At 40.4% G+C, this 72089-nt stretch overlaps 3 protein-coding genes and 1 pseudogene across 3 annotated transcripts; all 4 read left to right on the forward strand.

The window, feature by feature from the left end:
- Window positions 1-613: 613 nt before the first annotated feature.
- LOC148096030 (NLR family CARD domain-containing protein 3-like) lies at window positions 614-28028 on the forward strand. The gene is made up of 11 exons (XM_087836003.1): window positions 614-702; window positions 787-885; window positions 1018-1122; window positions 2472-2710; window positions 2900-2941; window positions 14374-16171; window positions 19274-19447; window positions 20258-20431; window positions 22994-23167; window positions 27305-27351; window positions 27496-28028. Exons 1-11 carry the CDS (start codon window positions 614-616, stop codon window positions 28026-28028), a joined length of 3474 nt encoding a protein of 1157 aa, XP_087692129.1.
- A 4611-nt stretch (window positions 28029-32639) lies between these two features.
- LOC148096031 (uncharacterized) lies at window positions 32640-33377 on the forward strand. Its single transcript, XM_087836005.1, has one exon. The coding sequence runs from the start codon at window positions 32640-32642 to the stop codon at window positions 33375-33377; it is 738 nt and encodes a 245-aa protein (XP_087692131.1).
- Window positions 33378-39341: 5964 nt separating this feature from the next.
- LOC148096032 (neoverrucotoxin subunit beta-like) lies at window positions 39342-43145 on the forward strand (annotated as a pseudogene).
- A 2130-nt stretch (window positions 43146-45275) lies between these two features.
- LOC102783153 (protein NLRC3-like) lies at window positions 45276-68556 on the forward strand. The gene is made up of 9 exons (XM_087836004.1): window positions 45276-45386; window positions 51964-52089; window positions 57869-57947; window positions 58110-58338; window positions 58494-60315; window positions 60990-61163; window positions 63221-63394; window positions 67149-67195; window positions 67371-68556. Exons 2-9 carry the CDS (start codon window positions 52001-52003, stop codon window positions 67898-67900), a joined length of 3144 nt encoding a protein of 1047 aa, XP_087692130.1. The 5' UTR covers window positions 45276-45386; window positions 51964-52000; the 3' UTR covers window positions 67901-68556.
- Window positions 68557-72089: the final 3533 nt, after the last annotated feature.

A 72089-nucleotide genomic window follows, 5' to 3' on the forward strand; every position in this document is an offset into this window, starting at 1 on the left:
GACTGTACACTGTGTTTGTGTTTTCCTCCGAAACAATAAGTTCTGTTGGAGCAGCCTTTCAACGCCTCTCTGTCTCTCGCAAGCAAACTTGACCCAGACACCAAAGTAAAGCTAGTTTTCAGCTACGACCCCGACACGGAACCGACATATTAGCCAGAGGTCCCTTTACTACGGTTCGGAGCCGCGGACCTTCAGTAACAGTAATAAATCACAGCAATAGTACATTCACGTAGTTGTAAACAGCATGATAATATATTAAGTAATCCAAAGTATTCAGAATACGTTACTCTCATCGAGTAACGTAACGGAATACGTTACAGAATACATTTTAGGGCATGTATTCTGTAATCTGTAATGGAATACATTTTAAAAGTAACCTTCCCAACACTGCTTGTAGGACTACAGTAATGGAGGGGTTTGGAGGCTGAAGTTGGCTCTGTGAACTGTAATGGTGAACTGATGAAAGCTGTGTCTCAGATGGAGTGCAGGTTAATCCAACACATCAGACATGACCTCTGCAGTTCTCAGTTGTTGTGCACATGAATGATTTGTGTTTCGTCTGCAGGTGACGGTAGAAGTGTGTGTGAGCTGATGTGGATGTGAATTCAGCAGCATGGATCAGTGTGAGGACCGAGAGGAGGGAGTCCCTCCATCTAAAACCACTCTGTGTGGGGAACATGAGAGCCAGACAAAAGATCAGAGGTGAGATGACCATCTCTAACTGTCCATGACTCTTCTCCATGTCGCAGCTCAGCACTCACATCACTGCTCCATCATTATTCACAGGAACCAACCTGGACCTCCACCCAGCTGTGTGTCCTTAAAGGGTGACAAAGTGAAGGATATCATCAAGAAATTTGAACCAACACGACCATTTCAGAAAAAGTAAGTTAATGTCAGTATTAACATGTCTTGCATTTACATCACATCTAAACTGTGTCTACACCTTGGCTATATTTTTTTTGTTTTTTTGTATTTTTTTTTTATATTTATTAATTTCTTTATATATTTTTTTAGGATCCATCAGAAACTCAAACCTGAACCCAGCTGTGTGTCCTTACAGAGTGCCCAAGTGAAAAAGCTAATTAATACATTGGAACAAAGAGAGCCAAGTGGGAAAAGGTTTGCTAATGTCGATAATATAAGTAATATGTGATTAACCTTTTATTGAAGATCTGAACTTTTTTAGGAACCACCAGACACTCAAACATGAACCTGAACTCACCTGTGTGTCTCTCAAGAGTGACGCGTCAAAGGGTGATAGTTGTTCTCCTGCAGACAGGTGTGTCTAAATGTTGTTGGTGAGTCAGTGTTTGTGAATAAATCCTCCATCAGGTTTAATATCAGCTCAGCTCTTTTTCATACACGTTTCCATGATCATATGTGAAGCGGTGTGTGTTCGAGTGTTTCCACAAACGCAGCAGTCAGAGTGTAAAGAATGGATGTTATAGGAGATGTTTCTGTAGTGAAGAGGCTGAGCATGTGTAGGACTCCAGCTGCTCCAGCAGGTGTCTCCTTTGTGCTTTGCTTCAAACACAGTGTAGGGAGGAACTTCCACTCAGGTCTTTCAGGTTTTGCTGGATGTCAGAGGACAAACAGTTGTGCGCTGTTGTAGCATAAGTGCATCAGTTCAGGGTCTGTGTGTCAAGTTTTGCCCAGACGGCAGAATGACAGGACCCAATCGCAGAACTCCTCTAAACAGTAAGGAGAAGGGATGGGAAGTTGGGATGGAGGGAAAACAAAAACAAACTGGCTGGTCATGCTAGTGAGGACAGGGGAACGATGACACTGTGTGTGCAGCTGTCAGTGGTTCTAAGTTGAAGCTTGGCTGATACCCTTGTCCTCCAAGGACCAGAGTTATGATATCATCATGTTGTTGGTAATTTAAAATATATTTTAACTGTAATTATTATAAATTCCTCCTTAGTACCACATTTCTGATTCTAGAGCAGATTTAGAAACCTCTTTTAAACCAGTGTATAAATCCTGATTAAAAACTAATTAGCGTGCTTATCTTTTTCTGCTGGAGTCTTGTACTTTTATTTTATTTATTTGACTTAATTTTTTCATTCATATTTCTATTTTTTAATAAGTGGTAAATGGTAAATGGCCTGTATTTGTATAGCGCTTTACTAGTCCCTAAGGACCCCAAAGCGCTTTACACATCCAGTCATCCACCCATTCACACACTTAAGTTATATGATTTGTAGAAATGTCAGTTGATTTTAAGTTGTTTTCTAAAGATTGTGAGCCCTCTTTGTTTTCTGTTGAAAGTTTAATTCGATAAGTATTTCTTTAATTTATATATTAACAGCATTGTTAGAGTTGAAGTTACATTAGGTAAAATATACATGACAACTAGAGGGCACTGTGAAGTATACTAAAAGCTAAAAACGTAGATGTGATCTCATCACATCTACGTTTTTAGCTTTTAGTTTTATGTTTTATGTTTTATGTTTTATGTTTTACAGGTCAGAGATGGAGAAGGCCTTACCAGTGCAGCTGCTGGAAATGCTGAAGAAAATGGGAGAGGAGGAGCTGAAGCTTTTCCACTTTTACCTGCAGTATGAACCTGGAGATGACTTCCCCAAACTCTACAAGTACCAGCTGGAGAACGCAGACAGACTGAAAACAGTAGAAGTGATGGTGCAGGCATATTCAGACCGTGTGATGCAGGGGGCGAGGTTGATTTTAGAGAAGATGAATGAAGGTCAGTCAGAGGAAAAAGACACATTAAACATTTAGTACGGTATGCAGACATGACATTGTCACAGTTTATTTTATGAAATGTATCAAACTATTACAGTATGACTTGTTATATTTATATATTTCTGATGCCACGCAGGTTGTCATTTTTAAAAAGACCAGTTTACGATTCAAAGTGCACTTTCCCCAACAGGAATTCCCCCAGCCCAGGAAGCTTCAACAGTTTCATCAGAAGGTAAGAATACATTAGTTTGTCTCAGTAGATAATAATAAAGCAGAAACACATGAAGCCTGAGCTGAACAATGAGAGCTTTGATTGTTTCAATGTGGTGTCTCTGTAGCCTCACTGTAGCTCTGCTGTATGACTGTAAGCCTGGGCTCTAATGAATGAACAGCTGGCTGGTTTAATAATCTCTAACTTTATTTCACTGGGCGTAACAGCAAACAACATTAAAAGGGAGGGTTACAGAGCTTTAGATGAGATGTGAGGATAGTTCATAGCAGATTAGAAAAAAATCTAGAAAAGCATCTAACATATTTGGAATCTGAAATAGTCTTACAAGCCATAATTTTAGAAAATTGTACAATGACTTTATAAAACATTCAAACATTTACTCTTTATGTTTTCAAATTACTTTTAATTTTAAACCAGAGATTTTAGAAATAATTAAATAAGTAAAATTATATAACAAAAGATTTAAAGAAATATTTTAACACTGTGCTGTCCATTATGCTATTTGTTTAAAATTATCAAAGCAAATAACAACCCCCCAAAATGTCCATTAAATGGCAAGTTGAAGATGAGGTCTTTCTAAAACCTGATTCGGAATCAGAAACTTTATTAATTCCAGATGGAAATTGAGTTGTCACAGCAGCAAATACACAACAAACAACACGCACTCCTATAAAATGAGTGTAGAAGCAGAGTTATGATAGATGAATATTAAGATAAATAGATAAATATAAAGATAAAGGTATAAATATAAATATACAATAAATATAAAAGGACAAGTATGTGTGGAAATATATCTTGTGGTGTACAAAAGTGACAGGCTGCATTGAGGTGTAATTAATTCTGTTCCACATGTGTGGACCTGACCTAAGTGGAGGAATTAAAGATTCTGATAGCAGCAGAAGAAACGATTTCCTGTAACGTTCCCTCAGACAGCGAGGTTGAAGGAACTTGTTGCTGAAATTTCTCTTCAGATTATCCAGTGTGTTATGGAGGGGATGGGACTTATTGTCCATGATTGCCAGCAATCTTGCCAGCATTCTGTCACTGATCACCTCATCCAGGGTGGCAAGCTTCATGCCAACAACAGACTCAACCTTCCTGATGAGTTTGTTCAGTCTATTTGCATCCTTTGCTTGGGTGCCTGCACGCCATCGCAAAGAAGATGGTGTTCGCAATAACAGACTGATAAAACATATAGAGCAGCCTGCTGTATACACTGAAGGATCTGAGCCTTTGTAGAAAGTAAAGCCAGCTCAGACCACTGGCAGACCACTCCAGCCTGTGATCCAATTGATCGCATTGCTGATTGGCTGAGGAGAAAAAGTATTCATGGTATACCAATAGCATGACCAATTTACGGTGACATAGCAACAAGATGTTATGTCCACCCAAGACAACCCCAATTCTAATTTTTTGTGTAAAAAGTGTGGACTTCAAACTATATGCCTGTTTTTAAATTGTGTTGACAGGCCACGAAAAACCAGAGTTCAGTTTTCCTGAATACTATTGTTGTTTATGTTTACTGCGGGAAGAAATGGTAAAAACTGCATTTTCTAAGGAAAGCCCTCAAAAGCACTCTCCGCTTGTGAGCAAAAACAAACAAAAAAAAAAAACACCATCCTTTCCTATTGGTGGAAAAATGTACCATGTCGACCAATCAAAAAATGATATGGCAACATGGCATTTAGGTGTTTAGGAGTGATGGCAGCGAGAAAGCAAAAAAGTGATAGAGAGAGAGAGAGAGAGATTTGAGATGTGGGAGATTTGTCTAAAGTTGGTGTGTTGTGTAGTTAGTGTGTAGTGTAGTCAATAAGAGTTTTTTTGTGTGTCAGAACAATGAGGAGAGTGCTGAATGTCACAGTTGCTGGCAAAAAGACACCAAAGGCAAATTAGAGTGTAAACGCTGTCTCCAGGTGGAAAACAGGATGAGTGATACACCTCCTGCTGTCAGACCTGCAGGTATCAGGCTTGTGATGTTCTCCTTTATCTTATAGTGGAATGAAATTATTTTTGGAATGGCATAAATAATTTGTGTGGCATCTTATTTGACGAGAACACCTGATTGTTCTGTAAATAGTTTGAAATGTTTATATAATAAAAACCCATATTTCCTGCATTTTTAGATAAATAGCTGCATATAACTTTGTTGTTTTCAGTTACTTTTTTGAAGAAGTAACTAGTTGCTATAGTTAATTACTTTTTCAAAGTAACTTGCACAACAATCGTCATTATATACTGTATTTTGCAGAGAAAAAGTCACAGGACTCACTCACAGACGACAGTCGGACAATCTCACCCAGTGCACAGCAGGAGCTTCACACAGACTCATACTCATAATACAAATCAGAGCTTTATGTGTGTTTTTGAAATTTTTGTTCAATTTATTTTTACTTCCAATAGTGTTAACATACTACACAGGTCATGAACAATTTTTTTTTAAAATTTTCATTATAAGTGTGCTAAAGTACCTAATTAAAAGTATTCTAACAGAAATGTAAATGCTGTAATTTTATTCTTTTAATAAACCATGTAACTTGGATGGATGCAATGGGTGTGGCCACAGTGCACACGTCTGATGTTGCTCATAGTGGTCCAAGGGAACACTCAGGTAGTTTGTGTGTTTGCTCAGACACATTAAAATTTAGAGGGAACTTCGCTAACAGGATGTGACTATTTTGATATCAGACCCACCAATGCAGACAGGGGAGGGTCAGGAGCCGTTTCTGCCAAATTCCACCACCAGCTCGTTTGATTTGGCCACATTCAACTGCAGGTGGTTCACCTCACACCACTTCACAAAGCGATCAATCGGTCTTCTGTACTCCTCTTCCCATCCCATCTCCACACTTCCAATAATGGCTGTGTCATCAGAGAATTTCTGGAGGAGACAAGTTTCTGTGATCTATTTGAAGTTGGTCATATAGATGGTGAAGAGGAAAGGGATAAGAGTTCCCTGGGGTGCTCCGATGTTGTTTTTCAGCTTCTCTGACACACAGCTCTCCCATCTTACAAACTGCGGCCTGCCTGTCAGGTAGTCGCTGATCAACTGGACCAGTGGAGCCTCCACTTACATGTCTTCCAACTTCTCCCTCAACAGCCTGGGCCGGACTGTGTTAACCCTTTAAGACCTACCATAGAACCAAGTCTGCCAGAGCTTATATTATATTTTTACATGCTGTAGTGCCATTTTTGGGAGCATTTCAAGTTGCTATACATCAATACAACCATTGTAGCCCAAATTTTAATAATATGTATGCATTAAGTGCATAGTAATTACATAAATTTAGTGCAATTAACTACAAAAAAATTGAAAATCGTTTTTGTCTTTTTAACATATATTTCTAGTTAGAGAAATTTAAGAGGCTTATCCCTCAAAACTGTAAATACAAAAAAGTTGCACAAAATAGTTTCCCATCACAGGGAATTTATTTTGAGTGTCTTTATATTTTTATTTTTGAAATACACCATTTTTTATACACTGCAGGAAAAACAAAAATAAATATTATGATGCAAATTTGCAAAAAAACAGCATATGCATCAAAATAAACTATTTCCAGCAGTGCAATTTGAGTCCTAAACATCCCAGAAATGATACAGAAAGTCATAAAGTCAAACATAACTTTTTTTAAAAAACAGTATAGGCTCATAAGGCTCTGAAGGCAAAAAACTACATTTCCGCAAAATGACATCACATCCGGTTTTGGTCAGGTCATGGCGGACATGTGATAGTTCGCGCTGATGGACATAGGAAGTGTTAAGAACAGCTGATCGGATCGGCAAAGCGTGTTTCTGGAATATTATGTTTTTGTTGCTGCAAGTGCTTTTTATGCAGTTTTTGCAAAGCTATATGTGGAAGGAAACCGTGACCTAGGACAAGCTGATGGCATAAGATGTAAGTACAACTCCTCCGGTTTCATATGCAAAAAAAATTATTGCGCTAGCTTACGTGGTTGCAGATCTACCGGGATTTAAAAATAGTTATGCAAAACGGAGCGTGCTGCTCTGACCGGTTTTAACGGTTAAAGGCGCTAGAGAAGTCAAAGAACATTATCTGAACTGTGGTGGTGGGTCCATCAAGGAAGGAGTATGTATCACTGCATTGCCCACTCCCAAGTGGGGCTGGTATGCAAACTGCAGAGGGTCTTGTGACTTGCTCACCAGGGGTCTGAGGTGCTCCAGGATAAATCTCTCCAAAACCTTCGTAATATGAGAGGTCAGTCCTACAGACCTGTAGTCACCAGGGATGATGTTTTCTATAGCACTGGGACTCTCTGGAAGTGCAGGCTCAGGTTGTATAGGTGATGGAGTACTCCACAAAGCTGCCTAGCACAGGCTTTCAACACTCTGGGACTGATGACCTCTGGTCTTCAAATGTGCTATATAAATAAAGCATTGATTGATTGATTGATTGATCGATGCTGTTGGGTCCTGCTGCTTTCCCCTGTCTGAGCCTCCCCAGCTCTCTTCTCACCTGAGTAGGTGTGATATGCAGGTTGGTTTGTGGGGCAACTGTGTGGAAAGTGGCGGTGTCACAGCAGGCGTGGACATGACCCTAGGCTAAGAGGCAGCTTGGCAGGTGGCCAGCACGCAGGACCAGACGAGGCAGGACTGGACAAGGCAGGACCAGAGGGCTCACTGACCTCCGGATCGGGCTGAACAAGTCCCTCTTGCATGCTGACCTCCGTCTTGGGCTGAGCAGGTGCCTCCTGTGTGCAGACCTCTGGCTCAGGCTGAGCAGGTCCCTCAAGTGCACAGTAGAGGGACACCACTGGGGCCAGTGGCACTGTCGGCAAGGACCCAAGCCGAGCTACCAGATTTTATAATCTGGTGCTCATGCAAGGGAGGCATGATGAGGTTCTGGTGTGTGTCAGCCTGCCCTGCAGCCGTGGCACAAACCACGTCCCGCCACAAACTTGTTTACCCTCTGTACATCCCGCACAGTTTCACCCACACCTTTCTTCTGAAAGCCAGTGATATCTCTCAACACTCTGATTGGAATTCACATAAAATCCAGCCGTCTCCTGTCACCTCAGGCGGCTATATATTTTAAGGTACAGACCCTATTTATACACTTATACAATTATACATAGAAAGCTTTAACAATGAGACGACTAACTGGGTGCTCTAACTGGGTTATATGGCACTATAAGGTAATTTAGATAAGATTGGCCTGATTATTTAAGATGTTGTATGTGAGTAGCAGGTTTTTTATTTGCGGATTTAACAGGGAGTCAATGAAGGGAAGCCAATTTATGACAAATCTGCTCTCTCTTTCTAGTCCCTGTCAGGACTCTTGCTGCAGCATTTTGGATCAACTGAAGGCTTTTCAGAAAGAATTACAGTAGTCCAGCCTAAGAGTAATAAATGCATGAACTACTTTTTCAGCTTCACTCTGAAAGTCACTCTGTTTCTGATCTTAGAGCACAAATGGAAGAAAGCAGTCCTATATCAGTTAGCTGTTTTACAACTACTCTTTTTCAAAAAATTTGGAAATAAAAGGAAGGTTGGATATTTGCCTATGTCTAGCTAAGACAGTTGGGTCAAGTGATGATTTTTTAACTAATTGTTTAACAACTGCCAGCTTGAAGGCCTGTGGTATGTAGCTGATCAATAGAGATAGACTGATAGATTTTCTCTCATGGTTAAAATTTTATTTGTGAAGAAATTTATTAACTCATTACTAGTTAAGTTTAAAGGAAATCTTGGCTCAACAGGGATCTGACTTTCTGTCAGCTTGGCTAAAATGCTAAAGGGAAACCTAGGGTTGTTCTTATTTACTTCAACCATTGATGAATATTAAGATGTCTTGACAAACAAACTGTCTCTTCAGGCTAAATTAAGATCTTCTACATTAGTGAGACATCATTTTAGTCAGATTATGGGTTTTCTGCTTTAGGATGTGAGTTTGTGAGTTATACCAGCACTTCTGATCCGAAGCTTTCTTTTTGCTTCACTTTTAGACCATGATGCTACAATCTCTTGAATATTTTTTTTTTTTTAGTAGTCTTTACTCAATACATCATAATGACAAACTGAAAACATGATTCCAAATTTTTTTTAATTAAAAAAAATATCAGAAAAACAATCTTTAGATAAGCATTCAGGCTTTCCGCTTTTCTTGACTGCTTAGAAGTTTCTACACCTTGAGTGGAAGCCACTTGTAGTACAATAAAAATTGATTGATTATGTTTTGGAAAGGTACACCCCTCTCTATAGAAGACATCACAGCTGACAAATCAGAGCAAAGCCATGAAGTCAAACCTAAGAGATAGGGTTGTTGCAATGCACAGATGTGGAGGAGGCCACAGAAAACCTCTTGCCTTTATAATTCTCTAATGGTAGAGACTACAAGGATTCTCCCAAGATTATCCTAGTGAGAGAGATGACCAAGAGCCTGAAATTCACTCTGAGCTCCACAGAGCCTCTGTGAAGATGGGACTATGTTCCAGAAGGACAACAATCACTGCAGCACTGCCACAGATTTCGGCTTTATGGCAGAGTTGTTAGACACAGGCCTCTCCTCAGTGCAAAACACATGAAAGCCCATTTGGAGTTTTCAAAAAAGCACCTGAAGGACTCTCGGACTGTGAGGAACAAGACTTTCTGCTTTAATAAAATCAAGATTAACCTGTTTGGCTTCAATTCTAAAGTCTTTCTCTGGAAGAAACCAGGCATCACTCATCATCTACCCGATACTATCCCAACAGCAAAGCACGGTGGGGGTAGCATCATGCTGTGGTGGTGTATTTCAGCTGCAAGGACTGGGAGACTGGTCCAGGTTGATGGAAAGCTGTATGGTACAAAGATATCCTTAATGAAGGCCTCCTCCATAGTGCTGAAGGTAAAACTTCCAAAACAACAATGACCCTAAGTACACAGCGAGGACATCACAGCTGTGGCTTAGGAACAGCTCCGCAAATGTCTGAGAGTAACCCAGTGAGAGCTGACTTCAACCCTGTCAAACATCTCTGTAGTGACCTGAAAATGGCTGCCTGATGGTTACATCTAGCCTAAATGAGTTTAAAAGTATTTGCAAACAAGAGTCGCAGAAATTCCCCTGTCACACCCTGTTAGAAAAATAAGATAAGACAAACAGAGACAGAGCAGAGGCGAAGCTTTACTTTATCTTACAAAAAGGAGTCACAGAATGTACACAGTCTATTCAGGAACCTCAAATTGGGGAATTCTGTCTGTCACTCTTTATGCAGTTACCCCCTCCTCCTAGTGACACAACACCAGGAATTCCTTCGCCATATGACGAGATGTTTAGGATAGAGTTAATAGTGGGAAAGAATGTCATGGCGACAGGTATGTGCTATGTTTAGCTGGTTCATCATATGTGGTATAACACAACAGACTCAAACAACTTAACTCTTTTAGCGTTTTTTAATAAAAGCAATGCTGTGTTTATTTATGATTAATTAAGTCCATGTATCTCCTTATCCTTATCAGTTTTCAACACGTTACAATCCAGCATATGCTAAGATGTCATATGAGACATCTTCATCAGCCAGACAGAGTTGGTCATTCATGTAATTGGTCTTGGTAAGCGCTGTGTCAATTAGTCGGGGAATAGGTGCTCAAATAAATGGAATGTGGCAGCAGCCACACAGCATCAGCAAGGCGGCTGTAACTGCAATAGATACTAAGAGAGAAGAGATTAGACCGTTCTACTTTCAATTCAATTCAATTCAATTCAATTTTATTTATATAGCGCCAAATCACAACAAAAGTCGCCTCAAGGCGCTTCATAGATACAGAGAAAAACCCAACAATCATATGACCCCCTATGAGCAAGCACTTTGGCGACAGTGGGAAGGAAAAACTCCCTTTTAACAGGAAGAAACCTCCGGCAGAACCAGGCTCAGGAAGGGTCGGCCATCTACTGCAACCGGTTGGGGTGAGAGAAGGAAGACAGGATAAAAGACATGCTGTGGAAGAGAGACGGAGGTTAATAACAGATATGATTCAATGCAGAGAGGTCTATTAACACATAGTGAGTGAGAAAGGTGACTGGAAAGGAAAAACTCAATGCATCATGGGAATCCCCCGGCAGCCTACGTGTATTGCAGCATAACTAAGGGAGGATTCAGGGTCACCTGGTCCAGCCCTAACTATATGCTTTCGCAAAAAGGAAAGTTTTAAGCCTAATCTTAAAAGTAGAGATAATGTCTGTCTCCTGAATCCAAACTGGAAGCTGGTTCCACAGAAGAGGGGCGTGAAAACTGAAGGCTCTCCCTCCCATTCTACTTTTAAATACTCTAGGAACAACAAGTAGGCCTGCAGAGCGGGAGCGAAGTGCTCTAATAGGGTGATATGGTACTATAAGGTCATTAAGATAAGATGGGGCCTGATTATTTAAGACCTTGTATGTGAGGAGCAGGATTCTGAATTTACTTCTGGATTTAACAGGAAGCCAATGAAGGGAAGCCAAAACAGGAGAAATATGCTCTCTCTTTCTAGTCCCTGTCAGGACTCTTGCTGCAGCATTTTGGATTAGCTGAAGGCTTTTCAGTGAGTTTTTTGGACATCCTGATAATAATGAATTACAGTAGTCCAGCTTGGAAGTAATAAATGCATGAACTAGTTTTTCAGCGTCACTCTGAGACAGGATATTTCTAACTTTAGAGATGTTGCGCAAATGGAAGAACGCAGTCTTACATATTTGTTTAATATGTGCGTTAAAGGACATATCCTGGTCAAAAATGACTCCAAGGTTCCTCACAGTGTTACTGGAGGCCAAGGTAATGCCATCCAGAGTAAGAATCTGGTTAGATACCATATTTCTAAGCTTTTCAGGGCCGAGTACAATAACCTCAGTTTTATCTGAATTAAGAAGCAGAAAGTTAGCGGCCATCCAAGTCTTTATGTCTTTAAGACATTCCTGCAGTTTAACTAATTGGTGTGTGTTATCTGGCTTCGAAACCATTGGTCTTGGAAGTCCTTAAATGGATAATTGATCCCAGAATTTCAGCTAGTTCTTCTGCCAACGTGTCACAGAGCCATCTGGAGAGGTGTTGTTTGGGATGAATGTGCAACAGCTGCTACTAAACATTCTGCAAACACCCCCTTTCTCAGCTAACAAAATGTCCAGTGCCATTCTATTCTGCCAAACCATGAGTGATGCAGCATGCAGCTGTTCAGAGTCCCTTTTTCTGTATCTCTGGTATGATTCAGGACACGCTGTTGAATATAATACAGAGAGTTAATCCAATCTATATTCACATTTGTTGTGACCCACTAGAAAAATGGTGACTCAAATCCCATAGTTATCTCTTTGCAAGCATTGTATTCCACCAGTGCTATGGTTTACAAACCAATCTTTTTAGTAAGAGGCTGAGTTGCCTGTCACAGTCACAGTTGCACCATGACAGGTGACCCAAATTGCAGTCTTGCCCCACTCTAGTAAAACATGTGTAACTTTCTACATAAGCTTGAGCATTAAGTGGAGTGTCTGGCTTTAAAGGTGGATAAGAGGTAATGAGTGCAACAAGAGGTATTACTTGGTCTCACCTTGAGGCGACTATTGTTGTGATTTAGTGCTGTATAATAATGGTCTAAACACGTATGTATGTATGCATGTGTGTATGTATACACACACACAGACACACACATATATACATATATATATATATATATATATATATATACAGTGGGGCAAAAAAGTATTTAGTCAGCCACCGATTGTGCAAGTTCCCCCACTTAAAATGATGACAGAGGTCAGTAATTTGCACCAGAGGTACACTTCAACTGTGAGAGACAGAATGTGAAAAAAAAATCCATGAATTCACATGGTAGGATTTGTAAAGAATTTATTCGTAAATCAGGGTGGAAAATAAGTATTTGGTCACCTCAAACAAGGAAAATCCCTGGCTCTCACAGACCTGTAACGTCTTCTGTAAGAAGCTTTTCTGTCCCCCACTCGTTACCTGTATGAATGGTACCTGTTTGACCTCATCATCTGTATAAAAGACACCTGTCCACAGCCTCAACCAGTCAGACTCCAAACTCCGCCATGGCCAAGACCAAAGAGCTTTCGAAGGACACCAGGAAAAGAATTGTAGACCTGCACCAGACTGGGAAGAGTGAATCTACAATAGGCAAGCAGCTTGGTGTGAAAAAATCAACTGTGGGAGCAATCATCAGAAAATGGAAGACATACAAGACCACTGATAATCTCCCTCGATCTGGGGCTCCACGCAAGATCTCATCCCGTGGGGTCAAAATGATCATGAGAACGGTGAGCAAAGATCCCAGAACCACACGGGGGGACCTGGTGAATGACCTGCAGAGAGCTGGGACCAAAGTAACAAAGGTCACCATCAGTAACACACTACAACGGCAGGGAATCAAATCCCGCAGTGCCAGACGTGTTCCGCTGCTGAAGCCAGTGCATGTCCAGGCCCGTCTGAAGTTTGCCAGAGAGCACATGGATGATACAGCAGAGGATTGGGAGAATGTCATGTGGTCAGATGAAACCAAAGTAGAACTTTTTGGTATAAACTCAACTCGTCGTGTTTGGAGGAAGAAGAATACTGAGTTGCATCCCAAGAACACCATACCTACTGTGAAGCATGGGGGTGGAAACATCATGCTATGGGGCTGTTTTTCTGCCAAGGGGACAGGACGACTGATCCGTGTTAAGGACAGAATGAATGGGGCCAAGTATCGTGAGATTTTGAGCCAAAACCTCCTTCCATCAGTGAGAACTTTGAAGATGAAACGAGGCTGGGTCTTCCAACATGACAGTGATCCAAAACACACCGCCCGGGCAACAAAGGAGTGGCTCCGTAAGAAGCATTTGAAAGTCCTGGAGTGGCCTGGCCAGTCTCCAGACCTCAACCCCATAGAAAATCTGTGGCGGGAGTTGAAAGTCCGTGTTGCTCGGCGACAGCCCCAAAACATCACTGCTCTTGAGAAGATCTGCATGGAGGAATGGGCCAAAATACCAGCTACTGTGTGTGCAAACCTGGTAAAGACCTATAGTAAACGTTTGACCTCTGTTATTGCCAACAAAGGTTATGTTACAAAGTATTGAGTTGTATTTTTGTTATTGACCAAATACTTATTTTCCACCCTGATTTACGAATAAATTCTTTACAAATCCTACCATGTTAATTCATGGATTTTTTTTTCACATTCTGTCTCTCACAGTTGAAGTGTACCTCTGGTGCAAATTACTGACCTCTGTCATCATTTTAAGTGGGGGAACTTGCACAATCGGTGGCTGACTAAATACTTTTTTGCCCCACTGTATGTATATATATATATATATATATATATATATATATATATATATATATATATATATATATATATATATATATATATATATAATATGTATGTGTGTGTGTGTGTGTGTGTATTGTATTATTCTTCATTCTATATAAAATGGATTACACTAATCATCTTGTTTCCTGTTTTAAATTCAGAGGATCTTCAAAACTGTCAGTTTAAACTCAAATCTAACCTGAAGGAGAAGTTCCAGTGTGTGTTTGAGGGGGTTGCTAAAGCAGGAAACCCAACGCTTCTGAATCAGATCCACACAGAGCTCTACATCACAGAGGGAGAGACTGCAGAGATCAATGATGAACATGAGGCCAGAATGATTGAAACTGCGTTCAAGAAACCTGCCAGACCAGAAACAAAAATCAGGCAAGAAGACATCTTTAAAGACTCACCTGGAAGACATGAACCAATCAGAACAGTGCTGACAAAAGGAGTGACTGGTATTGGGAAAACAATCTTAATACAAAAGTTCACTCTGGACTGGGCTGAAGACAAAGCCAACCAGGACATCCAGTTCATATTTCCATTCACTTTCAGAGAGCTGAATGTGCTGAAAGAGGAAAAGTTCAGCTTGGTGGAACTTGTTCATCACTTCTTTACTGAAACCAAAAGAGCAGGAATTTGCAGCTTTGAAGACTTCCAAGTTGTGTTCATCTTTGATGGTCTAGATGAGTCTCGAATTCCTCTGGACTTCCACAAAACTACAATCCTGACTGACCCTTGCAAGTCCACTTCAGTGAATGTGCTGCTGACAAACCTCATCAGGGGGTACCTTCTTCCCTCTGCTCGCATCTGGATAACCACACGACCTGCAGCAGCCAATCAGATCCCTCCACAATGTGTTAATATTGTGACAGAGATTAGAGGGTACACTGATCCACAGATGGAGGAGTACTTTAGGAAGAGATCCAGAGATGAGGAGCAGGCCAGCAGGATCATCTCCCACATCAAGACATCACGAAGCCTCCACATCATGTGCCACATCCCAGTCTTCTGCTGGATCACTGCTACAGTTCTGGAGGATGTGCTGCAAACCAGAGAGAAAGGAACACTGCCCAAGACCCTGACTGAGATGTACATCCACTTCCTGGTGGTTCAGGCCAAAATAAGGAAGGTCAAGTATGATGGAGGAGCTGAGACAGACCCACACTGGACTCCAGAGAGCAGGAAGACGATTGAGTCTTTGGGAAAACTGGCTTTTGATCAGCTGCAGAAAGGAAACCTGATCTTCTATGAATCTGACCTGACAAAGTGTGGCATCGATATCAGAGCAGCCTCAGTGTACTCAGGAGTGTTCACACAGATCTTTAAAGAAGAGAGAGGACTGTACCAGAACAAGGTGTTCTGCTTCATCCATCTGAGTGTTCAGGAGTTTCTGGCTGCTCTTCATGTCCATCTGACCTTCATCAACTCTGCAGTCAATCTGCTGGAAGAACAACAGACATCGTCCTGGTGGTCAAAATTTTTTAATGCACCAAAACTACAGCATGTCCACCAGAGTGCTGTGGACAAGGCCTTACAGAGTCCAAATGGACACCTGGACTTGTTCCTCCGCTTCCTCCTGGGTCTTTCAATGCAGCCCAATCAGATTCTCCTACGAAATTTTTTGCCAGACACACTAAGTAGCTCACAGACTATTCAGGAAACAGTCCAGTACATTAAGAAGAAGCTTAGTATGAATCTGTCTGCAGAGAAAAGCATAAATATGTTCCACTGTCTGAATGAACTGAATGATCGTTCTCTAGTAGAGGAGATCCAACAGTCACTGACTTCAGGAGGTGTTTCCACAGATAAACTGTCTCCTGCTCAGTGGTCAGCTCTGGTCTTCATCTTACTCTCATCAGAAAAAGATCTGGATGTATTTGACCTGAAGAAATACTCAGCTTCAGAGGAGGCTCTTCGGAGGCTACTGCCAGTGGCCAAAGCCTCCAACAAAGCTGTGTAAGTACATTTGTACTGATCCCTCTACTTTTATCATGCAGTTGAGTCTGTAATTTATTTAATCAGACTTTCCGTCTTTGTAAGAATTTGTGTCCCAAAGGATGGCAATTACTCTAACACAACTGTAACCTTTTTAATGTCTCATAAACTTAATGTTCTTGTGATGCAGCATCCAAAAACTATGGCAGTATCATTATTAGTGCTGCTGCTGTGTTACTGGTCTTTTAAAAAAAAAAAAAACAACCAAACAAACTTTACTTTCCATGTGTTCATGCACCAGTTTTGAATTTAATCATTAGTTTTTACTACACTGTGCCTTGGGCTTCAGTGTTTGTTTACTATTCTTGACCTGAGCTCTCCCCTCACCCCAAACTGTTAACAGCAGATGGTTGTACCTCCTGAGCCTCATTCTCCTGGAGTTTTTCCTTCACACTGTTGCCAAGTGGGAGTTGTCAAATTGTTGGTGCAGACTTTGGTGCATCTCAAACGAGCAGTTCTAGCTCCGTCTTAAGCATACTTTCCCTGGTTGTCTCTTCTATGGCTGCCATAAAATTTCCTCCAGATTATAATCCGCCCACAAAAAACAAAAATACAAAAACAACTCAGACTTCATGCCATTTATTGCCAACATGGTGTCTTTTTTGCCAGCCTTTGATGATAAACTGCACCACTATCCAAAATAAGCTTTTCCATTGCTTTTAATGATTTTGGACTTTACACATGTACATTGTCTTTCTGTTTACTGTGGACACACAGATAACAGCTCTTCTTTTGTTACAACTGAATTGAAAACACAACTCAGATCAGGGAAAATCTCCTAATTTGGATGATTTTCCAGGTGGTATCTGGGATCAAAAGTTTCAATCAGCTTGGATGGCCTGTACAATGAGTACAGTGGCTCACTCCTTGGGCAAGAAGACCATTCAGTCTCAATGCTTTTTTCCCCTTTCGTGGCTGCTGATGAGGTTGTTTTTGGATTGGCTCATAGCCATTCTCATCGTCTTCAAATTAACTGACAAACTGCTGACTGCTACTATAGTTTACTGAGTATGTGACCCATGTACTGAAGGTTAGAGTTGTGACTCCAGTGCTTGAGTTTGAGTCTGCCCAAGACATTTCCTTTGTGTCCATTTCCTCACTTCTCCCTCCTTTTCTGAATTCCCTACTTTATACAGTGAAGACAAAGTGCCTAGTGTTCTGAGAAATCTTCACCTCCTGCATCTTCCAAATCTTCTCTGTCATATGAAATCATCAATATTCTCTGAGTATAGAATCTTTTCACAATCTTGAATGATAAGGATCCACATGGGCACAGTTATTTCTTTCTTTTCTATTTAAAGAGCAATGACATTGTCTAGCCAGATGCTCTTAGTACAACCGAGGTCTTGATTGAAGCGTAGAGGAGATCGGGCCTTTGCAGTTGCAGTGCCTAGACTCTGGACTAACTTGACAGATGATATTCGTACTTCAGAGTTTAGTCAGTCTTTAGAATCATGCCTTAAAACTTAATTTTTTATGTTGGCTTTTAATTCGAGTTCAGTTTGAGTACCATCAGGCCTTTTTTATGTTTGCTATTTTTGTCTTGTTTTTATGTTGTATACATTGTCATTGCCTCCTCTCGTTTATCTGTATTTGTTTTTCTATTGTTTTGTCATGTTCTGAACTAATTGCGAAGCACTTTGGCCAACTCTGTTGCTTTTAAAAGTGCTATAGAAATCGATTTGATTTGATTTGAAGGGTTCCACCTGTGATTTGTAGCTGGAATAGAGTGTGGAAAAACTTTAGTTTAGAGGAAAAACTTGAATGAGGTACATGTTTCTTGATATCAGAGCAACTCATCCACAAGGTGTAGAAAGAGCAGCAGTAGGGTAGGGCAATATGGCCAAAAATATTTATCATGATATATATTTGAAAATTTGCGATAATGATATAACTGACAATATAATTGACGCGAGACAAAATACTTAACAACTCTACAACTTTATTAGTGCAAAAAAAACCCCAAACAATGTATTTTAACTTAAACAAGCAGCTGTTTTTTTATGTGCATTAAAGCTATATAAAAATGTTACAGTGGAAATGGGCCGACATATCCTGAGCATAACCATGTATAATGTCCACAAAACTTAAAAAGAGGTTATACACACACAATACTAATATTATGTTGAATCACAGTAGGTATTACTCCATGAGGCACGTGACTACGGTAGCCATAATGCTCCGACAATCAATCAAGCGGTGCGGCTTCATAGCTTAACAAAGTAGTATTAAAATTAGTGCTCTCAGCAATCTCGTTAAAATGACATGGCAAATCACCATTAGCAAGTTAACGCGGATCGCCCCGTGCGTGGGACTGGACGGCGCTAACGCTTTGACCCTGTGCATGTTCTACCAAAAATTGGTGGGTATCTGACAGACGAGAACCTCACCAGTTCCACGCTACTGAAGTTGGCCCCGTTTTTAAACAAACCTATTCTGGTTCATCTGTTTTATTCAACGATCTGCTTTCGCCCTTCTCATTCTCCGTCGCCGCCATGCTTTTTCTGACATGTGCGTATGAAAACAAATGCACTGCGCATGCGCATTTTACTTATATTCTATCGCAATATTTCATTTTCTTATCATTGCCTAACATTATACCAGTATTATCGTGAACAGTATGATATGGCCCAGCCCTAAGCAGCAGAAGAGTACAAATCATGTCTTACCAAAAAGCCGCAACAACTAGAATTTACCTACCTTTCCTGACAGCATAATATTTACTGAAAAGATGTCTTCTCTCATCTTTGTTGCTATGAATGTTCCTGTTTCGGCTGTGCACTTGGCTCTAAATTGTACAAATAGATCTGAGAAGATTACGTTTCTAATCACAAGTCAGAAATTATGTTTTTATTAGATTTGCAGTTTGTATTCATGTCTTCTGAATCAGAAGGTTGGGGAAATGGACCTTAAAAGGACTAAGTGCTGATCTAGAAGGGCAATTGTGTTTTATTGAAGTTATTTTGTTAACCATTAATTGTGTTGCATGTTGGCATTTTTACATTTTTTCACAAATTTTGTTTTATTTATTGATTTCATTTGTTTGTTTGTTTCTTTTTTCAGACTGAGTCACTGTAACCTCTCAGAGAGAAGCTGTGGTGCCCTGTCCTCAGTTCTCAACTCCCAGTCCTGTAGTCTGAGAGAGCTGGACCTGAGTAACAATGATCTACAGGATTTAGGAGTGACACTTCTGTCTGCTGCTCTACTGAGTCCACACTGTACACTGGAAACTCTCAGGTCAGGAGTGAAATATTTCACTGCTGATCATTTACAGTCTGAATGATTTTCCTCTATAAACAACTATGCTTTATAGCCTTGTCAAGTGGCCTTTTATTTAGGACTCTGATTTTGGGTAGCAGAATAAGTGAGATATCATTTTGGTTTCTGAGATATAGTGATGTTGTTTTCTTAAGTGATTTATTTCATTTAAAATTGTGTGTTAGAGTTATTTATATTTCATTTAAGGTATTTTCTTTAGAAGTCTGACACATAACAAAGATGTTTCGGTGATGCAAAAACACCTTAGTAGGATTAACTGCTGAAAGGTGTAATTCCACATGTGGAGACACTGGTATTAATTTCAGTAACATTAGTATCATTTTGTGATCTCTGAACTGTTATTTTATGTATGGCAAGTCACTAAACTTCAAAACCCAGGCCTCGCGCTCAGTCCTGCATTACCCCTGTGATCTTGTGTGAATACTAGCTGCACTGGTCGGGTGCAACAATAGCTGCAGTCATTTAAATAATCTCTGACAGTTGAAAATATTGTATCTTTTGCTTGCTGCGGGTGTGATAGTTGCTACTAGGAGAGATTGTTTTCAGGAGGGGAGATGTTACCAGAACAAGTTTAAAAAATTAAAGTGTTACTGTTTTACATTGTCTGAATGTTGCCATGTGCTATCAAAATGTACAAATGGATCTGAGAAGATTGCATTTCCAGTCACAAGTCAGAAATTATGTCTTTAGTAGTTTTACAGGATTTTTACATATTTTCAAATTTTTGTTTTATTTGACTGATTTCATTTGTTTCTTTCTTTCTTTCAGACTGAGTCACTGTAACCTCTCAGAGAGAAGCTGCGGTGCCCTGTCCTCAGTTCTCAACTCCCAGTCCTGTAGTCTGAGAGAGCTGGACCTGAGTAACAATGATCTACAGGATTTAGGAGTCAAGCTTCTGTCTGCTGCCCTACAGAGTCCACATTGTACACTGGAAACTCTCAGGTCAGGAGTGAAATATTTCACTGCTGATCATTTCAGTTCTGAATGATATTATTTGATAAACAACTAAGCGTTTTAAAATTGTCAAGTGACCTTTAATTTAACTTTGGATAGATTATTAAATAAATTAATAAATACAATTTTATTTATATAGCACCTTTCTAGGCAGAATCACAAAGTAGTTGTTTTTAAAAAATAACTGCTGAGCCCTCAGTTCTTAAGGTTTGGGGGAGAGAGTTCCACAGTCTAGGGGCCACAGTGGCAAAAACTCTGTCCCCCTTAGTTCTCTTCTTAGTATGTTTTAAAGCAAGTAAGCCCTGATCAGACGACCTCAGGGACCTCCTAGTGGTTCCCAAACTTTTTTGCTGGGCCACCCTTTGTTTTACAAAAAAAATGTTCGTGCCTCCCACCCCCCGCGTGCACGCACACGCACGCACACATCCTTCAACCACACACGCCCATATTTTGCTCCATTGCGGTTTATTTCACACCTCAAACATTTAGTAAATAATTAAGCAAATACAAGTAATCTGCAATAAATTACAGGTAGTAATAAAATAAACTCTTTTACGCTACGTCCACACCTACACGGGTATTTTTGAAAACGCAGCTGTTTCGTCCACACGTAAACGGCGTTTCGAATCACTGAAAACTGAGACTTTTAAAACTCCTTTTTTGCGTTTACGTGTGGACAAGGAATACAGAGTTTGTCATGCAGCATCAAAGGTATGTGCCTTTTTTCACGTCACGCTGTGCGCCACGTTATTGTTTACATGAGATGAATTGCAGAATGGCAGATATAGACAAAATACTGTTAATCTGACTATCTGCAGGTTTTACACGCTTACATATGCATACACAGTTACTGTCCCTCCGTTTACAAAGGCAGAGGCGTCACGGTGTAATTATTTTACATGTATTTTTTTTTTTTTTCCTGTGTAATAATATTCAACATTGCTATCAATTCATTTTTCAAAAAGTGCCTCTCTGTGCAAAATAGGTTTAAAAACATAAACAGCTGTGGGATACTGTTTGTCCGTGATTTGAACCGAGGGAACAAATCGTGGCAGGATCAGCCTGATATTATTTTTATCCCGCTGTAACTTTACTGTATAAAGTATAGTATAGTATGTATATCTCCAAAATGTCAGGAGTAGTTAGTCATTACAAGAAGTGTTTGTGAACTAAAAATCACGAATGTGGGATACTGTTTGTCCGTGATTTAAACAACCCAGTGCTGCTCCCAACGAAGGGAAAACCAATTATGCAGGGAGACCTACCTCGGCACTTGTGCAGGTGAAGCCAAAGTGAAGATATGCTTCACCATATTTTCTAGTCTTTGGCTTAGAATGAAGTGTGTTTGGAAACATAGTCAGCGATGCTTCATCTCCTGCTTTGCGTTTCTGTAGGCGCCCGTGCTAGCAGTGTCCAAGTGTCTTGTCCCCCCCCCCCCCCCACTTTTCATCCCTTTATGCCCCCCCCTGCCATGGCTCTGCCAAATTTGCAGCCATCCATCTATTAGGTTCTAAGTACTGTGAGAAGAATTTTTACAGTCAATTTTTTGTTTAATTAGTAACAGAAAAGTACAGTGCGGGTTATGTTTCTTGTGGCATGTTTTGTTTAATCAGGCCATTTGTTCTACAACAATCAACGTGGTAGTTGAGTTTGTGCTGATGTACCTGAATTAATTTAGCCAACAAAAGGCCTGTTCCTCTCAGTTGTTCTGCTCACGCGTCACTGATTCAAAACAGATTCAGACAACAGCAATGTGGATTCTGATGGTGCTGTTGAGAGTGAGGACAGCCAGGCAATTAGAGATGGGTTGGAAGGCCAGAACTATATTCAATTTCCGAGTATCCACCAAAAAAACAACTTCTCATTTCTCACTCACAGAGTAAAAAAAAGACAGTGTTTCATAAATGGGAGGTTTTAGTTTAGAGTTTTAGTATCAGTTCCACAAATTCGTAATTCAGATTTTGCTACAATCCAAATATTGAATTTGAGGAGTTTGTTGCTCAAGAAAAATAAGCAGTTTTGCTCATGAACAAGTTTGTTCATGAAAGTAAAAAATATATATAAATTAAAATACACAAGATGCAATAACAACAATGCCAAGTTACAGTATTTCTAAAACTTATTTAACTTTAATATTTAAACTTTGAAGTTTAAAGTTCAATTAATATTTAACTTTTGTCCCCTCTCTCCTTCATTTGTGTTTTGTTCTCGTCTCTCTGCTTATTTCTTCTATTTACCATAATCCCTTAAACCTCTTCCTGAGCCTGTTGTTATTGGAAGGATCTTTATTTATAAGGGAGTTCTTCCTTTCCACAGTTACCAAGTGCTGCTCAAAGCAGATTGTCTAAGAGTTTGGGCTTTCTCTCTAATAATTTAGTGGGTTGGCTCATAGTGTAAAAAAGCTTGACATGACAATGACTGTCTGTTGAAAATTGTCCTTTTTAAATAAAATAAAATAAAATAGAATGGTTAGAAATGGGTAGACATTATTGTATATGACAAACACAAAATCATTGTTCAGAGGTGGATTGTTGTTTTGTGTGTCTGCAGTCTGTCAGGCTGTCTGATCACAGAGGAAGGCTGTACGTCACTGGCCTCAGCTCTGAGCTCCAACCCCTTCCAACTTAGAAAACTGGACCTGAGCTACAATCATTCAGGTGACTCAGGAATGAAGCTGCTTTCGGCTGGACTGAAGGATCCATGCTGGAGACTGGACGCTCTTAGGTATGGAGAGAATATCTGATAGAGGAGGAAGACTTAGAAACATTCCCTGTCTCTCTCACACACTTCCTGTTTGTTTCATGCAGATGTTTTAAATTTAATTTATATTAAACATATTTTAAAAGAGAGAGAAATAAATAAATGGATTCAAAAATCCAAGATTTTTTTCTGGTATTTGAAAAGGCAATTCCACTCCTCATTTGAAAATCCATTTCCCTTTCCTGTCAGCTCACAGATTAGCTAATATATTAGTATATTATATTAGGTATCGGATTAGCTCTGGGATTAACTATTGGATCAGCTATCAGATTGGTTATTGGATTATCTCATTTCCAAAACCCTGAAGCAATGCAAACTAGCCACGCAGCGTGATTTAAGGTACTCACAGGCACAGGCTGGTTGCCTGGATTTTTATACACTGCTATTTGTACTCATAGCTTTGCAATGCTAGAAAGTGTGTGTGCTTGCAAAAAGGCCATTCAGCCTTCAGATGTACTCTCTGCCCGACATGGACATGTGAAGAATGAAGGGACCCTATAGTAAAATGGAGAGCTGAACCTCCTAATGTACGCCTTTAGACTCAGCCTGACCAGGTGTTAAAGGTAACGTGCTAACATGGCTAATGCTAGTGTCACAGCGCATAGACCCACTCTTTTAAGATCATGCTGCTGTGCTCTTCACAAACAAAGCTTAAAGCAGCTCAGACTATTAGAACCAGCACTGAGCCCTGTTACATTTTACAGTGTTAGATCGAAGGGTGCAACCTACAGCCTTTAAACTAGTGGTTAAAATGCTGCCTGTAAACACATCAGTCCACATGTTACCACATTACTTTATGATACTTAGAATTAAAAGAACTGAGACAGGCTGATTTAAATAATAGCTGTCAGTTCTCTCATTCCTTATATTATCTCCAGTCTTAGCAGATATTATTGACTTTATTTATTTTAATATGTGAGTGCACACATTTATTCTGAACTGGACATAAATGATGATCACGGATAGTGTGTAATTTTATTTTTTACATAATATTACATACATATTTATTAATTTAATCAAAATCCAAACACAGTGTGCTGAATCTTAACATTGAATGTCTAGTATATTCCAAAGAGCATAATTTAAGCATTTACTGCACCTACAGTACCTACACCTAGTCAAGTGTGGTAAAGATACAGATAATGAAATTTAATTATTACTGAAATATGCATAATGAAAAACAAAACTGGGCAGCACAGTGGTTAGCACTGTTAACTCACCGTGACAAGGTCCTGAGTTCAATTCCACCATCAGGCTGAGGTCTTTCGATGTGGAATGATTCTATGTGTGTCTGTGTCTATGTGTTTGGCCTGCAAAAGACTGGCGACCTGTCCAGGGTGTACCCTGCCTCTCGTCCTAAGACAGCTTGGATAGGCTCCTGCGACCCTGAAAAGGATAAGCAGAAGAGAATTGATTTATGGATGGAAAAGCTGAAACTGATTCACTTTAGTAATATGCTCCGTGCTTATAAAGACCCTTGATGCTGTGATATATACTGTAAATCATATGGAAATAATTTTCACAGACCTCATAAAGTAATTAAGTTACTGCTGATTTTTGGTTGATATTTATATTTTCAGGTGTTTTTGTGTGTGCATGGTTTTTTTTATGACAACAATTGGAATTCCTCTGGGAGATGAGGACACACCCACATCTGTTCCATATCATAGTCATGGAGGATGTTATAGCTCTGAGTGTGTTTTGTGGCATCAGACACCCACACAGGAAAACGAGCAACTGAACTTTATGCAGGAGAGACTGCATCAGTGATGGTTGACTCTGCATCTTCTGCATCTCCTTTAACTCACAGTTCAAATCACTTCAAAAGAGTTGTGTATATTTACCTAGAAGGACATCTGTAACTTGTACAGATTTGTAGTTTTGCTTGTTTTATGAGTTACATTTAAAAAGAGAGAGGGAGGATATGAAACTTACCATTCCCCTGCAGAACACAATTTTAAGTGCTTATTCTTTTGATCTTATGAATTCCACTCTGATGTGAATTCACTTTTTGTCTGATGATTGGCACAAAATTTAAACTGGTTTTCTTCTGAGAGAGGCTGAAAATAAGCCAAGTGAAACAATAACTGAAAAAAAAAAATCTATACATAAAAAAAATCTCTTAATTCCTGAATTACAGGCAAAGACATGCCCAAAAGTTTAGTTTTTCCAGATGTTTTATCACTCATCTAAGTGACTTCTTCTGTTATACAGATAAGTAATGAAATGTTTCTTGGAAGGAAAACTGTTGTGTACAGTTGAATTCAATCTACTTTTTTAAGGTTTTTAAGGTTAAGCGAGTAGTTAACGCTCCATCACCTACATCATAGTTCTTTGGGCTGGGGTTAGGCGACGAGAAAAAAAAGCCACATGGCTGAAGCTTTGCTTGGCGACCTGAACGCTGGGAAAGTCATACAGTCTTGTGGGTTGGTAGTGAGTTAGCCTTTTGTTTGCTGAACACCTCCTGTAGGTCACGGTCCTCTAATGGGATGGAGGTAAGATCTAGAGCCATTCTATATGAGAGTTAACCAGTGGAAACCGAGAATAAGTTGGGAAAATTGAATGGGAAAAAGGTAAGTGACTCTCCTGGCTGTTCATTATTATTATTATTATTATTATTATTATTATTACAGGATGTAACTAGCATGACAGTTTCAGTTTGATGAGTGATTTGGGCAGACACTTGATTATTTATTTTGATTATGATTAATAGCTTTGGGTGGTATGGGAAGTTCGAGTGCTAGGAGAGGAGTGTGCAACTGTTTAGCTAACTCTCAATCAACAAGTCTCTGTCCATCACCGAAATCAGCGAGAGCCTGAAGGGGTTGGAGTAGCCTGGTAATCCTGCAAAAACACAGGGAGCAGTAGCCAGGGTTTAATATTAGTAACTGATCTGCCCACCTGTATCCCAGAACATACCTGCAGGTGGAGCTTTTTAACCATTTGGGGCAGGACACTAGAAAGCGATCAGGCAAGCCACATTATGGGGTGGCTGTAGCTCAGGTGGCAGAGCAGGTCAGCCACTAATCAGAAGGTCGGTGGTTCGATCCCAGTGATGGTTGACTCTGCATCCTCTCCTGCATCCTCTCGCAAATATCCTTGGGCAAGATACTAACCCCATGTTTGCCTACTGGTGGTGGTGGTCGCCACTGTCCGGCAGCCTCGCCTCTGTCGGTGCGCCCCAGGGCAGCTGTGGCTACAATGTACAATGTAGCTTGCCAATGACTGAATGTAGTGTAAAGCGCTATACAAATGCAGGCCATTTTTTTACCATTAAAAACAGTTGAGAGCTGGAAATGCCCAATTTGCATGGGTTCCAGCACAGAATCTGTGACTGAAGAGGCAATAACTGGGGTGGATGTTTGTACTGGTAGTGTAGTGGAAGTTAACACGAAGACAGCGAGGAAATGGCCTGTGGAGTCTGTTTTTTTCGCAGCTTCCCTCTTCCTCAGGCATTGTTTATCTGGAGGGAAAGGGAAACTAAATCCTTGAAAGAGGCGGGTTCATCGCGAGAAGCGAGCTGATCTTTCATGCACTTTTAGTGCTTGCAAAAATACTCCTTGTAGTGCCTGATCTGGCCAGCCTGCCTCTTCCAATACCAGCCACCTCAGTGGGCTGGCCAGTGGGGCTGTGGGAGGAATCCACAGTGAACCTGTGCAACCTCCAAATAGAAAGGACCTGGCCAGGTGATGGAATGGATCTCAGCACCTTCTTGCTGTGAGGCAACAGTGCTAATCACCACACCAAGTGCTGCCATAACTGGAATGTATAATTTCAAAGATGTACTGTATAAAATAGAAACAATATATACCAGATTTGGTGTGATGCTTGACCCTACAAAACTCCATGGTACTTTATCAACTTTGAATGCCTAGATTTGTGGTTCCTGGTTTAAATGCATTCACTCTTTAGATTCAGAAATCAAAGCAATAAGAAGCCAGATCATCAACAGTTTGATCCACATATGGATTGATGTGTAGTTGTGAAAATGTTGGACTGTTCCTTTATTAGTGTCTAACAGTATGTGTATGAGAGTGATGTAATGTCCATGTGTACATGCTGAAAGAGACTGTGCTGGTCTGACTCCCCTCCTCCTTTTAGGGTGGAGCCTGCTGGAGTCCGATGGTTGAGACCAGGTCTGAGGAAGTGTAAGTGTGCTTTTAATGTGATTCATGAAAACAAAGCATCACTCATTCACATCTCTGATATCAGGACTCATGATCAAAGTGTCAATCAATGAACAGATGATGGATCAATAACTGCAGCTGGATTGTGTTTGTTCTCTCCATCAGATTCCTGTCAACTCACAATCGACCCAAATACAGTACACACAAACCTCAAACTGTCTGACAACAACAGGAAGGTGACACGTGTGGAGGAGGTTCAATCATATCCTGATCATCCAGACAGATTTGATGTTTATGAGCAGTTGCTGTGTAGAAATGGTCTGACTGGTCGCTGTTACTGGGAGGTCGAGTGGAGAATAACAGTTTTTCTATCAGTCAGTTACAGCAAAATCAGAAGGAAAGGACTCAGTTATGACTGTTTGTTTGGAAACAATGATCAGTCCTGGAGTCTGTACTGCACTGACGATGGTCCTCATTATGTCTGTCACAATAAGAAAGAGACATCCATCTCCTCCTCCTCCTCCTCTGTCTCTAACAGAGTAGCAGTGTATGTGGACTGTCCTGCTGGCACTCTGTCCTTCTACAGAGTCTCCTCTGACACTCTGATCCACCTCCACACCTTCAACACCACATTCACTGAAACCCTTTATCCTGGGTTTATGCTCATGTCTCCTGGTTCCTCAGTGACTCTGTGCTGAGTTGAGTGTAAAGAGTGTCCTCCTGTTAGAGAAACACTCTGACTGTAGTTCAGTCTGTACATGTTTGTCTCTTTCACTCAGAAACACGTTTTCAGATTCATGGATTCAATCAGTTGATGTATAAAATTGTTCTAAATAATTCCTTGTAAACATCTTCAACTCAGCAAGGTCCACTTACATATTCATGACCAGCTGATGTGATTGACATCAGTCGCTATGGTAATTTGCCTGGTAAAAGGAGCCAGTGCATCTAATCCTGCCTCACTGACAGGCTTTTGGACTGTTCCAATTAAACTATCAGTTCCCTAACATCACAATGTGTGGCTGTTATGCATGTCAAAGTGATGTCATTTTAGGCTTAAATGTCCAAGTTGCTCAGTCATATTCATTACCATAGTGTAACATTACTCAGCTAATCAGAAAGGAAAAGCTAAACATGTCTATGGCCTTCACATTACTCAGTCTGAAGCAGGTCTCTGATTCAGATTGAATCCAAGGTATAGATATAGTGCTGCTATGACTGAATCTTCTGTGTTCTTATTTGCTTTTTCTTTGTTGTATTTCAAATCCCAGGAAGAGATGCCTTGGAAGTGGAAGTATTGCCCTGTTTACTTTCAAAAGAGGACAGCTATTTAAGCATTACAGGCTAAAACATTGGATTTTTGCAGGAACCTAAGTATTTCGTTGTTTACAGATATGCCAGTTCTGTTTTGCTGTATGTCATGTGGATTTGCTGTTCTTGTTCCGAGACTGTCTGTTTTACCCACCTGTGTACTGCACACTTCAAAGTACAACATAAAGTCAGGTGCCCTTATAAAGGCTGTAAGTTTGAAAGCTGAATCTGCTCCACCAAACAAAACAGACTAGGAACACAACTGGAAGAGATACAGAGACTGATTTTCATATAGCACTTTTCTACTCTTCCAGAGTACTCAAAGCACTTAATACAGCATGCCACATTCTTCTATGATTTTTAAGTACCGTACTTACTAACTAACATTCCCACTCTGATGGATGCATCAGAGAGCAACGCAAGTAAATATTTTGCCCAAGGACATTTGGCATGTAGACTAGGAATCAAACCATCAACCTTACAACCAGTAAATGACCTGCTCTACCTCCTGAGCTAAAACCACCATGAAGTGATTGGTTGTGACCTAAGTAACGACAGAGATGGTGCACAAGAGAAAATGCTGATAATATGGAGGAGTTGCCTCTTCTTTCTCCTTTCGTTTCATGTTTTCTCCTGGATTTTTCCAAGGATCAGATTTGTAGATAAAATGTGGAATGTACAACACACAATACAGAGAAAGCTTTAATGAAACGGATTCTCCCAAAATGTACCTTAAATTCAAAAAGTACAAAAGAGATAACAGTAATGAGCACACACTCAAACAGCAGTAATGATAACTAAGAAGTTCTTCAAATGACACTGTAACTGTATTTAAAAGGAACGTGGTCATTGAAAGCATCACACTTGATGAAGTAGTCACATGATGTTCATCTGTCTCAGCTGAAATGTTTAAATTTTTGTTCCAATGTGTTAAATTGACTGAATATTTATGGAATGAAGCTTCCAGTCAAAGTGAATCAGTGTAGGTCAATAACTGCATTGTGTGTATGATTGCAAACAAAAAATGGAAAGAATTTCAAGAAGACAGTATAAAAAATATATTTGAGCAGTGAAACAAACAGCAGGTAGATGTGTGATGTTTCCCTGTGGTCTGCAGGTCCAGGCCCAGAGTGATGGATCTACATCAGACAACTGAAGTAAATTCAGTTGTTAGCAGCACAGAAATAACATAATAAGCATAAAAACGTAGAACGCCTAGCACGCAGCAGCTACAAGCATCTTGTGTACATTTACACAGCATGATAGCAACAACCTGAACTACATTTATGATACACTATTTCAGACGATTCAGCTCCTTACCAAAGACTGTGTGTCACATCCTTCTCTGCTGTCCACCTCACAGACTGTCTGCTCAGCTAACCTGAAATATCATATGGACGAACTGTTACAGTGAAGCCTGAACTCACAGTGAGTGAACCTCTGCAGCCAGATGTGTACAGCTGTTTCACTGAGTGAAACTCACTGGCAGCAACATAGACACATTTTTTAAAATTAAGTTTAATCAATAGACTAAGAAACAGTTTGACCTTTTTCTTAGGATTGATGCATGCTTCCCATCCCAGAAGCGATGTGATACTGTCCAACAGATTAATGAGACAGCAGTGCAGATGCTTCAGGACATGCCTTTGAATCCTCTGGTTTAAAATATTTCTTCAACATTCTATAATCCAGTGACAGTTGTCAGTATTTCCACAAACAATAACTTCTGATAATTCATTCGGCAAACTTTATTTTTCAAATTGTAAACAAATACAGTTTAAAACAGCGTTTCTATTGCTGCCACAGTGTAACTCAGTTTAGCAGCAACCTGAAGTGTCCATCACAGTGACCAATCACATCAGGACGCCACCCTCTTTTCAAATCAAATCACTTTTATTGTCACATCGCATGTGCAGGTACACTGGTACAGCACATGTGAGTGAAATTCTTGTGTGCAAGCTTCGCAAGCAACAGAGGTGTGCAAAATACAATACAATAACATAAGAACAAGCAAAATATGAGAATAGGTAAATCTGAGGATTATAACAATAAATATATGTACAAAAATATATGAGTGTATGCACATTACTGAATATGTATACTAAATATGTATATCTACGTGTGTGGAAAATTAAATAAAATTAAATATATAGAGTGGCAGTTGGAAATGTGCAAAATGTGCAAAAGTGGCATTTATGTACAGTATGGAGTGCATAATGTTGAAGTTCCGGTAACTGATGATGAGGTGTGTATGAAGTGTTCAGCAGTCTGATGGCCTTTTGTGCTCCGCCTTCAGATACGCTTAAATAAGTTTATCTGTGTGAGCAAGTTTTCTCACCTAGCGCAGACACGCGAGAGCTCTAAGCTGCAGCAGCAGCATGCAAAGCAGACATTGGCTGCACGAGTGACATGCAATTATTTGCTCGGATTCTTATTTTACCTCACACATTTGTTATGATATAAAAATCATTTCATGTCAGTTTGTGGAGGAGGCGTTCACTGACACACTGAATGTGGCCTGCGCTCGACCAGAGAGCCGCTGAAAACACTCTCAGCTCTGGGGTGTTCATATTAAGACTGCAGGACTAACAGAGCTCTGAAGCAAGATCACCTAGGACAGGGGTCAGCAACCTTTAACACCCAGAGAGCCACTTGGACCCGGTTTCCACGCAAAAGAAAACACTGGGAGCCGCAAATACTTTTTGAAATCTAAAATGAAGATAACACTGTATATATTGTTTTTTACTTTTATGCTTTGTGTGAACAACTAAAGTAAGTAAGTAAAGTTTATTTATTAACCACTTTTCACAGACAGGCAGTCACAAAGCGCTGTACACAAATATTAAAATAAACAATACAATCAATAGACATTATACACAATGTAAAAGATCAAATGTAAATAATGTAAAGAATATAAAATACGTAGATCAACAAAAGGCTTGTTTGAACAGAAAAGTTTTTAACTGCTTTTCAAAAGAATCCACAGAGCAAATAAGCTGTGTTGCTTATGAAATCCATGAAGTGCTACAGAGAAAATTACATTTTATTTATGTAATTAACACATTTTGAACTCTTAAAGAAATATAACAAAAGGAAAGACACCCAGCTGAACTAAAATGATCCAGCAAACAAAAACTGTTGTGAGCCGCCGCCCTTATATCGCCTTTGGGCTTTTGGAGCCTTGACCTGACTTGTAAAAAATAACTGGGAAAAAGCACTATGCTGCAAAAAAAAAAGGAAAAATAGATATTTGCAAAATTCTGCCTAAATATGTATTTTACCAGTTTAATGTGTGTGGCGGGGCGTGGTCTGCAGCGCCGCTGCAGGAGAGGCGGACGCACCTGAGTGGCACCCGCAATCACGCCTTCTCATCTTAACATCTGTGCTCTCTCTGCTGTTGTGTTGTCAGGCTGTGAGCTGAAAAGCTACAGCCGGCTGTATGCGTGCAGCAACCGTGTGTGAAAAGTGGTCAATAAAGAGATGCTGAAAAGCATGTTCATGCAAACATCGTCGGGTCTGCCGTGATATATTTACAATAAAACTTATTGTCCCGAACCTCTGCGCACAGCGTCTGCAAAACGGGACTTTCATCTTTACGCAGGACTGTAAGCTGTCATCTGTGAGGCGTGAGCTGTGTTTGTTTTAACATAGTTCACGGTGGACCTGCTGACATAATGTGGATCCGAAGATCCATAACTGGCCTACCTGGGGTCGAAAGTCTCGATAAATGCACGGCGTTTCGGCGGGTATACCGGCTTCCGCGAGTGTGACGCTTATTTTGAGCGGTGAAAAAAATAATATAATTTTATTTTTATATTTCAAAATCACAGTAACCTTCCAATTTAGAACTACAAGTTAAAAAAAAGAACTAAACACAAATACAATTCATTCATGTGTTTTCACATTAGTAGTAATATACCTGCACTCTTTCACCATTTGGAACATCAACAGCTCGACCTAAGGAACACAGACAGACACCTCTACCTAAGGAGTGCAGGATGACATCAGTATCAACCATGACGAGTAGCAAGGACATCGCCCAAGCCACAGCCGCTCTAGGTACATCTACAGGCGTACGCACTCGGGGCCCTCATTGTAAAAAACAACGCTGTGAAAACGTCGTAGATGGGACTGAATTTAAGTTAGAATATCGAGGCAGTAATGGGTATGTGTATACTGTTAAATATACCAGTGGAGCAGTTATGCTTCGTGTAGATTGTGGTGAGGGACTGCTTTGGAGGGCATCACAAGCCATGTCTACTAAAAACTGGAAACTCTTTCGCACTGTTGTTTGTGCGGACTTGGACAATGTGGGCTTCCCAGAGATACTGTATGTTTCCAAGTGGAACAGTCCGACAGGACCTGAGCTTTACTGGGTCGAGGCTGATCGTTTCAACCGCAGCCCCGATGACTTTATTTTTCTCAATGTATGTGATGACGGGGAAAGTCTTATTGCTGCCAGAGGGGTTGAAAACTGGAGGTTAAATGCTTACCCTCTAAGCATAGAAGAGCGCACTACATGGTTTAAGGACATGTTTTTTATACAGTGGTGCGACTGGAGAGCTATGCTGCGTCTGTTTAGCCAGATTGACGACACCATCAAGAGGGATAGGCTCAACACTGCATACAAAGGTATTAGAAAACACCTTGTTTTTGATGATTTTGCGACTTGTCCGAAGACTGGCTTGCCTTCTACCCTGTGCAAACCTAAAATCATAAGGCCGTCTGACAACTAAATAAACCAAATGGTAGGTTAAGTGTGTGTGTGTGTGTGTGTGCGCGTGCGTGCGTGCGTGCGTGCGTGTGTGTCCTTTCCATGATATTTTTATGTTCATTCAAAAAATGTACAGTTTGCCATTGGGTTAAAAACTTTTGAAGGTACCCAGAGATAAATACTTTTGTGAGATAAGTAAATAAGCACATACACGCACAACCACCATTAGATTTCACACGTGTTGCACTGGGTTACCATGGCTGCGCGTCTTTTAGTCGACTGGGCAGATAAACAGAGGTGAGAGGTATGCTTTGAGTGGCACAGAGGGTGGCCAACATATTTTTTCCACTTACCTTTAATAAAGCCAGTCGTGTAGACTCCTTGTGATCGCCGATTATACGAGTGGTTATGCAAGCTGATGGTACGGTGTTCCGGGGTTCAAATAGTGGGTTCACACGCGCTTGGAAAGGTCACATGAACTGCATTATTTTTGTTTGGGTTTATTTGTTATTATGAAACACTGTAGGCTGCCTGGAAGTGGCCATAAATGCATATATATATATATATATATATATATAGTAAGAATACAGCTGGAAATAAGCTGAGGAAAAAAGAGTGTTGGGGACAGCAATTAAAAGGGATGATTATTATGCCTAGTGGGAGGGGCAATGGGGTATAAAAGGAGGCTGTCAGGGCCTACCTGGGCATTCTGTAAGATGTTACAGTGAGGATAACATGCAGACTGGCTCAGCTGTTTGTGTTTTGTATATAGATTTTTTTGTTTTGTTTTGAATTAAGTCAGTTGTTTATTTTCTTTGTAATTAATCTTTTGTGCACCTGGGAGGCCGGCAGTATGCCTGCATTTGTTCGGGAGAAGTTTAGGAGAGGACCCCGCGACATATGGTGTCAGAAGTGGGATCACAGCCCTGTGCGCTTAAATGGGAGGCATGTTTTCCTCTTCCGACTAGCCATCCCACCCCGTGACACCATCCTGGATAGTTTGGACATTTTTGTGGAGACTAAATATAATTTTTTTGTTTTGTTTTTTTAGTAGGTGAGTGATGGTTAAGGTGCTTACTGTAATTGTGCAAACTCTCTTTAGTAAGTCTGTTTCAGCTGGGTGGCTGTGTTGCCTTTCCATTGAAGCACTTGTTTATTGTTTTGCTTTGTTGTTTTAGTTTATTATGTTTGGTGGTTATCCTATGTGGGGGTACACGCCAGCATTTGGTAGGATACTGTATCTCTGGTCTGCTGCCTGCTCTTGAGTTTGCATTTAAAGTTGCCTCAAGCCTGGTACGCCACTGAAGACTAGGTAGGTAAAGTTAGGGTTTTGTTACTAGTTGTCATGGTTGGCTGTGTGGCAGGCAAGCAGAAGTGGTGGACCCAAAATTGCAGGACACTGGGAGACGGGAATAAACTGAAAACAAAGCTTTATTGCTGGAGGAATGATTCACAAAATAAAACTTACAAAAGCAAAACAAAACTCTAAACCGAGGTGCTGGAGGACTGGACATTACAAACACACAGCAAGTTGAGAGTCGACGCGACACCGAGTCAGAGAAACACAGGGTTTAAATACACTGGGAAGCAACGAGGGGAATGAGACACAGAAGGAGAGCACAGCTGGGAGAAATCAGAACTGACGAGACAAGGGAGCAAAGTAGGATACACTCACATGAGACACAGACCTTCAAAGTAAAACAGGAAGACGCAAACTAGACTAAGGGAGACAGAGCAACTAAGAAACACAGACAACACCAACAACAAAGAGACACAGAGGGCAGCTACTAAATACTCAGAGAACTAAACAGAATACAAGAAAACCAAACTAAGACACTACACTAAAGAATAAGCTGGGACAACAAAGAGAACTAAGAACATAATACAAAAAACTCAGAGGCACGGGAAACTCAAAACACTGGGTCACTGACCCAGGACCGTGACACTAGTATATAAAGTTGGGATGTGCTCAAAGTAAACCAGTGGCACCAAACTCTGCAGGAAATTGAGATTAGGTTGCGACCATTCATTAGTTATGTCTTGATGCATTCTCAATCATACAGGTAAGTAAATCTCCAAAAGTTGATTCTGTTCATCTGGACGTAGCGTTTTGTGGGAGAAATGTTTCGTCACTCATCCAAGTGACTTCTTAAGTCTCAGCTGACTAGAGGTTTCCCCAATCTTATAAACAGGACATTTGCATAATGACTGAAACCAGCCCACTGAAGGAACAATGGGCTGGGAGGTCAGTGCCTTAATTTTCATGAGAATTTGCATAATTATGATTGGGGAAACCTGCAGTCAGCTGAGACTGAAGAAGTCACTTGGATGAGTGACGAAACATTTCTCCCACAAAATGCTAGGTCCAGATGAACAGAATCAACTTTTGGAGATTCATTAGTTATAGTCTTTTTATAGCTAAGGGAGTAGAGTCTGTAAACCCTGTGTGTACATCTAGTATATCAGTATTTATGGATGCCAAATGGGGAGGTGATCGTTTTATGCTGTGACCTTTAGTGTTGTAGAGACTGGCTACTTTAGTTGTGGTATTAGTAGTGGTATTAAATCTCAACTACAAAAACAGAATTGGTCCTAGCACTGAACCCTGTGAGACTCAATAATTAACTTTTGTGTGTGAAAGGTTTTTGAGATAAAAGGAAGATTGGAGATTTCGGTAGAAAGTAATTATTGAAGTTAACTCAGAAAGATCAATTGGAGAGAAAGTTTGTAAATATGGTACTGAAAGTAGATGTAGATAATGTTACATCTGTGACATAATTTGAGTAATTTTTTCTCTAATGATTAAAATTTTATTCGTAAAGAAGTTCATAAAGTCGTTACTAGTTAACAATAAAGGGATGGTTGGCTCAACAGAGCTCTGACTTTTTGTCAGCCTGGCAACAATGCTGAAAAGAAACCTAGGGTTGTTCTGATTTTCTTCAATCAGTGATGAATAGCAAGATATTCTGGATTCATGGAGAAGGTTTTTTGTTTTAATTTTTAGAAAGTAGCAAACTATTTTTCCAGGCTAAATGAGGCTAAATCTTCTTTGTGAGTGAGGTGCCATTTCCTCTCCAGCTTAACTTAGAGGTGCATATTTTAGAGTTACACAAGGAAGTTAAGTACTTTTGATTTGAGGCTCTGATGTGAGTATGGGGTGAAGGAGTAAAATTATTAACAAAATAATCGACCTCTGTTGGAGTAGTGTTCAGGTAGCTGCTCTGCTCTGTGTTGGTACAGGGCACCGAAGAAAAAAACAATGGAGGGGATTATATCCTTAAACTTAGTTAAGGCACTTTCAGAAAGACATCTACTGTGATGGAAACTACTCCCCACTGTTGTGTAATCAATTATTGTAAATGTAAATGTTATCAGGAAATGATCAGACAAGATCTAGAGTGTGAGTGGTGGGTGGGTTCTTTTACATATTTGAAAGAAGCTAATTGAGTCTATTAACAGATTAAATGCCATGTTGAGGCTGTCATTTTTAGCATCTACATTGATGTTAAAATCACCCACAATAATTATTTTATTTGAGCTGAGCACTAAATCAGATAAAAAGTCTGAGAAATCAGCCAGAAACTCTGTGTAAGGCCCAGGTGGACGATAGATGATAACAAATAAGACTGTTTTTTGAGTTTTACAGCTGGACTGTACAAGGCTAAGCATCAGGCTTTCAAATGAATTAAAAGTCTGTCTTGGTCTTTTGTTGACCGATAGGCTGGTGTGGAAAATTGCTGCCACACAGCCTCCTCAGCCTGTGCTTCAAGGTTTCTGATGATTAGAATGACTCGGATGTGTTGATTCATTTAAACTAACTGTTGGAGCTATTTGTTCTTTATTTTTTATTAATTTAGTTTATTTTTAGTTTACTTATGTTTTGGGGTTTATTTACAAGTTTATTTGTAGGTTAATATTTGTTTCAATGTTTTGTTTGTTTGGTGTTTACCTTGTTAAATTGGTCAATAAGACCAAGGGCCATTTTGTTTCTATAAATAAAGAGACTGGTATAGGACCAGCATGCACTGGGGTGGGCCTATGTTTTTTTTTTTTTTTACCAGAGCAGGAGAAGCAGCAGGAAGTAACAAAAAAAATGGATCTTGTTATTTCTTGCCAAACTGGATAAATAAACCATAAAAACACAACTTTTAAGTTTGGACAGTGGACTTCTTTTGCCTGCATACGAAATATTATCTCAGTGCAGCAGTGGCTTGTGGACTTTTAATTGTGGGATGTTTGGTTTGTCAAACAAAAGGAATTGCGACTACACTAACATAATCACCCTGCTGTAACCAGGTTTCTGTAAGGCAAAGTAAATTGATTTGCTGATCAATTATTAACTCATATACTTACAGAGACTTGGAAGAGAGAGACCTAATGTCTAATAATCCAAATTTCAGTGTTTTACTCTTTGGTGCAATTAGGGATTGTATGTTGTTCTTTCTCTGCGATATTTTATGTTTAAATTATTTTCGGGAGCTGACACACTTTCTAAGGTGATGGGGTTTTGGGGGGATAACGGGAGGAGAGAAGCTGTAGAGATGCGTGCAAGACTGTAGCTCTGGTTCCTCATCCTAACTCTGGATAGTCACGTTTTGAGGGGTTTAATAAATGTTGTCAAATTTCTGAAAAAAGAGAGCTGCCGAATCCAATGTGGGATGGAAGCTGTCTCTCCTAACATGACCAGGTTTCTGCCAGAAAGTTCCCCAAACATATATGAGGCCACATTGCTTTTGGAAACCACTCAGACAGACAGCAATTAAAGGAAAACATTCAGCTAAACATGTCACTCCTGGTCTGATTGGAGAGGACCAGAGAAAACTACAGAAGTAGAAATATTTCTTTTTTTTATTCTCGTCTGCTGCTGAGTCTCGAAAACAAAGGTTTCCTAGTTGGTAAGAAAAAAATAGTTACAGAGAGGCTGAGGGGTAGAGCAGATTTGAAAGTGGCTGACACAGTTTAACATCACATTTCCTGAGTTATCTTCCACCTAACAAGCAAGCCAGCTACACTACAGCTGCAAGCGGTGACCACATCTTTATTACAAGAGCATCAGACATTCAGACTGGTTTTCTTTCTGGGTAAAGATGTATTCTCACGTTGATCTTTCATAGTGATGCTTTCACTCACTCCTGGATTCAAATCTCCATCAGCCCTCACAATATATGATCTCATCAGCTTCATGTTCAGGAGCCTGGATGGACAGGAATCCTTTAAATGGATTATTATGGGACATTGAGAGCTTAAGTAAAAGACAACTCAGAAATGAATGACTGTGATTTAATGATTCATTAAATTTTATATTGTGAAACACAACTTTGTTCAGAGTAATAATGTTATTTTTTGTTTGGTTGGTTGGTTTTGTTTGTCTGTTTTATAATATTTTTCATCCTTATTTTTTTCAGACTGAAAATGATGATGATTGAAAATGTGATATTTATGTTACTGTATAAACAGCTAACCTTTATAGAGCTGTCTACTGATTTATTTATTTTTTATTTAGCTTTGGCTGGATTATTAGACTCAGATTTATTTATCTAAAAAAAAAAAAAATAGTAAATTTTTTTTCATGTTTTTCTTTTTTGTTAAATGAAAAATTTCATATGCTTATCACAAAGCATTGTTAAGAACAACTGATCACCACATTTAGATCTAAAATTAAAGGTAAGCTGTCATAGAAATGTCTTGATCTAAATATTTTCTTCTGGAGGTTATACTGATGTTGTATGACTTTTTTCATTTGGAATGGAATTTTAAATGAATTTTTAATTTTTCTAATGTATTTATTTAATGTCGACTTCTCAAAATGGAAACAAGGATGACTACCTTTAAGACAAGCTTCAAAATGTGTTTTTTAATAAAGCTTATAGTTAAAGCTGGATCACTGTGTGTCACTATTGCATGTCCTTAACTTTCTCCTTAGTTTGTGATTTGTTCTTTTTGTCACTGTATTCAACTCTTCTCTGTGCCCCCCTACCCTGCAGTCATGGTAGATGTACGTAGGTAGTCCTGGAGCTGTTTTTACCCTTTTGGTAAAAGGGAGTTCCTTCTTCCCACCATCACCACTGTTCACAGTGGATTGTCTAATAGCATGAGCTTTCTCTCTAATATTGTTGGGTGTTACCTTACACTCTAAAAAAAAAAAAACTTGAGATGAATGTTGTTGTCTGCTGGGAAATGTTACTTATAAATAAACTTCAATTAAATTGAATGGATGTAAATAGATGTTATTGTATCTGAAAAACAGACAGTTATTTTTAACAGATGGATTATTGCTTTGTGTGTCTGCAGTCTGTCAGGCTGTCTGATCACAGAGGAAGGCTGTACTTACCTGGTTTCAGCTCTGAGCTCCAACCCCTCCCATCTGAGAGAGTTGGACCTGAGCTACAATCATCCAGGAGAATCAGGGTTGAGGCAATTGTCAGCTGGACTGAAGGATCCACACTGGAGACTGGACACACTCAGGTTTGGAGAGAATGACTGTAGAGAAAGAGCTTCTCCAGGACATGCTGTATATGTCTCAGTATACTTAACAGTGCAGCATATTCTCTGTATAGCGACACCTAGGATATATTTACCCAAGCTTAATACAAATACGGGAAGCAGAAGAAACTGTAAGCCTCCCTTTAAAAAGAGAAAAAAATTATACTCAAAGATAAAAGCTTTATAATCAGAGTTGTGGTAGAAGCTAACAACTACATGGCTTGTTGTCTGTAAATTTAAAGTCTGTCAGAAATGCATTTATGTATTTCTAGTGCTTTTCATAGACAATGTGCTCTGAAAGATCAATACACATTATAAAATAATGAACTGAAAGCAATGGAAGAATAAATACATTTAGAGATAACCCCGGTGGAAGATAGAGAGGCAGGAAGAAAGTGAGAAAAAGGAGCATTTATTGGTCCAAATGCAAAACTCAAAAATTAGGAAACACAACGTCCATAAAACAGAAATCCAAAGCAGGCACAGAAAAAAAGAGGACAGTCTATACACTGGGAACTACCTGCAAACAAGAGGCAGGCGGGAGCAAAGCACAGGTGCGGACAGTGAGAGAGTGTTTGGTTGGTTACAGAGGAGCTGATTGGATGTTTACCATGGTTACATGAGCTCAGAAAGCAGAGTCGCTGAATGGAGAGTTGTGTCACTGGAGGTTCAGAATGCAGGATCGCTACGTGGTTATTGCAGACTTCAGATAGTTCCTGAAGTGCTGATTGGAATATATGAACATAGGAAGACAGCGCTGTGTTTTTAGGTCATTACTAGTCAATAAATGTATTGATCTACAATTGTTTTTATACCATAGTGAAATGTATGTAGTTAAATCTTTGTATATATAAATAAAATATTCAAGGATCAGTGTTACTTGCCTTTTTCACATATTTAAGTTTGTATTACCACAGTCAGAGAAGCTGCTGTGTTTCATTTGATTATTTTTAACATTGTATCCTAACCAACAGCAGTCACACTTTAATATTTATTGTTCTAATTTGATGGAATAGAATAAATATTGCAACATGAATGATTTTCTACTTCCCAATTTGTCTTCATTAAGTTGTCAGTAATGTGACATTAACTGGAAGTAATTTTAATGACAAATGAATTTTCAGACTTTCAGAGGACAGAAGGAGACTGACAGGTGGCTCTCAGTGATGTCAGCTGACAGCAGAACAATTCAATGCACTAAGCGTGTTTGCAGGGGAAATACACTGGTCCCTTAATAGTTTCAACATGAAATATTCAAAAACAAATATATGGTCCACTGTTTGTGTGACAGAGGCAGAAATGTCTCTGTGTGCATGTGGAGAAATATGCTGTTAAATCAGACCATGAACAGGTGTCATGTGGAATTAAAACACACGAAAACAACGCTGCACTCACTCAGAGGTCAGAGGTCGAGTACAGTAACCAAGCTGACACCAAGAGGAGAAAAACAACTGGCAGCAAAGGCAGGAAGGTGTCCTTTCCAGCTAAACGAAAGAGGAATATAAAGATAATGAAAGTTTGATCACAGTTTGAATCAGTCATATTTCATTCATTACAGTGATGTACTGACAGATCCAGGATCAGTCCAATTCATCAGCACTTTGATCCACATATGGATTAAAATGTATTTGTGAAAATGTTGGACTGTTCCTTTATCAGTGTCTAACAGTATGTGTATGAGAGTGATATAATGTCCATGTGTGCATGCTGAAAGAGACTGTGCTGGTCTGACCCCCCTCTTCCTTTCAGGGTGGAGCCTGCTGGAGTCCGATGGTTGACACCAGGTCTGAGGAAGTGTAAGTGTGTTTTTAATGTGATTCATGAAAACAAAGAAACACACATTCAACCATCTTCAAAATGTCACATCACTCATGCAGGCAGTAGCGGTTTTAGATACGGGCGACACGGGCGGTTGCCCGGGGCGGCATCGTGGTGGGGGGCGGCATCACGGGCATCGGCAAAAAATTTTTTGAAAAAATGCTCGTACTCATGCTGCCCCGACGTCAGCCAGCACATATTGGGAATGGCATAGGCACCAAATCTGTGAACTAAGGTGTCGGTGTGTTAGATCATATTGTGGTGATCCTTGGGTTGAGGGATGGGTGTTGGGTGGGATGAGTGCAAAATTAAAACCAAAGGAAGATGGACAAGAAAAGTTTAACGCCATCAGATCCTCAGTTTAGAAAAAAGAGAAAAGAAGAGGAAGAGAAACGAGCAAAAGATACAGGTAAGCAGATGTGTCATTGGATAATGGCAGGTCATCCTGAAACAATCAGAATCAGAATACTTTATTAATCCCTAAGGAAATTATGTGCGTTACAGTTGCTCCAAGAAGAAATGGTAAAAATAGTAACAGTAACAGACTAAACTCCAAACAATACAATATGTTACAGATTTTAATATTAATTAGTCAGTGTCAATTGTTGATTTGTCCTGTTCTCATATGACGAATTATGATGGCTGTTTGGTAGCCGTTTGCATACTATGCATACTCTCTCTCTCTTCATATGTGTGTGTGTACAACAGCTTTATGTTAATGTACAATCCTTAATATGTTTTGTCTGTGTGTGTGTGTGTGTGTGGGGGGGGGGGGGGGGGGGGGGGGGGGGTGCCAGAGGGCGTGTTCGCCCAGGGCGCCAAACAGGCTAGGACCGCCACTGCATGCAGGAGTCATCATCAAAGTGTCAATCAATGAACAGTTGATAGATCAATAACTGCAACTGGATTGTGTTTGTTCTCTCATTCAGATTCCTATCAACTCACAATCGACACAAACACAGTACACACAAACCTCAAACTGTCTGACAACAACAGGAAGGTAAAAAATTTGGAGAAGGTTCAGCCATATCCTGATCATCCAGACAGATTTAACTATGAGCCTCAGTTGATGTGTAGAAATGGTCTAACTGGTCGCTGTTACTGGGAGGTTGAGTGAAGAGGAAGAGTTTATATATCAGTGAGTTACAGAAGAATCAGAAGGAAAGGAGATAGTTATGATTGCATGTTTGGAAAAAATGATAAGTCCTGGAGTCTGATTTGTTATAAGGATGGTCCTCGGTCTGTCAGCCACAATAACCGGCACACATGCATCTCGTCCTCCTCCTCCTCTTCCGTCTCTAACAGAGTAGCAGTGTATGTGGACTGTCCTGCTGGGACTTTGTCCTTCTACAGAGTCTCCTCTGACACCCTGATCCACCTCCACACCTTCAACACCACATTCACTGAACCTCTTTATCCTGGATTTGGACTCTGGACTACTTTAAATGGATTAGAAATCCAGTATGGTGCCTCAGTGTGTCTCTGCTGATTTGAGTGTAAAGAGTGTCCTCCTGTTAGAGAAACACTCTGACTGTTGAACAGATAGTTCAGTCTTTACATGTTTGTCTGTTTCACTCAGAAACACGTTTTCAGATTAATGGATTCCATCAGTTGATGTTTTAAACCGTTCTAAATGAATGAAAGGAATTTGGTAATTGACATTACATTTGTATTGATGTATAATTTTTATAGCTGTTTCACTGTTATAATTTCAGCTCTGAATTTTATAAAACTCTGCATCCAAAACAAAGAAAAAGTGATGACAGATGTTTATGTTCACAAAGGAAAATTAGCCCCCAAAAAGCCTTTTAAACAACCTTCTGTACTTTGGAGCATAGATCGCTCACTTTACAAAGGGATTTTTGATGTCAGTCTGTTTTTTGTGATGACACGTCAATAATTTCTACCATATTTTGCTGTTTCTATTTGAATGAGAGCTTTTTAAAAAGACCGTTGTATGGGGGTCTCTTTTACAGCCATAGCAGAATAGAACCATTAAGTCTTTTCACTGTTTGTTTGTTTCACTTTATTAAAGACACACATGGGTCCTCAACCTCATTCCATCATTGTATGCTACAATGAGTTTGTGTATATTCCCTTCTCTGTAGGTATTGTACAAATAAGGAGTGTACATTGGAGTGCAGAAGGCTTTGAAGAGTCCAACCTTCACTGGAGCAGTGCCCATACCAAACTTACGGCTCAACATGTTATCTTGTGCATACACTAGTCCACAAATGTCCACATCATCAGACAAATAATCAGACACGTAGTGACCTAAATATTTAACCACAGTACACACTTTAAGAACAGAGCCTGATAGAGAGAGTTCAGGAATGACTAAATTCTGGTCTTCTTTATTTCTGGCAGTCAACATATTCTACAACTATTCTTGGCTTTGTAATGAATATCAAACTCGTATTGAGACCAAGCCTTTAATACTTGTTGAAGGCCAGCACTATATATCTGCATACATCAAATGGTTAACTATGGTACTGTAGGATTGAAAGGGTTTTTTTAAAAAATTAATTCCAAACCTGTCTCTTTTGATTTATCTGGATAAAATAATGAGATTTAAGCAGTTAAATGCTAATGTGAATTAACTGTAATTAAAGCTGCAGTCTGTATTTTCATTTAGCAAAAAAATGCAAATTATCTGTAACCTTCAAATAATAATACTAATAAATATAGTGATAGTTTTCTATAATAGTGAATGAAATCAGCTTTGCACATGAGCTGAAGGAGAGCCCAAACTGTTGTTCTTACAGTATAATACTCGTATGTGCTGTTTATGACCTGCACTGCAGCCAGACACCAGGGGGTAATAGAGATATTTTGGCTTCCTTCTATGGGGGAACTGTTTGGTAATTCATGTTTTCTAATAATTTCATGGTCACCATGTTGACCTGGGTGTGTTGAAGCCCACTTTAGACTAGTGTTTCCAAACAGTGTGGAGTTTTACCAGATTTAAGCCCTAATGGTAGTTGTCCCTTACAAGGGTCATGTGATTAGCCAGATGATCAATAATGGGTCAATGACCCTTAAAAGGGACAACTGCCACTAAGGCCTTAATCAGGGACTCTTCATCAATTGTTCTTTGAACTGAAGAAGCATCTCGGATGAAAGGTGAAATGTCTTCAAGAAGTCCAGTAGCTTTTCTTTCCAAGCCTTTTTATATCACAGAGACTGATGGATGAGCGCCATTCACTCACACTTTGCCGTAAACTCATTAAAATATCTCAATAAAAACATCCTCTCTGCTTTCACGGAGAAAATAGCTGTGACTCAGCTCTGATTCACTTTGGTTTTCAACAGACATTTTTGTTTGCTGCCTGAAGTGGCTTCTTCCTCACTGTAACACGTTACTCACTGGGCTGCCATAGGTTAAAAAAACATATTTATACTCTAAAAAGACACTGTGTTCCAGTGTTGAAACGCTGCAGGAAGAAGAACAAAAGCGTCATCACAGATGTTTGTTTTAAAAAAAACTGGAAAATTAGGAGAAATAAATCTCCCTTAGGCAGCCTTCCAGCTGTTTGAGGAAAGATTTGGGGATTTCCGAGGTACACTTGAATGCATCGTCGATCCTTCTCTGTGAAGTGTAGATATAGAGACCGCAGTGTTTTTGTCACAGGACCGTGGTTTGTGGACCCCTCTTTTGCGTTTCCTTCTTTTTCAGATTCGTGAACTTTGTGTCGCATATAATCGTCTCAGTGTGAAGCTCCACCTAAAGGTAATATTAGTAGTCTGTAATGTGTGTTTTTTCCCTGGCTAACATCAGCTGTGCGCAGCTTAGTTTCAGCTCAAAGAGCAGAAATCCGCCGCTCTATATCACGGTAACGGACTCACAGCTGGACCACCGAGGCCGAGCGCTAAACGCTCTTCCTCCTTTAAGTGTTTGTGTCTGTACAACATAAGAACATAAGAAGTAAAACTAGTTATAATTTTTTTCTATGTTGAAGCCTGGAGTTCAGTATTCTATCATCGTTTTATGGAAGTTTCAGTTGTTGGTTTAACTACAGGAATAGTTTTAGTAATAACTATGCACTGAATTATTATTTTCATTTTCATGAAGCACTTGAAAGCAAGAGTCCAAATTCTTCTGATAATGCCAGTCGTTGCTGTGACTTTGTATGTTATATTGGTATTTATATATTTTAACTAGTATCTGCAGTAGCTTTAAGAGATTAGCATAATGTTGTGGATGTTATTTTCCATCCATAACATTCTTACATTTTTATTATGGATAAAAGCACAAAGCTTGAAATAGGAGGAGAGAGAGAGAAACAAGTCAACATCATTGTCATAAAGACAAAAATAAAAATGGTTTTATAACAGTGATGTGATAACAATAAAATGATTCATTGAAGATGGTTTCACGTGACCAAGTAGTGCATTATACGATCATGGAATATGCATTTTTTCCAGCATCCTTGTAGAATAACCTGTTAAAATTACTTCATTTTGTTTTAGTGGCATCATACCATAATTTTTAAGCTGGAAACAACATGTTTATGTAATTGCCAGTGAAAAGAGAGAGTGAGGAGTGTGGAGAAAGAGGATTTTACAAGATCCGGAAGAACTAGGTGAGCAATGTTAAGTGAAAAAACAATAAGTAACAATAACCCAAAAAAAAGCCAAAAAATAAATATTTACATGCATGCGCAAGGCTTTGTGTGCGTTTCAGTGGCACACTTAAATAGGGGTACATCATACTTGAGGTATAATGACTATTTAAAATAGAGGTGATGGTATTTGAAAAATCTCTCCCCAGTTTGTTTCATGCTCAGGTGTATGGAGTGGCAGACTGTTTTTCCAGTGTCTGTCCTGAACAATGCTACTTAAGTTTCTTGATGAGTTGGTAGACTGTCCTCATGTGGTTAAGAGGCTAAAGCAATACTGTGCATGCTTTTTCTATGATGTTTTTTAACTTTCTGGCAAATGTGACGAGCCTTTGCCTCAGGTTAGGTCCACTCTAAAACAGGTGCATTCAACTAGACCTGTGAGTATCCATTCTGAATTATCCTTTGACACTACAATCAGCTTCAAAATCATGGCTTTTGAAAGTAGCACTGTAAAATGTACCTAACTGAATTGAGGTTTGCAGAGTTATAAAGGACTGAACACATTTGCCTGCAAAATACTCAAAATGCATTTTGGAATATGCTTAAAAAAATATTTGAACCACAAAAAGCCCAGAAAAACGTAAATTCTAGAATTCCAAACATTGATTCTGTTCATCTGGATGTAGCGTTTTGTCCCACTGAAGGAACAATGGGCTGGGAGGTCAGTTCCTTAATCTTTGCATAATTAAGATTAATTAAGATTAAAGAACTGACCTCCCAGCCCATTGTTCCTTCAGTGGGCTGGTTTCAGTCATTATGCAAATGTACTGTTTATAAGATAGGGGAAACCTGCAGTCACCTGAGACTGAAGAAGTCACTTGGATGAGTGACGAAACGTTTCTCTCACAAAATGCTGTCTAGATGAACAGAATCAACTTTTGGAGATTTACTTTCCTGGATGATTGAGAATGCATCAAAACGTAAATTCTAGAACCGCCTGTGTTTTACAGAGTTTGAAGATTCAGCCTGAAAGTATTCAGCGATTACTTGTAAATAAATAACAATGAAGGCCATTTTTAGTTTTTAGCACATGGTGGTTTTTGTGGCTCAGCATATAGGACATTTTGCAAAAAAAGGTATCAGCTTTTTGGGGCGACAGTTTGCAGCACTGACTCAAACCTTACCTTACTGTGGCACTTTTCAGATATCATGACCTGTTCCGGCATTTGCGGTTGATGGCTTGGCTGTTTGGATGGCTTGGCTGTGTACTCCAGTATTTACAAAGTACTGGAGCACACAATAGTGCATGTACATGCACATCTTCACTAGAGTTAAAGGCTTGTAATATGTCAGGTTTAAGTACTTCAGTTAACTATAATAATTTGATTAAATAATCAAATGTTAGACTGACTTTACCACAGTGAAACATTGCATTTCTGCCTCTCATCGCTGTCAAACATTACATGTGTTTAACATCTCCTTGGATCTGTTCTGTTCTCTTTTCCCCTTTATTTTACTGTGGAGTGGTTACTCTCTATTTCCATCTTACACACACACACACACACACACACACACACACACACACACACACACACACACACACACACACACATACACACACACACACAAATTGGACTGGCGGTCGAATAATGATACCCAAATAAATTTTTAAAGATATTTCTATGCACTCTTTTATGTAACAAGCAAACATCTTTTTGTCTACAGATGATTGTCCGGAAAATGTTTCACAATAAGCGCATTGTTACAAAATGAACACTTTTTGTCCACTGAAATATTGAAGAGCTTTGAAACCGAAACAGTGTAATTCGGCATTTCGGTACAAATTCTACTCATCAAATAGAAGGATAGAGAAATGTGCAGTTACATCCCGGAGTGTGGTGTAACACAAAAGAGGCCATTTCTGTTCTTGGTTTTGTGTGGTAGCCAGTGAAGCTAAAGGTAGCATCACCACTGTTAGCAGCAGATTGTGCCGAGCAGCTGGAAAAACAGGATGGCTGGGTGATGGTAGTGAAGTGTAGTCCTAAAGAGAAGCCCTTCAGTACAAGTACAGGTTTCAAATAGTTTTTCCCCACTCAGCAACATACCTGCCAGGGAACAATCTCTGGTTATTGGCAATTTTGTTCTGAGACATGTGAAGCTAGAGTGGTGGCTAATGATAAATGTAAATTTGGTAAAATTAAAATTCACATCAGCAGTAATGGCTAAGTCAACTGGAGTTTGCTAAAATAAATATTGAATTGGTGTGTAACTTTGCCAAAACAATATCGGGCTTTGTAGTGTTTTTTCTGGCCACCTCCTCAGTTGGATCAGGAGTGAGATGTTTAGCCGCATGATGCTTCAATTGATAGTTGTACTACCATTAATCATTATTTCATTTTTAAATATGATAAACATATCTCTGTTAATGAACTATGTGCTAAAGGCCTTAAGGTGGCAATAGTTAAAGCCATCACTTGACCAAACTGTCTTAACTAATTATAACTAACTTCCTTCTTAAAAAAATATTTAAAGAGTTGTCATTAAACAGCTAACTAATCATCTAGTATGGTTTATTTCAAGAGTTTCAGTCAGGTTTCAGAGCCCATCCCAGCACAGAAACAACTTTGGTGAAGGTTACAAATGTTCTTATGGACTCTGACAGTGGACTCGTCTCTGTGCTTGTCCTGCTAGACCTCAGTGCAACGTTCGATACTGTTACCTTAACACTTTATTACAGTGATTAGAGGATGCTTTAGCTTTTACAGGTACTGTACTGCAGTGGTCTGAATCATGTCTATCTAATAGGCTCAAATTTGTTCATGTGAATGGAGAGTTCTCTTCATACACGAAGGTGTTTTTTTTTCTTTTTTCTTTTTTTTTTGCCTGTCCCATTTGGATCTTTAGCCATTAGAATTGTTGTCTGAAGGTCAATAAAGATGCCAAGCGGATTTACTTTACCAAGTCGATCATCATGGCCTTACCATATTGGTCCATTTGATTGACCTTTATTATAGTTCTGTATTTATTTCTTTATTTGATTTGATTTTCGGTTGTTACAGACAAGACAGACAGTACTTGGGGATAGGACAGGGAGAAAGAATGAATAAAAGAGAGGGAGAGAAAAAAAAAGAAAAACAAACAAATCACCTGGATTATCTGTATGGAGAAGAGAAGAAGAAGAAAAAACAAACAAAAAAAGCAACATAATAAATACAACACCATCACAATAAACTAGCTAACAGTAGATACTAAATATTAAATGTTATTGTGCAGTACGCAAAATCGACAGCGCACAATTTGCTTTGAGGTAGCAGCCACGAAAGGTGTAGTTTGTGTCTGTGAACACCCGTGTGTACACCTGTGTGCACACCTGTGTGGATCAGCACGCTTGTATTCAAAAGGTTTCTCCATGTAGCGATCTGCTAGGGAGTGTGGGGAGCCATAGACCCGTCCCCCAGGGCATGAAGCAGGTATGGAAGAGATCCAGGCTCCAGACATCCAGAGGCCCTCAGAGCAAAGAGACCAAGGAAGACCAATGGAGGGGCAACTGTGCCACTCTCTCGGAAAGAGCTGAGGAGAGCCCCAGATGAGGGGTCATCCAGCAGCCACGGAGCAGAGGCCAGAGGGGATTGCAGTGACGTGCCCGCGGGCTCAGCCGGCAGCCAGCTGTGCCAGAAAGGACCATGAGTGCACCCCACCCCCCGGAAGGGGCCCAGCCAGCCACAGGCGCCAGGCCCTGCCAATCGGCCACCAGGAGTGACTCGGTACATACATGAGCACCCAGCCCCAGACACCAAGAACCACCAACACACCAATGTCTGAGGGCATCAGCCACCGGCAGGGAGTGTGGTGAGGGGAGATAGGTCTCCATACCTCAGAGAGCCTGAGATGTTCATAGAGAGGTGGAGTCAAAGACCCAACCTGACATATAGACACAGACGAACAGACACACGCAGACACAAATGTGCATTCCCACCCCCATATACACAAACAAATACTCGGCACTCACCCAACATGGAGACAGACACAAATAGACACTGTACACACATTCACACTCCTCAAACATATTCTATGTCCCAGGTCCAGGTACCCCTGCCCCCAGACGGGCAAACTGTACCTAGACCCAGGAGATGTAACCATTCTCTCTGGGGTGGAGGCAAGGAGACCGCCTCCTTATCTGCAGTAGCAGGGAGACCCTGCATCCCAGACCCCAATCTGACGGCCAGCACCTCCTCCCAGCCCCCCAGCCCTGACGGTTAACAGAACGGGGGTGAGTGAAGACCCCAAACCTCCCTCCGCCCACTCATATGTAGTGTTGCAGCGTGCTGTTCTAAAGTGCATTTAAAACACAGGAGGGCATGGTGCTTCCTGCCAGAGAGCAGCATGGCTCCTCCCTTCATACACTAAGGTTAATAATGGAGTTCCAGGGTTCAGTGGAAGCCATCTCTTTGGGCTGGCTAGGGATGAGAGGATGGGAAAAAAAGCTTGAAAATATTTGTAAATTCAAACATAGCAAATATCTGAAAGATTAGAAATGGAAAGATAAAATGTATTAGGTATTCACCCTATGACAGCTGGGATAGGCTTCAGCAGCCCCCTTGACCCTGAAAAGGATAAGTGGAAGTGAATGGATGGACGGATGGATGGTGTATAACTTTGCCAAAACAATCCTGGACTCTTTAGTTTTTTTCCAGCCACCTCCCCAGTTGGATCAGGAGTGACATGTTTAGCTGCATAAATTCTATTAGATATTAAGCTCACAGAAAGATGACCTGAGCAAGAAGAACAGTCTGAGGTTACTCTGTTTTATACTCCATTCTAGTCTGTGACATTAAGTGCACATAGCAACAACATAGCAACTACATTTCCTGTCATTTCCACTTCTCTGAGCTCACGTATGGGACAAATGCTAAACCACTAACTAACTAACCACTAAGAGAAACATGGCTGTAACCACAGGAAGTGCAGCATTTTGATGAAAGCACGCACCTCTTGTGTTGACACAGGCAAGTATGTAGAGATGGCTTTCCTCTTGTCTTTCTGGGTTTCGATCAGAGTGGTCTGATCTTTTACTTTCTACAACACACACAATACACAAAAAAGCTTCTATGACACTGAATCTTCCAAAATGTACTTTAACTTGAAAAACTTGTACCAAATAGGTAGTAGTAATGAGTCAACATTCAGTCCACAATTATAGATGAATATGAGGTTCTTAGAATGAATTTTAATGAAACATCTTGTTAAAACTGTAACTCTGTTTAATAGGGACATGGTCATTAAAAACACTTGATGCTGCTCTCTACTGCATCTGTGCAGAGATTCAAAAAGGAAAAAAGTTTCTCTTTTTTAGTCACATTAAATTCTCCAACATGTTTAGACGGTGGATCCTCTTTAAATCCTGGATCAGTTGAAAATGTTTTTCACACATGTTGAATTGACTTAATGTTAATTGACAGAAGCTTCCAGTTAGAGTGAATCAGTGTCTGTCATTAAATGTATTGTGTGCGTCTGTCTGTGTGTTTTCGTGCATTCTGGGCTGCTCCTTCATGGCTCCAGCTAGTGGACTGATAATAGAAGTAGAGCAGCTGATGGCAGCTTCCTCTGCCCGACACTGCTGTCTGACTGCATTCAGCTGACACTCAGATGAAGCGGAAAAGAAGCAGTTGATATTTGGACAACACATATTATGGAAAGGAGGATTTCAGATGATGTGCAAATGAATGATTTGTGTTTCCTCTGCAGGTAAAGGTAGGAAGTGTGTGAATGTGAATTCAGCAACATGGATCACTGTGAGGTCAGAGAGGAGGGAGTCCCTCCCTCTAAAACCACTCTGTGTGGGGAACATGAGAGCCAGACCAAAGCTCAGAGGTGAGAGCCCATCTTTAACTGTCCATGACTCTTCTCCATGTCACTGCTCAGCACTCACACCAGTGCTCCATCGTTATTTACAGGAACCAACCTGGACTTCAATCCAGTGAATTTAGAACACACCAACTCTCTGCTATTAGTGACTTTGAACAAATTAACACCTTGATGTTGTTGGATATAAACTGCAGTGCAAACATGTAATTCCCTCAATCCCATTTAAACTGACTCTTTAAAAGTAGCTCTTTCTTTCCAAAGAACTGAAAACCCAGTTTGGCAAACAGAAAGTAATGCTTATGCATTTTTTTCTATTAATCATGTTGTACTGTATGTTATAGAAAGTCAGAGAGGGGTTAATTCTCCACTTAAGTGAAAGAAAACACTAAGTTTCAAGTGCAGAAATTACTTACTTATAAAACAGCGTGAGCATCATTGTTAGTGGGTTCTTCTGAAAAAAAGTTTTTAAAAAATTCTCATGATTGATTATACTCTAAACTCAGGCAACATTTTTTCAAATCTAGTTTTCACAGGAAACAGCAGCACACTGCTGTGTATGACTTTAATGGTAATTGGTTTTTTTTGAAGGAAATAGAAACAGAACATGGTTTGTTTTCAAGAGAAATCAAACATGAGCTTTTCCAGTCAATCAATAGTCTATATAAATATTTGAATTTGTCTTCAAACAAAAGTGTGATCCAGAGTTTATCTGAAGTGATTCTTGATCATTTCCAGACATTACAAAGCAAAAATTAGTCCCAACCAGGCACTCTCAATTTTACTCCACTCTGAAAATCAAACAAAATTGACAATTTCATCTACATGTCCATTAAAGTCTGTTCCAATCACAACTGTATTTAGCCTGGAGATACTCTTTACCATTTCATCCAGCTTACTCCAGACTTTGTCTTTATTTTCGAACTTATATCTACTTGTGGGGCATATGCGCTGAGATTACCTCCTTGCCTTACTTTTCTCTGGTCTCCTGCCCACACAATATATCTTCCTTCATTCTCTCCATCATATAAGCCAGCTCTATTTTTTTTTACCAATCATAGTTAATACATTTAAAGTCCTTACTCTTGTGGTGGCAGATTTCTTTTCTCATGTATTAATCACATATTTAATCATATCACTTTAGTATAGCAAGATCCCTCCCGTCACCAGTTTGCATGCATGTAGAATGTTATCACAAGTGGGCCCCAGGGTTTATTGTACCTTCACAGCGGGTCTATTATAGACTTGAAGATCTCCAGACATCCTGCTCTTAGGGAGGTGACAGCCAAGCAGAAAACAAGGTCATAATTCTCTCTATGAGGGAAGAGGTTTTAAGGATGGGGCTGATGGTATAGCTTCCCCGTGACAGGGGCCAACATGTAAGATTTTGTGGAATGTCTCTTTCTGTCTCTGTATATAATGTGCAAGGGCGGTGGCCACGATTCAGAGATCACCCTGGTGTTTGACTGGGGTGATTCTCTCCACATTGCAATGTATTAATTAAACCACTTCAAATCAAACTCACTGGGTGTGTTGCAGGTTATTGTTAAAATTTCCACAACACTCTCACGTCCACCCTCCGGCCTTCTCTCTCACTGCCTCCTAACATGCCTCCCCTGTCTGCTATTCTTTTGTCTTCAGCCAGCAGTTGCACAGTTTTGACTGGCAACCTGTAGACAACAGCATCAATGGTGCTTGTTGTTAACCTGAGCTCTGACTAATGTAAAATCTGGAAATGGAAATCTGAATTTTTAGTACAGTTTCTTACACAGATATGAGCTTCCAAAAAGGTACATTCGACAGCTTTGGGAATTATGGAGGCAGCTCTCTTAGAAACTTTGCAGACTTGATCGCTTTCCCCTGTGCCTCCCCGAACATAGTATCCAGTTCACTATTGCACTGCAGTTCAGTGGGTTCAGTTTGCAGCATGGTGGGGAGATTCCACATAGCTGAGAAGGGTTCTGCAAACAGCTGGGAAGAGTCACAGTATGCCTCGAAGTCACCAAATCACTATTCAAACTCTCATTACAGGTTTTGAATAGCAGACAGATGAGTTTTGCATAGTCTCAGTTTTGTGGTAAATCTTTCACACTCTCATAGGCTGCTGCGATGAGCTGTCTAAGACATGGCAGCTTTAGGTTCAGAATTTTTAGCTCATGTGTAATGTCCACAAGGAATGCCAAATCCATTATCCAATTTGGATCATCCAACTCAAGAACATCCACTTTTCCAACTTCCATGAATTTCTTGGCTTTAGCTTTTAACTCACAAAATCTCCTCAACACATGCCCCCTCCTGTGCTAATGCACCTCAGTAAACTATGGAGCTTGGAAAGAAAAGCATCTGGACTTCTTTGAGTGGCTTGAAGACGTTTCACCTCTCATCCGAGAAGCTTCTTCAGTTCTAAGGGTCAATGGTGGAGATTCCAAGATTTAAACCCAGTGGGAGTTTCCCCCAAAGAGGGACAAAGGACCCCCTGATGATCCTCTACCTAATCACATGAGCCAAGGTGTGAAAGCGGGTGTGGGTCCCAATCAGCCAGGGTTTCGGGTGAGCTCATTGTGAAACCTGGCCCCACCCTGTCATGTGATTTCCTGAGGTCAGATGGCCCAGGATGTGAGTGGGCGTTAAGGCGTCTGGGAAGGGATCTCAAAACTGGATTATAGATGGCAGACAGTTGGTTTTGTAAACCACCGCCTCTGTTCAAAGATGGTCGCTCATGCTTTTCTTTCCAAGCTCCTTAGACTACGATGACCTGGATGACTGAGAACCTTCACAGACGCACCTTAGTAAAGTACCATACAATCCCTCAATTTCCTCCAAAAACGCCCTGAACCTTCGGCGTTGTAAACCTCTGGACCTGATGTAGTTGGAGAGTTGGAGAGGAACAATATGAGGGAGGTCTGGAATGGTGTGAAAACCATCACAGGCCACAACACCAAGAACAGCACAGTGGGGGGGACTGTGGAGAAGGCAAACAAATGCAACAACTTCTTCAACAGGTTTGACCAGCCCACAAACCTCCCCACCCTCACCTTTACTACAGAGCCCTCTCCCTACTCTCCTACCTCCCTCACTTCCCCCCCTCCCTGACACTATGACACCCCCCTCCTCCAAACCCTCTCTCAACAGCAGGACACCCCCCTCCTTCCAATCATCTCCCGGTGTCACAGTGTATCAGGTCAGGAGACAACTGAGGAAGCTTCACCACAGGAAGGCAGCAGGCCCAGACAAGGTGTGTCCTAGGATGCTAAATGTGTGTGCTGCTGAACTTGGCGAGCCGCTACAACGAGTCGTCAATCTCAGTCTGCGACTGGGGAGAGTGCCCGCCCTATGGAAGACATCCTACATCATCCCGGTCCCCAAAAGGAACCGGCCCAATGAGCTGAATGACTTATGATCAGTGGCACTGATGTCACATCTTATGAAGACTCTAGAGCAGCTCTTCCTCAACCTCCTCCGACCACAGGTACAAAATGCCCACGACCCACTACAGTTTGCATACAAGGCGGATGTCGGAGTGGAGGATGCCATCCTGTACCTCGTACATAGAGCCCACTCACACCTGGACAAGGGAAAAGGCACGGTCAGGATCCTGTTTCTTGACTTTTCAAGTGCCTTTAATGCCATCCGGCCCTGTCTGCTTCAGGAAAACTAAACAGGATGCAGGTGGACCCCTGCCTGGTCGCGTGGATCTCAAACTACCTCACAGACAGACCACAGTACGTCAGGCTGAAGGACATCACGTCTGACATTGTGGTCAGCAGCACAGGAGCACCACAGGGAACTGTGCTGTCAGAGGTGTACAGGGTGAAGAGAAGAGGTTCTCTTCACCCTGTACACCTCTGACTTCTGCTACAACTCTGAATTATGCCATATTCAGAAGTTTGCAGGCGACACAGCCATCATGGGGTGTATCTGGGATGATCAGGAAGAGGAGTAAAGAAGTCTGGTGAAGAACTTCGTCACATGGAGTCACACAAACCACCTGCAACTCAACACCTCAAAGACCAAGGAACTGGTTGTGGACTTCAGGAGGTCCAGAGCAGGTCTACTGCCGGTTCAGATAGAGGGACAGGAGGTGGAGGTGGTCAACACATACAAGTACCTCGGGCTGTGGGTGGACAACAAACTGGACTGGTCATGCAACACGGAGCACCTGTATAAAAAAGGCCAAAGCCAACTGTACTTCCTCAGGAGGCTGAGGTCTTTTAACATCTGCAGGAAGCTCCTGAGGATGTTTTACCAGTCGGTGGTTGCTGGAGTACTTTTCTATGCTGTGGTGTGCTGGGGAGCAGCACAGAAAAGAAGGACTCATCCAGGCTGGAAAAACTGATCAGGAAGGCTGGCTCTGTGGTCGGCATGAAGCTGGACACTCTGGTGACAGTGGGAGAGAAAAGGACACTAAAGAAACTGCTGGACATTATGGGCAATGCTGGGCATCCTCTGCACACGGCCATAAACAACCAGAGGAGTCTGTTCAGTGACAGGTTGCTTCTCCCAAAGTCAAGAACCAACAGACTTAAAAACTCCTTTGTCCCACAAGCCATCAAACTGTTTAACTCCTCTCTAGAGGGGAGACGGAGGAGAAACAGGAAGACAAAGGAGGGGGGGACAACTAAGCTGTAGTGCCTTTTCACTGTGGAATACTTTTTGTTAATATCCAACGGTGCAATAGACTCACAATACGTGAAATGTGCAATTCCCTCGTATTCTTATTCCTATTTATTCTATTTATCCCTTTTGTATACTCTGTATTTATATATGTCTCTGTATTTATATATGTGTATATATGGTGTATTTCTGCTCACATTCTGTAACTTCTGTCGGTGCTGTGCTATTGGAAACCGAATTTCCCAGAGGAAACCACCCGAGAGATTAACAAAGTTTTATCTAATCTAATCTAATCTAATCTAGTTTATGCATTTTAGGATTTACAGACATGACTTCAAGCATTTTCTGCACAGTGCATGTTGATGTAAACGGCAGTGGCATGGATAGCGCTGTGTTCCAAAACACACCTAGCTGCTCAATTGCAAAGAACAGCTGCTGAAATATAACTTTAGCTTTGGTTTGGCCAAAAATGCAACACAAACTCAGCAACTCTTCTGTCAACTCTGTGTGAGCCAAGTGTTTCTGACCTCTGCTTTGAAGTTTACCCAGGATATATATTTTTGAATTTTTCTTCAGTAAATTAGAAGAAAACAGATCAGACATCCAGTGTACCAATATGCATTCCCATTCCAATATCTCATAGATATTAAATTGGTGCAGTTTACTGAAAATATTAGATATGCCACATTACTATTAATGTTGGTTATTGAAAAAGTGTTCTTTAAAGAAGAGACAAGATTGTGGCATTTAAAATTAATGTAAACTTGATTTCACAAGTTATTGTACAAAAGAAAATAATCTGAGGTTGTCAGAAGAAAGCTACTCACAGTTTTGTCATGGACTGGTTCCTCAGTTGCTTGTCATCTGTACCACACTAATCAGCCTGGTTTGGAAGGCTGATGGTAAGGTGCTGGAAGAGAGATTGGTTAGTTATTGGATGTTAGATAATTTTTTTTGGTTTTATACTGACTTCTTCTTATTCACGTGTTATTGTAGCACTGTAAGTACTTGAACTAAATACAAAATACTAAGCTGAGCTGTTGATTCTCAGTGGATTCAGAAGGACTAGTAAACTTTTACAACTATAGGGAATCATCTGAATCACTGTCTTAAAAAATTCACTTACTGAATTTTTACTCTGTGCTTGAACTAATTCTTGATGATTCCTCCTCAGAGTGGACCAGGAGAGCTCAGAGGTTCCCAGTGATCAGTCTGCCCAGCAGAGTCAGACACACCTGGACTCCATAATTACGGTCTGTACATGTACAACAACTTCTTTTACATCTATTCTGTTCACAGTCATCTCCATGCTGCTCTTTGTAGACCAGTGGATTGTCAATGTGTCCAACATGGATCTGATGTTTGGCTCCATGACTTCAGTCTGATTGAGTCATTCATAAATTATTCTGTTCCAGCTGCTGGAGGACAACATCATCACTTTTGTGAAGAATGAGGTGAAGATGATTCACAAAGTTCTGAGCCAAGATTACCCAACATATTTTGAGAGTGAGAGGGAGGAAGAGGAGGGGTTGGAGGATGAGGATGAAGAGCAGAGGTGGAGAAGCAGAGAGGCATTTGTAATGATCGCATTGAACTTACTGAGGAGAATGAAGAAGGAGAAGTTGGCTGACAGTTTGCAGAACAGTAAGAGGATTTCTCTCAAAATGTAAACTCCTGAATGAATGGGACATTTCTCTCAAGAGATGGACCAACATGTAGTCAAATGGACATGTCTTAGAGAAAGGAAACTAGACCATCCCTTTACAAAACGTGAACTGATAATCTGCTTTTCTTTTCAGAATATCTTGCTTCAGTTTGTCAACGCAAACTTAAATCTAATGTGAAGAAGAAGTTCCAGTGTGTTTTAGAGGGGACTGCTAGAGTAGAAAACCCAACCCTTCTGAATCAGATCTACACAGAGCTCTACATCGCAGAGGGAAGAACTGCAGAGGTCAATGGTGAACATGACGTCAGACAGATTGAAACAGCATCCAGAAAACAGTACAGACGGGAAACAAGAATCAGAAAAGAAGATATATTCAAAGCCTCACCTGGAAGAGATAAACCAATCAGAACAGTGCTGACAAAGGGAGTGGCTGGCATTGGGAAAACAGTCTTAACACAAATGTTCAGTCTTGGCTGGGCAGAAAACAGAGCCAATGAACACATCCACTTCACATTTCCATTCTCTTTCAGAGAGCTGAATATGTTGAAAGAGGAAAAGTTCAGCTTGGTGAAACTTGTTCATCACTTTTTTACTGAAACCAAAGATGCAGGAATCTGCAGCTTTGAAGACTTCCAGGTTGTGTTCATCTTTGATGGTCTGGATGAATGTCGACTTCCTCTGGACTTCAACAAAAATGAAATCCTAACTGACCCTAGAAAGTCCACCTCAGTGGATGTGCTGCTGACAAACCTCATCAGGGGGAACCTTCTTTCCTCTGCTCACCTCTGGATAACCACACGACCTGCAGCAGCCAATCAGATCCCTCCTGAATATGTTGACTCAGTGACAGAGATCCGAGGGTTCACTAACCATCAGATGAAGAAGTACTTTAGGAAGAGATTCAAAGAAAAAAAGAAGGCCAGCAGGATCGTCTCCCACATCAAGACATCACGAAGCCTCCACATCATGTGCCACATCCCAGTCTTCTGCTGGATCACTGCTACAGTTCTGGAGGATGTGCTGAAAACCAGACCGGGAGGCAAGCTCCCCACAACCCTGACTGAGATGTACATCCACTTCCTGTTGGCTCAGGTCAAACTGAAGAAGGTCAAGTATGATGGAGGAGCTGAGACAGATCCACACTGGAGTCCAGAGAGCAGAAAGATGATTGAGTCTCTGGGAAAACTGGCTTTTGATCAACTGCAGGAAGGAAACCTGATCTTCTATGAATCAGACCTGACAAAGTGTGGCATTGATATCAGAGCAGCTTCAGTGTACTCAGGAGTGTTCACACAGATTTTTAAAGAGGAGAGAGGACTGTACCAGGACAAGGTGTTCTGCTTCATCCATCTGAGTGTTCAGGAGTTTCTGGCTGCTCTGTATGTCCATCTGACCTTCATAAAGTCTGGGGTAAATCTGCTGGAAGGACAACAGAAGACCTCCATATGGTCTAAATTGTTTGCAAAACAAGATTTAAGAGACGTAGAATCTGCAGTGACATTTTTCTACCACAGTGCTGTGGACAAGGCCTTACAGAGTCCAAATGGACACCTGGACTTGTTCCTCCGCTTCCTTCTTGGTCTTTCACTGCAAACCAATCAGACTCTCTTACGAGGTCTACTGACACAGACAGGAAGTAACTCACATTCTTGTCAGAAAACTGTCCAGTACATCAAGGAGAAGATCAGTGAGGCTCTGTCTGCAGAGAAAAACATTAATCTGTTTCACTGTCTGAATGAACTGAATGATCATTCTCTAGTGGATGAGATCCCACGGTACATGAGTTCAGGAAGTCTTTCCACAGATAAACTATCTCCTGCTCAGTGGTCAGCTCTGGTCTTCATCTTACTGTCATCACGAAAAGATCTGGATGTGTTTGACCTGAAGAAATACTCTGATTCAGAGGAGGCTCTTCTGAGGCTGCTGCCAGTGATCAAAGCCTCCAACAAAATCGTGTAAGTATATTTGTGCTCAGCCTTTAATTTTTTAAAATTCTTCCTAATGTTGATTTTAATTATAGAGAGGCATCCATGAATAATTCAAAAACCTGAACAGTGTGATGGTAAATGGATTGGTTCTTATACAGTGCTATTCTACTCTGAGCACTCAGTGCTTTCTACAACTTGCCTCTTTCACCCATTCACACCAATTTTGCACATGCACTGTTTATTCCCTTTTTCAGTAAGTTCTTTCAAGCTAACATTTACACACATGCTGGCTTCAACTGATCAGACTGGCCAAGCAAATTACATTTGTTATGTTGCAAGGTAGTTTCTGTTGCTAGATATAAGAAAATTCTCTCTCGCTGATTCTTTCTCCACCTCCTCCACAACTTTACGTTTTTCTCTGAAAACATTTTTAATTGGTGTTTTTTTGTTTTTTCTTTGGTGGAGCAAACTGTTGCTACATCTTCGTCTGTTGTTAGTGTGCAAAGTTCAGGTTTGTCTTTTTTTTCTCTGCTATGATGGTATTGTAGTTAGAGAGGAAAGAAATGCTACAGAGGCTCCTGTGCCACTGGGTTTGTTTTTATCTGGGCAACCAGTTGTCATAAATTGCAGTGGATCAGTGCTAACCATTCATCATTAAACATTATTTAATCTGACAACAAATATCTTTTTTTTTTCTTTAGAATGAGTCTCTGTAACCTGTCAGAGAGAAGCTGTGAAGCTCTGTCCTCAGTTCTCAGCTCCCAGTCTTCTAGTATCAGAGAGCTGGACCTGAGTAACAGTGATCTCCAGAATTCAGGAGTAAAGCTTCTATCTGCTGGACTGAAAAATCCACACTGTACACTGGAAACTCTCAGGTCAGGATTCAGACTTTCCACTTTTGGTAATTGTAGTCCTATTGCCTAAAAAGGCTATTTTTCACAGAATTGCCAAGTATGTGTGAATTATTTGTATCTCAATTTCTGCCTGGAAAACTTTTCCATATTCACATTTTTTTAGTTTTTAGTTTGTAAAAATGACTCATGAGCATGACACCGGAGAGAAAAAAATCTATCTAATGATTTTTCATGTGCTGTTTGGTGTAAAAATGCACTTTTTAATCTACTTTCGCTTTCGTTTCTTACTGGAAGAAAGAAAGTGTCCAGAATCCATGTTTTTAGGTGCCTAATAGGCATTAATAAAAATGACTGCATATTGAACATCTTAAATACATGGCTGTATAATATAGTGATTTACACATATACTGAACAAGCATAAGATCCAGTCATTACTAACTTGCTTAGTAATGACAACAACATTATCATCCTTCAGGCACACAATGGTAGGTGAGCGGTTTTGCTAAACCAGAAAGAGTATCATGAGAAATTTTTATCACCACTCAGTGACAAAAATACTTTTTGAACCCCTGAAATGAGACCCAGGAAGTGGTTACAGGAAGAAGGTAATAGACCTGTCTGAAGCAGTTAGAAAAATACAATGCTATTCACTGGACCTCATAGAGATGTCAGTGTGGAGGAAAAATCAATTGAACTTTTTTTATTTATATAGCTCCAACAACAGTCGCCTCAGGTGCTATGTTGTAAGGTAGCCACTACAATAGACCATACAGCAGTGGAAATGGGCTTCTTCCAAAGGGCGGCTGGCCTCTCCCTTAGGGATGCAGTGAGAGATTCGGCTGGGAGGGGTTCAGAGTAGAGCCGCTGCTCCTCCACATCGAAAGGAGCCATTTGAGGCGGTTGGGGCATCTGACAAGGATGCCTCCCGGGCACCTCCTGGGTGAGGTGTTCCATGCATGTCCCATTGGGAGGAGACCACAGGGCGGACCCATAACATGTAGGAGACATTATGTCTCTCAGCTGGCCTGAAAACGCCTTGGTGTTCCCCTGGACAAGCTGGAGTAGGTGGCTGGGGAGAGGGAGGTCGGAGCTTCTCTTCTTAGGCTGCTTCCCCACGAAATGACCAGATAAGCAGATGGATGGATGGCTTATTAATTCATGTACTAACAGAGACTTAATGTTTAATAATCTACATTTCATTGTTTTACTCTTTGGTGCTGTTAAGGATACTGTGTTGTTCATGTTAATCACATTTTGGTGTGAGTCTCTCATCTCAGAAGGAGAGAAGGAGAGAGAAGGGCAAATTAGTCATCATCTAAGGATTTGGCCTGGAGAGTCCACAGGTATAGTGAGTAAGGCCAGAGGAGCAGCCACTGCCCAAAACTGTGGACTTACACATTGTTTTTGTATTTGTCTGTCTTTTTTAAAAGTGAACACAGCGAAAGGTGCATCTCCACCTCCAGTTGTGCTTGTTCTCTCTAACCTCTCTCCTCTCAAAAATAAGAACAAAATCTGCATTAGCTCAGAGTAGGTTAATTAGATCATTCAAGTTATTTTTTCAATTTTTAATTTTATTTGATTTTGCTTTGCTCCTGCTAAATTCCAATATATTGCAATTAAAGTCTAAAATTTGTCTTCCCATCAACTGCATTACACCCAGTTAGTTACCAAGTGCACCAATCTAGAGGGGAGGTACTATTAACGGTCCAGAACTGCAAGAACTTGTGTTTTGCGGGGTGTATGACAATACATTTCTTTACAGTTATCCTGCAATAGTCTTATGCTGCTGGGGCCTTCCCATGACGCACAAAGTGAGGAATCAGGGTCACCTGATCCAGAGCTACTTATATGCTTTATCAAAAAGGAAACTTTTAAACCTAATGATGAAAGTAGAGATTCTCAAAACTGGGAGCTGGCTCCAAGGATGAGGAGCCTGAAGGCTTCCTTTCACTACTCAACCACAAGTAAACTAGCAGTGTGAAAGCAAAGTGCTTTATTGGGGTGATATGGTACTGAAAGGTCTGAAGGGCCTAATTATTCAAGAACTTGTATGTGAAGATTGTTTTGTGTTTCTGTAGTGTGTCGGGTTGTCTGATCACGGAGCAAGGCTGCAGTTATTTGGCTTCAGCTCTGAGCTCTAATCCCTCCTGTTTGAGAGAGCTGGACCTGAGCTACAATCATCCAAGAGGCTCAGGAATGAAACTGCTGTTGGCTGGACTGAAAGATCCAAGTTGGAGACTGGACACTCTCAGGTATGGATGAGAATTTCTAATAAAGGAGGAAGAGCTGGAAACATTTTGCATCCTTCACTTAGTTCATGTGTCTTTTATGCAGATGTGACATGAGGAGTCGCATGTACAGTGACATTTTTTTTCCTTTTCTCACAATAGAAATGCTAGCCTAATTTAAAAATAACAAGCAAAATATATGTAGGTGCCTCCAAGCAGAACAATAATGATAATAATGAAAGCTTGGCAGCCTGGCATTGGGGTGGAGGACGCCATCATCTATCTCCTGCACCGAGCTCTAACTCACCTGGAGAAGCCTGGAAGCACTGTGAGGATCATGTTCTTTGATTTATCCAGTGCTTTTAACTAGGGGTGGGTTTTTATAATCGATGTATCGATTGAAATCGATTCTGGCTTGGATAACGTAAAATCGATTCATTAAAATCCTGAATCGATTTTTTAATATAAATTTATTTATAGCTCTTATTTTATTTTAGCTCTGTTCTGGGATGCACCCTGGACCCAGTGCAGGTGGTGGGAGACAGAAGGACTCTGGCCAAAATAACATCTCTAATGGACAGAGTCTCCCACCCCATGCATGTAAATGTTGCTGAACTGCAGAGCTCCTTCAGTGACAGACTGCTGCATCCTAGATGCATGAAGGAGCGTTTCCGCAGGTCCTTTCTCCCTGCAGCTGTCAGACTGTACAATCAGAACTGCTCCCAACAAACATAGATGTTTACATCTGCGCTGTAACTGCAATAATTTAATCAACCGATTCACACTACAACCTGATGTTTGTGGTACTTCTCCTTTTAAGTAGAGGAGAATATGGTGGGGTGCTGGAGCCTACATCAGTTATCATAGGTCAAGATGCAGGTTATACCCTGGACAGGTTGCCAGTGTGTCGCAACCATGTGCACTCACATTCACACCTATGGGCAATTTAGAATTACCAATTAATCTAACCCCACTTACTACATGTCTTTGGACTGTGGGAGGAAGCCACCGTACCCAGATACAATAAATCAAAATGCAGGGAGAACATGCAAACTCCACACAGAAACGCCCCAGCCAGATGAGTCAAACTCAAAACATTCTTGCTGTGAGGCAATAGTACTAACCACTGCACCCCCATACTACCAGCTCTTTATCCTCTACATGTATTTTGACATGTAGACTGACTTGGACTTGGAGAATGCAATCAACCATGTCTTTTGTGGGGGGGGGGGTGCTTTAGGAATATGGGGTGTCTGGCGAGAGCCATCTCTGTAAAGCTGTTGCAGGAGCTTGGGCCACCTTGCCACCAGAAAGTCAGATTCATTATTGGTGGGTTGTGGACTCCACCAGGGCTACTGATTCGATTAATTATTTTTATTAACAGAATTGTAAGTGTAGCTATGTGGTGGAAGGCTTCCACTTTAATGGCCTAAAAAACTTATCTATGCTTTTTGTAGATGATGTGGTTCTGTTGGCTTCATCAGGTTCATTTATAATAAATAATAATAAAAACCGAGATTGAAACAGTGGGAAGACTTGAGAATTTAAAATTCATAACTCATAAAGGCTACCATGTTTTATCCATATTACATAAATTCCTCGACAAAACAAACATGTCTTTAAGAGACCTTAAACACCACCACAGATTGTGCAGAGCTTAGAGATAGGGGCATAGTAGACCAGATGTAAAAAATTGCCCACTTAATCTGGTAACTGTTTTTGCCACCCTTATACGCAAGAACTAAAGTTAAGTATTTCCAATAATTATTGATCACATTGATATGGAGAATTTTTGGCCCACTGTTCTTTGTAGAATTGTTTTAATTCTCCAACATACTGTCAGGTTTATGAACATTAATGATCAAGCCAAAGTATCTAAATAGGAATTCATTCTAGACTTTGACTAGGCAACTCAAAAACATCAAGCTTTTGTCATTTGAAGATGGATTAGTAATCACTGCATTGACAGTAAGGAGAGCATTTCAAGTGGGGGACAGTCAAAGGAGGTCAAACCAGATTTTATTGCTGTAACAAGCAATCCAAAAATCCAGTCCAGATCATCAGCACTTTGATCCACATACAGTGGCTTGCAAAAGAATTCGGCCCCCTTGAACTTTCCCACATTTTGTCACATTACAGCCACAAACATCAATCACTTTTATTGGAATTTCATGTGAAAGACCATTATAAAGTGGTGTAGACTTGAGAAGTGGAATGAAAATCATACATGATTCCAAACATTTTTTACAAATAAATAACTGCAAAGTGAGGTGTGAGTAATTATTCAGCCCCCTTTGGTCTGAGTGCAGTCAGTTGCCCATAGACATTGCCTGATGAGTGCTAATGACTAAATAGAGTGCACCTGTGTGTAATCTAATGTCAGTACAAATACAGCTGCAGCAACAACAACAAGAAGTCTAAAGAACACATCAGACCGGTCAGGGATAAAGTTATTGAGAAATTTAAAACAGGCTTAGGCTACAAAAAGATTTCCCAAGCCTTGAACATCCCACGGAGCACTGTTCAAGCGATAATTCAGAAATGGAAGGAGTATGGCACAACTGTAAACCTACCAAGACAAGGCCGTCCACCTAAACTCACAGATCGAACAAGGAGAGCGCTGATCAGAAATGCATCCAAGAGGCCCATGGTGACTCTGGATGAGCTGCAGAGATCTACAGCTCAGAGGGGGGAATCTGTCCATAGGACAACTATTAGTTGTGCACTGCACAAAGTTGGCCTTTATGGAAGAGTGGCAAGAAGAAAGCCATTGTTAACAGAAAACCATAAGAAGTCCCGTTTGCAGTTTGCCACAAGCCATGTGGGGGACGCAGCAAACATGTGGAAGAAGGTGCTCTGGTGAGATGAGACCAAAATGGAACTTTCTGGCCAAAATGCAAAACGCTATGTGTGGCGTAAAACTAACACTTCACATCACTCAGAAGACACCATCCCCACTGTCAAATATGGTGGTGGCAGCATCATGCTCTGGGGGTGCTTCTCTTCAGCAGGGACAGGAAAGCTGGTCAGAGTTGATGGGAAGATGGATGGAGCCAAATACAGGGCAATCTTGGAAGAAAACCTCTTGGAGTCTGCAAAAGATTTGAGACTGGGGCAGAGGTTCACCAGGACAACGACCCTAAACATAAAGCCAGGGCAACAATGGGATGGTTTAAAACAAAAAATATCCATGTGTTAGAATGGCCCAGTCAAAGTCCAGATCTAAATCTAATCGAGAATCTGTGGCAAGATCTGAAAACTGCTGTTCACAAACGCTGTCCATCTAATCTGACTGAGCTGGAGCTGTTTTGCAAAGAAGAATGGGCAAGGATTTCAGTCTCTAGATGTGCAAAGCTGGTAGAGACATACCCTAAAAGACTGGCAGCTGTAATTGCAGCAAAAGGTGGTTCTACAAAGTATTGACTCAGGGGGCTGAATAATTATGCACACCCCACATTTCAGTTATTTATTTGTAAAAAATGTTTGGACTCATGTATGATTTTCGTTCCACTTCTCACGTGTACACCACTTTGTGTTGGTCTTTCACGTGGAATTCCAATTAAATTGATTCATGTTTGTGGCTGTAATGTGACAAAATGTGGAAAAGTTCAAGGGGGCCGAATACTTTTGCAAGCCACTGTATGGATTGATGTGTATTTGTGAAAATATTGGACTGTTCCTTTATCAGTGTCAAACATTATGTGTGTGAGAGGAATGTAATGTCCATGTCTACATGCTGAAAGAGACTGTGCTGGTCTGACCCCCCTCTTCCTTTTAGGGTGGAGCCTGCTGGAGTCCGATGGTTGAAACCAGGTCTGAGGAAGTGTAAGTGTGTTTTTAATGTGATTCATGAAAACAAAGCAGCACACATTCAACCATCTTCAAACTGTAACATTACTCATTTACATCTCTGATGTCAGGAGTCATCATCAAAGTGTCAATCAATGAACAAATGATGGATCAATAACTGCAGCTGGATTGTGTTTGTTCTCTCCATCAGATTCCTGTCAACTCACAATCGACACAAACACAGTACACACAAACCTCAAACTCTCTGACAACAACAGGAAGGTGACACGTGTGACAGAGGAGCAGCCATATCCTGATCATCCAGACAGATTTGACTATGAGCCTCAGCTGCTGTGTAGAGATGGTCTGACTGGTCGCTGTTACTGGGAGGTTGAGTGGAGAGGAGAGGTTCAAATATCAGTAAGTTACAGAAGAATCAGAAGAAAAGGATACAGTGATGACTGTTTGTTTGGATACAACGAGCAGTCATGGAGTCTGTACTGCACTGATGATGGTCCTCGTTCTGTATGGCACAATAACAGAAACACACTCATCTCCTCCTCCTCCTCCTCCGTCTCTAACAGAGTAGCAGTGTATGTGGACTGTCCTGCTGGCACTCTGTCCTTCTACAGAGTCTCCTCTGACACCCTGATCCACCTCCACACCTTCAACACCACATTCACTGAAACTCTTCATCCAGGATTTTTTGTCTGGTCTGGTTCCTCAGTGTGTCTGTGCTGAGTTGAGTGTAAAGAGTGTCCTCATGTTAGAGAAACATTCTGACTGTTGAACAGATAGTTTAGTCTGTACATGTCTGTCTCTTTCACTCAGAAACACGTTTCCAAATTCATGGATTCAATCAGTTGATGTTTTAAACTGTTCTAAATGATTCCTTGCAAACTTCTTCCTCTTCAGTCTTTTAAAGATGGAAGCTACGATTATTCCAGGATCCACGTGTTGTTTTTCTGTATTTTTTTCTCACCTGCCTCCGCGGCACCGCCCTGTTCAGCTCACTGCACCACTCCTCCCCTGCAGCTGAGCCAGGGACCACACCTCCACCACAACCAGTATGTTGTGTTTCTTTGAAGCTCAGTTCACAACCAGCTCCTCTGTATTTTCAACAAGTCTGAGCTTGTTAAAATGAATCCAAATGTTTGATTTCTCTTAATGTGATTTTTCCAACCTTTTACTGTTCCACTCATTTTTGGAAACTGTGATGGAAGCAGGACAGGAAGGAAGCTCTCAACAGGAGCAGATTTTCATATTAAGAGCACATTTGAAGGTTTTTTTACTTTAATTTGTTGTCAAATCCTGAGAACAGACAGGCATGCTCCACGACTGAATAAGTGGCCATCCAATTATACTCAGTGTATAAATCATTAAAGACATTCAGCATCTCTCATGTTTCTGTTGTACTATAACAATTAGCTCCTTTAAAAACTGATCCAGTCAAAGAAGCATTAACTTCCATACTGATCAGATCAATATGTACAGTTCTGATATCACCAAGTCCTCAGATGTTTTATCACCCTCTGCTGGTGAGAAGATGAACTACAGGATGTCAGTTTTGGGGGTTTTTAAATTTGTTTTCTGTGATCCTTATCTGTTTTGGATCCATTCTGCCATGCAAGTGGACTCCAACTTGGTCACAGTGTGTCCATAATCATGCTCCAAGTAAAACCACAAGATTAACCTTATAGTGTTGAAACAACAACAATTAAAAGTTTGAGTAATAGTGAACCAGTTCCATTGTTTGTGGGCTCCTCGAGCTGAATCCAGCAGGTTATTTGGTGGACATTTAAACACTTAAAACAAACAAGCACGCATCTATAAGTTGAACGTCTCCAAAATCCTTTAAACAATTGAACTTTATAGGACAATTAGACTTATCCCTCTATGAAAACTCTCCAGCTGTTATAAAATGTTCAGTTGAGTCTGAACAGGTGGTTTGTGCAGGCCCAGACTGTCTCTATGCCAGAAACAGTCTGAGCTGGAAACAAATCCGGTGGTTGTTTATTAATAGGATGCACAGGCCTCAGATTAACACTCTCAGCCCACAAATCCTCCGCTATGAAAGAAATACACAGGCCACCATCTGCAAATAAATAAATGGTCCACATTTAAAAAAAAAAAATTACAAATAAAATCATGTTAAAACTAAAAGAGAGTAATACAATAATAATATAATGTGGTCCTTACGAAGGAAAACACTCTGTCTTTCAGATTACTGAAAGTGGCTGAACTCAGCAGTACAGTGGGGTTATAATTAAATTCAAACATGAATTCAATGGCAGATTAAAATGCTGTGTTTAGAGTAGTAAACACCAGAAAGCGGGATAGTCACGTGGTTTATGTAGACATCAAGGACATCTGGAATATGTGAGCATAGGGAGACAGAGCTGTGTTTTTTAGTCATTACTAGTTAATAAATGTATTGATCTACAATAGTTTTTATACCTCAGTGCATGTAGCATAATCTTTTGTGTAAATATAAGTAAAATATTCAAGGAACAGTGTTGTCAATTCTTCTTCCTTAAGTTGTCAAACAATAATATGACAATAATTCAGGCTAAAAGTCATCTTAAACTAGACAGGTAAATGCATTGAGACATTAAACTGATTTTTATGTTTTTATTAGCCTTCTTAAATCAATTAATTGATGTTATATAAAGTCTGTCATTGGTTCCTATCAGTGTGTGTAATAAAGAAACAGGATTAGTTTTGTTAACATGGCTAAATAAAGCATAAAACGTATTTAGTATAGTTCCCCATTTAATCTTGGGCGATTATATTTTCAGAGATGGTGTCTAATTTTAAATTGACCCTATGTTTTTAGTCTCACTTTGAGTCCTCTGCCATCAGCTGAGCTGTGACGTAACACAGATGTTAACTGTCAGCCATGGCACAAAGACTCAAAACTGTTAATGAAACTTATCAGCTATGCTTGAATATTTATTTATAGCCATGTTTTACATAAGTAGAAGCTTTATCTTTAATTTTTGTGCCGTTATAATCCTACATCCTATAACACGGCAGGTCATATATATCACTGGATAAATACGTTTACGTAGAGCAGACAACTTCATAATGTTCATAATATTTCACTCAGTCCAGTAAAACATATATTTTCTTCTGATTTCATAATGTCACATGAAATAACAAATATAAAGTAATTTATATTGTTGTTCCTGGTTAAGATTATGTTTTCTGTTAGCATGTCAAAATTCTACTAATTGATGGGTGAATAACTCTATAATCTATTTAGAGAATCAGAATCTCATTCTGATTTCTCTGTGTTGATAACATACAGTTCTTTAAAACCTTTCCATTTAAAAGTGCATCTCATACTTTTGTGCTGCTATACCTTCATGGCTAGTCTGCTGCTAACTCCCTGTAAGTATTGCCAGGCTATGTCATCCCCCATCTCTATAAAAAAAAAAGAAAGAAAAAGAAATGTCCATTGGCGTGAATGGGGTGGCTGTAGCTCAGGTGGCAGAGCAGGTCAGCCACTAACCAGAAGGTCGGTGGTTCTATCCCAGGCTGCTGCAGTCTGCATGCCAAGTATCCTTGGGCAAGATACTAATCATCGGAGTGTGAATGTGTATGAATGTTAGATACTTAGCACTTAAGAGCTTAGAAGTAGTGCTGGTGTGAATGAATTAGTTGTATAAAGCGCTTTGAGTGCTCAAACAGAGTAGAAAAGCGCTATATAAGAACAAGTCCATTTACATGGTGCGACTCTCCATTCAATGGCTCTTGTAAATATTTTAGAGAGTCACCTGTCATGTCTGCAAGTAACCAGTTGTCAGCTGCAAATTGATGTGCAATGACCAAATCACTTCTTGTGGACGCAGCTTTAGAAATAAGAATGTAAACATGTTTGCTCATGTGCTTCTAATGCGCAAGTCCATAACATGCAACTGTTCCAATTAGACTGTTTGTCATTTTAACTGAATTTTATCGAAGCATACCCAAAACAGAGTCCACTGAGACAGTTCAGGTGGCCGACCCGGAGGCTGACGACAGAGACGGAACAGGTCCGGAGGCCAGCCGTGGGGAAGGCAGCGGCGTCGACAAAATCGGTCCGGAGGCCGTCTGCGCTGGCAAAGAAGTCCAGTCAGCGGTCTGGGAGCGACCTGTCCATTAGTGTTATGAGTCACCTTACAGTGAGATGACAAACAGCAGAAGGTCACGTCCCTCAAGCCAATCCAGTTTAGTACTACAGGCAAGTGGATGGTGGATTTTAGCTGAGAAGGCTTGTTCATTCACAGAAACCACAAACACAATGAGATATTGCATGAGTTTAATTGAATACTCCATCACACTGATCAATAAAATCAATAAAACCCCACTGACTGATATATTGACACCCTGCATCCTAATCAATAGGACAGCCGATACAATAAAATAGATGAAAGTTTCCCCAAACATGAGATAAAATATTGCACACTGAATGATCAGGATCAGCTTGTATTGATGATTTCTGCTCAGCAGGCAGCGACCCGTACATTCACAAAAACATCAGAGATTATTGATTATCAGATTAACACTTGCAGAGTTTGATCCAAACATCCTTCAACACCCAGAGAGACAAACATAGGTGCTGCCGTAGAAAATCCCTCTCACTGGATCAAAACAGCAATTCAAACTCTTCATCCATCCATTCATTCATTCATTCATTCATTACATTTACAAGCTGGTGATTTAACATCCCAAGTGCCAAGAAAAGTCCCAAAATCCAACACAGAGACACAAGATGACCTCCTCCACTGTGGCCACATCTCCTTCTGTTGCCTGGTTCCATCAATAAAACATACTGGGTGGGGCTGGGCACTGCTATCTGGGTTAGGTTCCTGTCCAACAGCATCTGGCCCCACCAAACTGAAAAAAAAAATCTGACTTAAAATATTACAAACACCAAACAAGGAGT

The sequence above is a fragment of the Neolamprologus brichardi genome, chromosome 23 (assembly GCF_056152115.1).
Source record: "Neolamprologus brichardi isolate AB-2024 chromosome 23, ASM5615211v1, whole genome shotgun sequence".
NCBI lineage: Eukaryota > Metazoa > Chordata > Actinopteri > Cichliformes > Cichlidae > Neolamprologus > Neolamprologus brichardi.

What these genes read in the sequence shown, in the direction of transcription:
- LOC148096030 (XM_087836003.1), top strand. Translation starts at nt 614, where the DNA reads ATGGATCAGTGTGAGGACCGAGAGGAGGGAGTCCCTCCATCTAAAACC. An exon ending in AGCCAGACAAAAGATCAGAG is followed by an intron (nt 703 to 786) that starts GTGAGATGACCA and finishes CATTATTCACAG; the next exon opens with GAACCAACCTGGACCTCCAC. An exon ending in AAAGCCTCCAACAAAGCTGT is followed by an intron (nt 16,172 to 19,273) that starts GTAAGTACATTT and finishes TTCTTTTTTCAG; the next exon opens with ACTGAGTCACTGTAACCTCT.
- LOC148096031 (XM_087836005.1), top strand. Translation starts at nt 32,640, where the DNA reads ATGACATCAGTATCAACCATGACGAGTAGCAAGGACATCGCCCAAGCC.
- LOC102783153 (XM_087836004.1), top strand. Translation starts at nt 52,001, where the DNA reads ATGGATCACTGTGAGGTCAGAGAGGAGGGAGTCCCTCCCTCTAAAACC. An exon ending in GGCTGACAGTTTGCAGAACA is followed by an intron (nt 58,339 to 58,493) that starts GTAAGAGGATTT and finishes TTTTCTTTTCAG; the next exon opens with AATATCTTGCTTCAGTTTGT. An exon ending in TGTACACTGGAAACTCTCAG is followed by an intron (nt 61,164 to 63,220) that starts GTCAGGATTCAG and finishes GTGTTTCTGTAG; the next exon opens with TGTGTCGGGTTGTCTGATCA.